The 72,089-nt window shown below is 35.6% G+C and overlaps 4 protein-coding genes across 12 annotated transcripts; 1 reads left to right on the top strand and 3 right to left on the bottom strand.

Moving 5' to 3' along the window:
* Positions 1 to 5,114: 5,114 nt before the first annotated feature.
* Positions 5,115 to 6,624, bottom strand: LOC140979278 (dirigent protein 10-like). Of its 2 annotated transcripts, none has more exons than XM_073444622.1 (2): positions 5,925 to 6,624; positions 5,115 to 5,826 (listed from the first exon to the last, which is right to left on the bottom strand). In XM_073444622.1, the coding sequence occupies exons 1-2, from the start codon at positions 6,486 to 6,488 to the stop codon at positions 5,383 to 5,385; spliced, it is 1,008 nt and encodes a 335-aa protein (XP_073300723.1). In that variant the 5' UTR covers positions 6,489 to 6,624; the 3' UTR covers positions 5,115 to 5,382. The 2 variants fall into 2 exon arrangements, with proteins under 2 accessions (XP_073300723.1, XP_073300722.1); XM_073444621.1 differs by having other exon boundaries at positions 5,115 to 5,829; positions 5,925 to 6,619.
* Positions 6,625 to 15,798: 9,174 nt separating this feature from the next.
* Positions 15,799 to 42,819, bottom strand: LOC140979515 (uncharacterized). 7 transcript variants are annotated; one of them, XM_073444943.1, is made up of 21 exons: positions 42,100 to 42,819; positions 41,441 to 41,923; positions 41,290 to 41,374; positions 38,722 to 38,806; positions 36,990 to 37,120; positions 36,559 to 36,752; positions 36,320 to 36,450; positions 35,962 to 36,213; positions 35,324 to 35,464; positions 29,520 to 29,768; positions 29,072 to 29,212; positions 28,685 to 28,996; positions 28,155 to 28,331; positions 27,053 to 27,992; positions 26,686 to 26,906; positions 23,495 to 23,599; positions 21,055 to 22,323; positions 19,705 to 20,361; positions 19,403 to 19,628; positions 16,600 to 16,701; positions 15,799 to 16,500 (listed from the first exon to the last, which is right to left on the bottom strand). In XM_073444943.1, exons 1-21 carry the CDS (start codon positions 42,599 to 42,601, stop codon positions 16,172 to 16,174), a joined length of 6,732 nt encoding a protein of 2,243 aa, XP_073301044.1. In that variant the 5' UTR covers positions 42,602 to 42,819; the 3' UTR covers positions 15,799 to 16,171. The 7 variants fall into 7 exon arrangements, with proteins under 7 accessions (XP_073301044.1, XP_073301039.1, XP_073301040.1 ...); XM_073444938.1 differs by having other exon boundaries at positions 15,799 to 16,701; XM_073444939.1 differs by having other exon boundaries at positions 15,799 to 16,701; positions 19,708 to 20,361.
* A 4,097-nt stretch (positions 42,820 to 46,916) lies between these two features.
* Positions 46,917 to 47,672, bottom strand: LOC140978866 (zinc finger BED domain-containing protein DAYSLEEPER-like). The gene is made up of 3 exons (XM_073444105.1): positions 47,299 to 47,672; positions 47,161 to 47,210; positions 46,917 to 47,078 (listed from the first exon to the last, which is right to left on the bottom strand). Exons 1-3 carry the CDS (start codon positions 47,606 to 47,608, stop codon positions 47,031 to 47,033), a joined length of 408 nt encoding a protein of 135 aa, XP_073300206.1. The 5' UTR covers positions 47,609 to 47,672; the 3' UTR covers positions 46,917 to 47,030.
* A 13,802-nt stretch (positions 47,673 to 61,474) lies between these two features.
* LOC140979512 (uncharacterized) lies at positions 61,475 to 69,243 on the top strand. Of its 2 annotated transcripts, none has more exons than XM_073444934.1 (3): positions 61,475 to 62,248; positions 62,866 to 63,989; positions 69,096 to 69,243. In XM_073444934.1, the coding sequence occupies exons 1-2, from the start codon at positions 62,085 to 62,087 to the stop codon at positions 63,515 to 63,517; spliced, it is 816 nt and encodes a 271-aa protein (XP_073301035.1). In that variant the 5' UTR covers positions 61,475 to 62,084; the 3' UTR covers positions 63,518 to 63,989; positions 69,096 to 69,243. The 2 variants fall into 2 exon arrangements, with proteins under 2 accessions (XP_073301035.1, XP_073301034.1); XM_073444933.1 differs by having other exon boundaries at positions 61,475 to 62,296.
* The last annotated feature ends 2,846 nt before the right edge of the window (positions 69,244 to 72,089 follow it).

Raw genomic sequence — 72,089 nt, 5'->3', positions numbered from 1 at the left:
CAGATTTCCCTGCTTCAAATTTGCAAACTCGGCTCCCCTATCTTTCCTGTAAGAGGTAGGATAGAAACGCTGATAAAATTCAGATTTAAAGATATCCCAGGTAACAATCGTACCTCGACTCTCTAAAGCTTTCTTGGTCGTGATCCACCAACTTTTAGCAACATCCAATAACTGATGAACAACTAACTTGATCCTACGATCATCTGGATACTCAAGAGATTCAAATAATTGGTCCATATTCTCCAACCAGTTCTCACACTCTAATGCATTTTCTGTACCCTTCGAAATCGGTGGGTGCAAAGACTGAAATCTGGCTAACAGTATCTCCATCGGAGTCGGATTTATATCCATCTGAGTATGAGTAGCACTGCCCTGATCTTGTGCCACTGGTATGTTCTATCTAGGTCTACCACGACCTCTACCTCGAGTAGCCATGTCTGATATACAATAGATCAAACACATGTAAAATCACAATATCATAATTATCTCAATCTTGTATAAATCATATCTGGCTCTCGAGACTCAATAATCTCAAAAATCTCGAATAAAGCTCAACAATATAATATCTCAATTATAATCATGTATTTCACAGTATGGCACAATTAAAATGCTAGCAAATATATCACATGATCAAGCAATTCGAACTCACTCGATTCTGTTCCCAAATATCATATGCTCTGATACCACCTAATGTGGGGCCCTGGGTCCGGCATCTAATATTAATAATTATAAATGTAACAAATCAAATGATTGAGTAAAGTACATAATCAGTGGTTAACCAACCGACATAAATATCGTTAAAATAATTTAAAGATCTCAAATACTTGAAATATAAATTTTAACATGCCAAAATAAAGTAGTGAACCAAAGAAATCCAAACATCATCACATAGCTCCTAAGACCCGAGAATCCCACTCTAACTCGTATCTCCTCGCCTGGAGCTGGACTCTGGCATCCCAAGCGTCGCCTCACCTACCGTCAAGCACATGAAAACAAGAGGTAGCCGATGTGCCGGTGAGTATAAACTCAGTATGATACAATCAATAACATATGATATTTAAAATGACAAATAGTTCATATGAAATTCATAAAGATGCAATATAATGCAATGCATGATCATAAGCTGTGGCTATCAATAAATCTCAAGATCAAGTGAATCATCTGGTCATAGGGTACCCAAGGGAAAAGAATCCTCCAGCAACATCCACCTACTCATCCGCTCGGGATGAGGTGCTATGTTCTACAATCCCAGGACTATGGTGCGCCTATAGAGAGTGTTCAGGCCATAGCAGCGACCTCCGCATACACTATGCCAACTCAACTATAGCCCCATACGTCAACCAAATCAATAAATCAAGGCGACCTCCGCCATATCAAATCTGAATCGACAAGTGGCTCAATATGCAATTTAATGATGCAAATTAATATCATCATCTCAATATCATAATAAACTCATCTCAAGACAACAATCATCGTCAAATCACAAGTAATTCATCGAGCCATAGAATTTTCAATTTAAAATAAAAATGATACTTTTACCTCGTATGTTACCGACCTTAACATACATTTCAAATATTACCAAAAGGAGATCGAAAGGTGTAGTCGAGAAGTCTTGAATCTCTGAAGTATACTATAACTCAAGAACTCGGTTCATTTATCAAAACATAGCAGTTTCTGTACAAAATTCATAATTAATTCAATATTGCTTCAAATCAAGATCCGCGAATTGGATATGCAATAAAACTCAAAGCCCAACAATTGTTCTTCACAAAGTTTTGTCAAACAAAGTCATTTATCCATTTGTTCATAATCTGAAACATACAACATCATTCTCGCGAATTTTGCGTCAACACATTTCTGGCACACTTTATTATTTTGAGCATAACTTCCTCAATAACCAATGGAATCAAGCCAATTTGTTATCATTTTGAAGATAAGACAATGCTCTATAACTTTTATTTGAACATCAAATTCAGAATCCCAACCGATTTATACCAAAATTCGAATAAACATAAGGCATGTACACAAATCTGCACTAACTCGGATTTCCAGATCAGTTTTCGTAAAAATTACATCTCTCTCTCATTTCTTCATGAAATTGAGTGATTTAAGAACCAAATCGAAGCTAACTCGATGGTCTACAAGTTTGATGAAGAGCATAACTCCAAAATCCAAAAAGAACCATCTCATAAACCCGAAATACAGTTGGAATAAAAACTGATCTTGCAAAGAAACAAGAAAACATGCTCATATCCATTTTAAATTCAAACCAACAAAAATACATCTTCAACATCTCAATATCTTAAATATCAACTCAAATATCAATTCTAAATTTCAAATCATTTCCAAACTTGGACAAAAATGGAAAAAAACTTACATCCTTGTGAAGCCCGTGATGAGAGGATCACAAATCTAGCTTCATTTCATATTTTTACTTGAGCAATCTCCCATAAAATAAGGAAGAAATTTCGAAAATTGAAGGGGAGAGGGTTTCGATGGAGGAGAAGGAAGAAAAATGATTGGAATAGGTGAAGGTGAGCTTACATAGTCAATTTTCGCGTCTGTAGCGCAAATTTTCGAACTGTCAGCGCCTAGGCGCCACTATTCAAGCGCCGCAGCGCGTGAATAGTAACTCGTGAACAATAAAAATTTTTTTTTTTCAAAAATTTTTTTTATTTAAAAAATCAGGCATTACACATGTTTTTACCACTGTTTTTCAATATTTTTTTAAATTTATTGAATATCTTACCAATGTTGTTATGAGTAATTTTGTTTCAAGTAATGAAGATAAATTTTTAAAATATTGGGGACTATCCCAATTGTGTATTGCTCAGCAACCTTACTTGACCCTAATGAAAGTAAAAGTGGCTTATAATTTTTTTCAATATTATGCTAACTTTCTTAAAAAGAATGTTGACGATAAAAAAAATTAATAATACATTATCTCAAGGAATTGTTTGATTTGTATGCTAACGAATATGATGGAGTGAGTAACCAGCTAGAGCCGGAGGAAGAGCTAAAGGAAAAAAGAAAAAAGAAAAATGGGATAAATCAACTTCTTTCATAGTCTGAAACGTGAAAAATTTAAAAAAAAATCGGTTATAACAATATAGTACAATAAGATACATATTTATTTAAGCCATTATTTTCATACTCCAGAAATTTTCAATGTTCTAGAATGACGGAGAGTAAATTAGCAACTTTGTCAAGTCTTTGGAGTAATTGCAAGATATGTCCTAGTCGTTCAATGTTCAATCATTGCTTCCGAATCAGTATTTTCAACATGCGGAAGAATCATTAGTCAAAAAAAGAACTAATTTAAAGTTGATCATATTTTTTTTAATGTAACATAATATATATAGAAATAGAGGTCATCAAATTTTCTTATTAATAGGACGAACTGAATGAATCGCTCTGTTTTTGTCATTTTTTCTAAGAACCGGGATTAAAGTAAAAAAGAAATTAAACATGACCATGTATTACAATGCATTTTTTTTCTTGGTTCAAAAATCATACCAAATGTACAAAAGCTTATCTTAGTATTTGACTCAGGGTTATAATATATAAACATTAACGATACACTCAATTAACAGTGGCCATCATTAACTCATTCTTATCTATCTCAACTTTTGTTTAAAATTGTTCCTTCTAAAAAGGATGGTACATATTAGTTTTATTTAAATTAATTAATTTTTGATAGATATTATTGTTTTTAATTTTTTTTGCTTATATTTTTTATTCTTTTCCAAGTGAATAAAGTCACATCATGTATTTATTAGAATATTTATTATATATATGTTGTTTGAAGTTTGAAAATAAAAAATAATGGTACATTGAAATTGTCATTTTGTTATATATATCTTATTGTGCCTAAATATATTAGAATTTATTAGCTTAATTTTGAATCTTGATTATTATTTTATCTAATTTTATTTTATATGATTTGAACTACATATTATACAAAAACACTTTTTTGTTATTGTTTCAAATCAATTTGAATATATGTTCTCATATGTCATTTATCGAAAAACCACAAATCACCCGAAACTGTCCGAAACCGCTCGATACGACAAATCTAATTCGACATGTAAAACCGTTAATTTTTTTAAAAAAAAATAAAACACGTATGAAAATTGGATTTGAATTAAAAGCAAAAGCAAAAAAAAAACAAAAACAAAAAATATCACTCGATCACGGGCAAAAACTTGTAAGACGGTCTCACGGGTCGTATTTTGTGAGACGGATCTCTTATTTGGATCATCCATGAAAAAAATATTACTTTTTATGCTAAAAATATTAATTTTTATTGTGAATATCGATAACAGATTTGTGAGACCGTCTCACAAGAGACCTACTCTCATATATAAAGCCAAATACCCTCCGACCCTCTATCAAAGCCTTTACTTGTGGTTCAGACGCTCTACATTTATATTTTTCTCCCTGCTATAATTAATTTTATTAGAATAAGAGCTTGAATCGTCAGCACAAAATAGAGCAAGAAAATAAGAATTCCCAAGAAAAATGAAGTCCCAATGGGACCATTCCTAAACTCAAGTATACATACAAGTTTTACAATTTCAACATTATATTACAACAACAAAAATCAAAAAGCATAAAAATTTTCTGCAAATTTACAACAAAACCACCCTTCCTCTGCAAGACAAAAAACCCGACCCGTGTTAAAGCAAAACAAACGGTGCTACAAAACATAAAGAACATATAAACATTCGAAGTCTGAACAAGCTTACCTGATTACGTCATGGGCCTAACAATCTTACCTATCAGTATTTAAGTACGTGCACTCTGCGCTATCACAACTCTAAAAAAATAAAATTACACATTGACTAACAGTGATAACTTTTGACCTCATGATAAACATTTTGATCCTCACAAAACACAATAAAATCATATTAGCATCTCATTATCAATTTTTCTACTCCCGCCATTTAATGTAAAAATATGTAGGCTTCAATTTAAAAGGCTTACCAACTCCTTAATTGGATGTAATTATGAGCTATTTCAAATAATGTTGGAGACAAAACAACAAATTCTAAATATATAATCTATTTATTAATTTAATATTCATCATCACATTTTTTTCTACTGATTAGATATTCGGGAAAAACATAAATTTTTTTTTATTACAACACACGCGGAGAGGGAGATCGAACCCAGAGAAGAGGCCATCTAATCTGACAAGATGAAATCACTGGCCTACAAGCTCGGTCTCTCGTCAAACATATTTTACGAGTCAAAAAATTGAAATTTGGTAACTTACAAATTTTAATTAATTCACAAACTTTTTAATATCCAAATCCCATGAACAGAAACAAAGCCAAATCACAAGAAATTCACACGAAAAACATATCAACAATCGATAATCTAATAAGCAAGATAAACAGTGATCTCCAGCACCGTCTCCATCCCATCCGTCTCGTGTTGCGTATTCGCCGGCAGAACAGTCTTCACCTTCGCAAATCCCTTCGCATTCACGTACTTACCTGTTCCTCCCATGATCGCCAGATGTGATTCCGCCACAGCTGCGCGATTAACGCCGAAAAAGCTTAAAGTGTCGGCATAGCTTCCACTGGCGAACATCACACTGAAAGCCATCGTGAAGCTGCTGCCATCTTGGGAACTGGATAGGTAGAATCCCTGCGCTTTTCCCACCAGACCGGATCCCAGTTCGTGCCCTTCTGTTAGTTCGTCGTTGAAGACTGTCATGGTGCCGAACATGAGTTGCTGGAGGGTGGTTCCTGAGGGGAACTGAGCGCTGTTGAGGACGGGGAATCCGGGCATGCCACCGATGATGTTGTTACCGTTGTTCTGCTGTGGGAGAGTGATGAAGAGATATGTAAGAGAATCTTTATTGTTAATGTTGGTCAAAATGTGTTGGAGAGAGTAAATTCGGAATGTAATCTTACGCTGCTCAAGATGTTCGATGAAAATCCGCTGAGACCCGTCAGAAATGGGACGTTGTTGTTGCTGACTATTCCGGCATTGTTGTTGTTGGTAGGGATGCCGTTGCTAACTGGGAGGACTGCGCCATTCGGTTTGGCGAACGGAACCTGCCCACCGATGGCTGGATTCGCCACAATGCCGGTCACTGCTAAAGCTGAGGGGTGAGTACCCCCCAAGATGTCATGCATATAGAATGTAAACGCGTGATCGTCCAAGTTTATTGGTACCACGCCAGCAGCAGAGCTGCCAGAAACTACTGGACCAGCGGGAACTGAGGTTTCAGAGTTGGCACCAACTGGTGTTGAAACTGCAGCGCCACCGGGAATTGAGGTTCCAGCCGGTACCGATCTTCCAGTCGTGGCACCAGCTGGTACTGAGGTCCCAGTGGTGGAGCTGCTAGGAGACACACCAAGACCTACAACAGGAGCCGCAACGTCTCCTTCATCGAGGAATCGAGCGGAGGCGGCACAATATACTGATAATACCCAAATGAGTAGGGAGATAATGGGTTTGAGGTTAAACGCCATGATCGTTTAAAAAGGATGTATGTATGTATGTTGGAGCTATTGATGTTATCAGAATTCGTGTTCTTGGGCTTGGTTTATATATGGATCGAAATCAGTGGAGAAAATAGATATCAAAAGGCAATTATTATATATGGTGTGGAGTTGATGAAATGGATTTGGTGCATTCCTTTCCAATGTGTTTTGGTTGGAGTTTGCAAAATTTGAATAAACTATTTGATTCTGATTCATACATTATTAGCCTTTCCAATGTGTTTTGGTTGGAGTTTGCAAAATTTGAATAAACTATTTGATTCTGATTCATACATTATTAGCTCAAAATTATGATCTTTTATTACACACACCTGGTGATGCATGCAAAGATCAAACTTGAGCTCCTCGTTAAATGTTGTACTTGACTAGTTATTTTACTAATTGGGATATAAGCTTAACACAGCCTAGCTAGCATATCAAAGGGTTTAAATTATCATCATTTTTACTTTTCGTTAATGTTCTTTCAACATTGTTTGATATATCATTTAATTTTAAATCTTCATCAAATCCAATTAAACATTAGTTCTTAAAAATACTGCATATCTTATTAGCAATTTTAAAACAATATTCATTCATCTCTATCTATCTAACATAGTAATAGAAACAATGTTTTTAACCAAATGTGAAATGAATAAACAATTGTTCAAATCAAAAACTCTTGCTCTAGTTCCCAATCTCATATAGGTCTCTTATTCCCGCATCTTCCTACTTCTCAACAACTTTAAATCATTTGAAAAATATGGGTTACATCTGGTATCCAATACCCAAGAAGTAGAATTAGTATAAACATTTAATTCAATATAAAACATACCTTATCTTTCAAGTACACTTTTGAGCTAGATATCCAGTGCAGTTGTGGCGCCTATGACCAGGTTTGCATGTGACAGTGGAAACACAGTTTATTTTTTCAAGGACGACTCAAAGTTTTTCAGCTTATTAACAAAATTCTCACGGAAACAATCAATTTTATTCGTTGTATAATCGGTCACTAACCATTCAAAAGAGCTCGACAAAGACCAAGTGATTAAATCCATAGCTAGCTCATGAGCTACGAATATCACTTCTAAATTTCTCGATCAAAGATATAATCTTCGCACCATGCTCAAGGACCGAAACTCCATGTTATATATAGTCGTGATGAGAACAACTCGCAAGTTTAAGTAACCTTTTCTGGTAGATGACATCAACAAGACATTTCAATATAATGAAAATGAAACATATAAATATTACTCAATTATTCAATCATGATTTTAAGAATCATTGGACATTTGTATTTTGAATTACCTCTCACTAAATTTTACGAAAAATGGAAAGTTAAACTTTCTAATGGAGTACTTGCTGTTCAACCGATCATTGTAGCTCCAAATTTTATCTGCCAATTAACTACAACAAGTCCCAAAGTAAGATACCAATTACAACATATGTAATCCCCAAGTTTTTCGACTCATGGTTAGCATAACCTCAATTTTATGACGATTAATTACATCTTGTTTAAAATCAACCCATGAATACTAAATAGCAATGAGAAGGCTCATGAGTTCCCAATTTTATGGCAAATAGTCATGGACATTCCATTCCATTTACATCATATGTCAATAGAAAATTACGTACAGCTTTATAATTATCATCGCTTTCCACTTTCAATAGCACGATGCACTGTCCATGAGTAGCATCATCGTGTAAACGAGCTGATGAAGCCAAAAATTGTGATTATCCGAATTGCTCTGCAGGTTCGTAAACGAATTCAAGTAATCGTAGAAGGATATTCTACCTAGCTCGTAAACGAGTCCAAGTAGCTGGTGGAGAGAAATCTTTGTGGGTTATCACCTGCGTCACAAACAAAAGTCAGAGGCGTCGAAGTTTGCCCGGCGTAGACACTCCGACGACGCTCAAGTCAGAAAAAAATTTAAAGATATAAATTGAGAGCTAAAAAGCTTAAGCATAAAATCATCTACCTCAAAAATAATGAGAATCTTCTCCTATTTATAGATTTTTTTGGAATGTATAGCGGGCTTGAGCCTTTATAATTAATTTGGGCCTCAATAATGAATTGAATAATTAAATGGGTCATTACCGATCATGAACGTCCATTGAATGCAGGAGATGTCAAAATATGTTTTGTTTCCCTTTCTCGACTTGATTATCAATTTAAAATCATATATAAAAATCGAGGGTTTAAATTTTTAAATAAAAATCTCATCATGTGTCTCTTTGTTTATTTTTCGGATTCATTCAACTATGTTTTATTCCTGCATTTTCAAACATATAAATAAATATAAAACAACATTCATCACACATCATATGCATAATAACATAAATGTGGATGATTACGGTTTTTTCTTAACACAAAAACTCCTGTGAGACGGTCTCACATGTCAATTTTGTGAAATTGATATTTTATATGAGTTATCAACGAAAAGTATTACTTTTTATGTCAAATATATTACTTTTATTGTAAATATGGATATGATTGATCCGTCTCACGAATAAAGATTCGTGAGACCGTCTTATGAAAGACCTGCTCTTTTTTTAATTTATCCACATGAGCAACATCGTGGATCTTTTGTGTGTCTAGGGTGATGTAAGTATGCAATGCAATCCTATTATATTCAAGCTTCCATAATATATGTTTTGATTTTCGGTGCTTCCATCTTCAATATTTATTTCATATTAAATCTAATGATTTAAATTTAAATTTTGAAAATAGAAGAATATAGATATATCGTTGGGGTGGGATATATAGTTCAGAAAATACAGAGAGTAGGCTCACAAGCTGCCTATTAGTCAAAAATCGAAACTCTAATAAAATAGTAAAATCTAAACATTCACCTAAACACATTGATCGAGGCTTGTAATCATTTATCATGACAAATTTTGTTATATTTATACGAAAATTCGACATATTTTAAAATAATTGTTGAAATGTTAAATAAAAATGGTTAGGCATGTCAAATAATTTAGAAAATATGCATTTTAGAATAACAAAATTGTAAACAATATAAAATACATATATAATAGAGCTAAAATAACATGATGTGCATTAAAAATACACAAAATCGGGTTAATTGGACACGAGATACTTTATATAGTAACTCACGCATGCATATAAATATGAGTAATGCTACATGTACATCCATATTTGTATATGAATTTGTACAACATAAAAAATTCAATGTAAAAATTTAATTTGTCAAAATCTCACTATATATTGAATACAAAATCTCGCAATATAACAATAAAATCTCGTGATATAATGGTTGTAAATATCGTTGTAACGAAATATTTGTTGTATCTTTAGCATATTCTATAAATATACATACACACGCACGCATATTTAAAGAAGAAGAGAAAAGAGACCCATTCGCGTCACCATCAATCTTTTTTGTCACTCTCGCCTCTCTCAAACTTGCCAATATCTCCTCTGCCCATCGTCAGACTTTAACAAACAATTTTCTTGGGAACCCAACCGAACCGAACCGAACCGAACCACCATTGTTTCTTCCTCCACTCCGTCGTTTGTGTCCTCCATCTAACCTCCTTGTCGGAAAGCTAGCAAGCACGAACCCATGTTTCGATCTTTCTACAACGTGAAAAATGCCATATGAAAATGTTACTATAAGTCATCGACCCAAGTTTCGAATTTATATAATTTTCGATTTCGTTGGGATATTTTCGATCTTTCTACGACGTGGAAAATTCCGTATCAGAAAGTAATTTGAAACATCTATGGTTAGATTTTAAATATCAAAGTTCAAACTTTTTATTGATATCTCAAACGATTTGGAATGCTTTTTTTAATTCATTTTGACCATAGTTCAAGGGCCGAACACTGTATACGGTTGAGGTATGTAACGCCCAACCAAAATCACTTACAAAATCCACATTCCTATTTTTATTTAATTATGTGAATTTATTTAATGTGTTAATTGAATATTTTAAAGTTTATGAATTTTATTGTTAGCTGGAATCGAAGGAAATTTTAGGATAGGGAAAAGAGACCAGAGAACGATCAATGTATTTTTAAAAATATTTAGAGTTTGGACTTGAGTCGCAACTGGTCATATACTTAGATCCCAAAATCAGTTTTGGAGATGTCTTTCATGCAATTAAAATAATTTAATTAGTCATAGTTGGCCTAGGCTACACAAAAACTCATACCACACACGGAGAACATGACTTAGAGAGGGCGAGGCTAGGTTTCCTCGGAGATCGAAGAAGAAATTTGATTCAAAATGCAGAAATTTTGAAGAAAAATAATGTAATTCCCGTGTTCTTCGATCCTTGGATGACATGGTTTCCTTGGAGAGAAGGAGAAATTTGATTCAAAGTGTAGAAATTTTGAAGAAAAATAACGTTATTCCTATGTTCTTTTATCACAAAGTTCAAACCATCTCACTTTTCGATTCAAGGCAAGTAATGTTTCACCCTTCAACGTACCAATTGAATCATATTACAAATAGTTTTATTGCATGTTGTGTTTGATGAAACTTTATGGTGTATATAAGTTATAATGTTTTCTTTTGTATGTTTGGAGTATATGTGGATAGAATAGGGATACTCGATGTATGAGAATAATCGTTGAAGGAGATTGGAGGTCGTGTGGGAGTCGTGTGTGTGTGGGGTGTGAAGACCCGATATCTTACAACGAGAAAACCTATATATGTCATAGGAAATTTCAGTTCATTTTTTCACAACATTTTTTAGTTCCATGCAATCATAATCTTGAAAATTTGAATAAACATTCCCCCTCATTATTGATCATTTATCAACATTTTAATGACTAATTTAAACCACAATAAATCAGCTATAAAACTACCTATATTAAAAGAAAAATAATGATAATTAAGATGAAGTTTATGACCATGAATAAGTGTTTTTAATATGAGGTTAATAGTCATGAATATGTGTCATTAAGAGGAGATTCATGACAATGAATAATGACATTTAAGGGAGATAAATGACAATGAATGGGGTGACCATTCACCTTACCTTTGGAGGCCTATAAATAGAGGCTTTGGTTTAATGTAAAATCTCACAAAAAATCCTCCCAAATCACTCATAAGTCTCGACCAGTTCAAGCAAAGAGGAGAGGCTGCATTCGACCATTGTAGTTCTGTCAAAGTGCTGCCCAAATCGCGACTGAGGTGCTACCCAAGTGCTGCTTGTGTTCGACCCAAGTTTTACCCAAGTATCGGTTAAGTTCGAATCGTACATTTGAACCTAGGGTAAGTGGACTTTTGATATATATATTTCTTTCTAATCGAGTTTTTGTTTTTGTATATATAAATTTTGGTACACTTGTTATTTGTAAGTGTGCTTATATATATATATATATCGATAAAGTTTTGCACACTTATTTTGCTCGGTAAGTGGGCTTTTGCTATATATATTTCTTCGTAAGTGGGTTTTTGATGTACTTTTATTTACACTTGTTTTTCATAAGTGTACTATTTGATATATATAGTGACATACTTGTCTTCATAAGTGTGTCCACGTTTGCACAAAAATAAATTATGTATGTTTCTTGAAATTTGATCGGCATATGTTATTCTTTTGATTTGCTAAATGATATTTGAAAGCATGCTTGAGAAAAATATTTTTGAAGGCACTGTTATGATTCACATTTGAAATGGTCAGGAAATTCCGACATTTAATTTGATTCGGCCCTGTTGCGATGGGATATAATAACCGATACTATGGTCTCGCCCCCTTAGAGGATATAACTTAGGGAACTGATCATTTAGCCATGTAAAATAAGATGATTTTCAGTGTCATTTGTTTGATTTAATATGATATGATATGATTTGAACATGTTGTCTGTATTCGAATGATATATATATGTATTTGTTATCAACTTTGATCGATCGGTCCCTACTTGCTGAGTGTTTCTCCAAACACTCACCCTTTACTCTACCCTCTCCAGATAAGAACAAAGATCAAGTAGACGAGGATGAATAAGACATGCTTTGGTGTTGGTGATGAAGTTTCGAGATATGGAGATTTCTCGCTTATGTTCTTCTTAAGTTTTGATTCAAGTTGTATAATGCTTCCGCACATTTTATTTCGTTTTGGAATTTATCACTGTCAGACAAGATTATTTCAAGTTAATTATGAAATAGACTGGTTTTGATTTATACTGAACTACGAGACTTGTTGTTTGGAGATTATGTAATTGTTGAACTACATCGGTGTCGACTAATTCCGGTCTCGGGACGTGTCATGGGGTCTCGAACAGGGTGATTTGAGGGCTCGGGCAGCGTGTTTGGGGGTGTGCATGCTGTTTGGGGAGATTTCGTGTAACCCCTTCTTATACATATTAAATATACTGTGCATAATATCATAATTAAAAATAGAGTTGGAGGGACTATTAAACATATATCATATGAAAGAATCCAATAGATGGGAATGTCATTAACAGAAAATGTTTTTTTAGTTACATAAACATCCATTTAAAATAAAAGATCATCAACTACAATAGTATTTCTTCCTGAATGTATATTCTCAATTAACATACATTCTTTAAAATTCACAACTTGCACCATGTAGCATTGCTTATTCACACTATTTCAGTTTTTGCAAACATATATGTATAGATCACTTTTACATATATCAACATATTAGCAGAAGCGATGACGATCTCATGCCCAAGTTCTCATCGAGGTAAGACACATAACAAACATCCATTGGTGAACCGACATCCCAATAATTCTCATTACCTGATCCTGCAATACATGAACTACGTGAGTTTATAAACTCAACAAGTTGACATTTGTACGTTGCAAGATGTATCGATATAACATCGTCTTAGACCTTGTTCCTAAGCTTGAAAAGTAAGTTGGCATTATTTCTTAATGTAGTACATGATCACATTATGAGTTCAAGTTGTTTTGCAATGATTATTTATATATGTACTTGTAGTATGCTTTTATTGATTGAAGCATAGCACAATTTCCATCGATATTTATTGCATATGAAAGAACATGAATTTTTACAAGTCAAGTGTTTTGACATGAATATGGAAAATGTTATATGAAAACAGGTTATATGATATATGAGTATGTGGACAACAATGGTGATTATAAATCCACCAAAACTATTTGTCAATAAAGACATGGATCGTGCGATCTTCACTGTAGGTTATTAGCACATTGGATCGTACGGTCACCAACGGGACATGATACATGATTAACCACAATAGCTCCACAGTATACACGTTTATTTTATAAATTGTACATGGTTTTCATGATATGTTTAAAGATTCCATAGTTGACCGCGAATTGAATACATATGTTATTTCTATACATCTTGCAACGTACAAATGTCAACTTGTTGAGTTTATAAACTCACGTAGCTCATGTATTGCAGGATCAGTTAACGAGGATGATAGGAGAGAGCACGACAATTTCATCAAACATGAACTATTCCTCCCCGCGGTCTCGTTGCTCTTCTTGTTGTGCTTTCGGGCATACCTATGGTTCCTCAATAACTTTAAGTCCATCCCTTTGGCAGGATTTTGTGTTTCATACACACCTCTTATAGGTCACCGACCGGAGGATGTGGGGAGCGTGGGCAGTAGTTGGCTAATTTCAAGATGCGGCGGCGAGAGAAGCTCAAGTTAATTTTTTTGCTGCTACTTTTTTTCTACCTCGGTGCTGAAATTCTTTTCTGGATTTGAGAAATAGGAAATTAAAACCCGAGTTTTTATTTTATTTTTCTAATAAATCTGTTGCCCAAACCACCTAGGCTGCCGATTAATGTTGTGGCGCCGCAGCCCAAAAGCCGGCAACCCAAACCTCCTAAATAGCCGATTAATGTGGTGGTGCCGGTACCCAAAAGTCGGTCGTCTACCGCTTAGGCGCTCCTAGACGGTGCTTTTTAGAACAGTGGATACACCATGTATTCAAGAATATGCTTCTCTCTTTATTTTTGTTTTGTTTTTCTCTCTTTTATATTTCCAAGTATATGAGATTGGTAAATTACAAGACATTAGATGCTATATCTTTAATGAGATGAAATAATTAATATGATTTTGTAAATAAGATACAGTTATTAAAAGACAAATGTATAATAAAATACTTGTATTGTTTGGAAATTCCAAGCAGCCGTACGTTGTCATCTATTTAGTTGGTGTAAAGTGAATTAACGAAAACATGTGGGTCAATGCATCTCTTCAGTTCTTTGTTTATTATTTTCTAGTTTTTTTTTTGAAGGATTATTTTCTAGTTAAACTATCTAAATTTTTTAGTAGAACTCATTTTAAATTCGTCATAGTTAATTTAATGTGAAGAAAAGAAAAGGAAACAAGGTCGCCCACAATCTTGCAAGGGCATCTTGTTTCCATGCTCATCCCTCTATCTGAAATACTCCTCTAGAGTTTATTTTTCATGTTTTGAATGAAGACTGTAATTCTATAATATTTATGATTTTCTTAAAAAAAAAAAAGAAAAAAGAAAAGAAAAAAGAAAAGAAAAGGACAGTAGTATATCACCTTTCCTATTTCAATCACTCATAATTTTCCAATTTAACCATGACTTCAAATAATTCCAACAATCATAAAGAAATCCAGAAATAAACAAAGTAGAGTTTGAAGAATTCATAAGAAAATCTAAGCAATAAATTCTGCCCCATCAAAATAAATCTAACCAAAAAAAAAAACCAAAAAAAAACCCTTCGACGGAGATTCTAATAGATCCAAATTCGAACCAGAAAAATGAAACCAAACCAAACAATTCGCAGTCCATTATATGATACACTATGTGAAAGGAAATTAATGAAGGCAGTGCTTTAAAGTAACCAAAATAAGAAGAATGCAGAGAATTTGTTAAGACATTTCCTCAAACCATACTTCTTTCCCGGATTTTGCCGCTGCTTTCGTTACAAAAAATGGAACAAAGTAAACATAGTTTTGTGTGTTCAAACTGTAGACCAAATTTGGCTGTAAGGCAAAGGAAGAAGGCTAGGTGTTCTCAACAAATTAAGCCACCATCCCTAATTTTCTGATGAAAAAAATGGATTTAAAACGATATAATTTTTCATCTGATCTACTATTATTTTTTTTAAAGCTTCCTTCCTAATTAATTCACAAATAAAAGTTAATTCCCAAAATATTTCATATGAACCATGTTTAACAAACCAGTAGCTGTTGAGTTCATTAAACTAGTACCTAAGTTTCTGCGTTACTACACTGTATGCCCTCTACTAGTGTTGTAACTTTTTTAGACTTCGATATTTTGATTTTACCTATATATATATATAAGCTCATGATTTAGCACTAAAAATAAAGACACTGAAATCAGCAGCTTGGTAATTAATACGAATAGTAAAATGACGATTAGCAAATCAGCGAACAATGTGTTCCTAATTAGCATCAGAAGTATGATAAAGGTTCTAGGCTACTTCTTGGTCTTTGTCCCATGAGCAGCAGAAGAGGATGTATTGTACTGTGCCTTACTATGCAGTTAAGAGATTCAAAGTCCGATGGTTCCAAGAGCCAAAAATTATTTCCACGCCAGGTAAAGGTGATACATCAAGATTCATTGGTAGATGGCAGCTCAAGTCAATTGCGGATAGACATAGGTCGAGGGTTTCCACTTTGATCCTCGTGTATGTTTTGAGAAAAGGCATTAGAGAAGTTAACCATTGTGGAAGCTGCACTAGGGAAGCTCGTCTAGGCGTCTGTACTTTCGTTTGGGGAGTTTTTTATGATGAGCTGTAGATGTTGGTGCAACAGGTCTAAAAGGTTGAATGTGTGAACCATGAGAATGAGTCTCGCCACCAACATGAGGTGGTGCAGCAGATCTGAAAGGGTGAAGGTGCGAAACTGGAGAACGAATCTGACCACCGACAAGAGGTGGCACAGTAGGTGTGAAAGATTGAAGGTGTGGAGCTGGAGAATATCTCTCTCTACCAACACGAAGATTAATTGCAGAAGTAATGCCACTTATGTCCGAGGATCTCGAAGAACAGCCTGAGATTTGAGGCCCTGTACGTGGTACAGCTTGTAAGGGTGGCGGAGCTGTTACGTTTTGGCTGGCAACAGGGGAAGATAGAGAATTTGGGATTGGTTTCTGTAGCTGCATACCTTGTTGAAATGGAGCTGCAGTCTGTTGGCCGGGAGGTCGGCTCGCTGAATCAGCAGAAGGAAGTCTTGTTGAAGGCAGAGGCATGAAACCAGATGGAAAAGCTGAAATGAAAACATAAAAAACATAAATGCCCAATGTCAGAGTTGCCTGATATCATGACTAATATACGCACTATAAGGTACAAAATAAAAAATGACCAAACTAGATGATTTATCTTGGTTAAAGTTTCAAAACCGCCCCAAGGTCTGCTTAATCAATTAAAAAAACAAGATTTACTAGAAAGCAGAAAACGAGAAAGTAGTTCGAGTTTTTAACTTGCTACAGGCAATCAATTAGAGAGTTCAAGTGAAAAACTTATCAAACAGATTGAGACGATAACCATGGAGAGATTCCCAATGAATAACTAAATCTCTAGAAAGAATAGATGATCATTCTCGATCCAAAAAATAAACAAGAACACTTTGGAAGCTTATTTAGACAAAATAACAGAACTTCAGGATGGTTATGAGTTGAGTATGGCATCTGCTACTCCTGAATTGAGCGAATCTGAAGGATTTTGATTTGAGATTTGATTGCAAACTTGGATTTCAGACGACAATCATATAGGGTGCATTTCAAATCCATGTCAATTAATATTATATTTGTATAAACTAGGAAAGTGCGCATCCGTTACATGTGGCTGACTAACGATCGAAACATAATCACGAAATTTAGATATTGTTTAAAATCATTTGAAAACACCATGTTTAAGAGTATTTGTCAATCTAAACAGATCAAAACACAATATATAAAATAGTATCATGACCATAAACATGTATGGTCACTTGTTCACATGACAAACTTTTCAATTAGCGTGATTATGACATGATAACAACTCTATCAAATCAGAAAAAAAAATTTCATCCAAATACCATTCATAAAGGAAAAGCAAAAAAATAAATTAATAGAGTAATGGATTTTACCAAGGCCCAAACCACAATGTACTTAAATGGATCACACAAAATGACAAACGATAATAAAAAAAATCTCTTAATTAACTAAAATTAGCATATTATGGTTAAAATAAAACCATTAAAATTGTTATCAAGTTCAATTCAATTGTGCTTTTGCTAACTTTTAACCTCTTGTGGATTTTGTTTACCTTTCTATGCTTGGTTTTTAGAATTACAAATTATAGATAATTAATTTTGTATCAGAATAGATCTTTGGTTAATTAAGACTATTAATTTCATGAGAAATAAAATTTTAAAATAATATCACTAAAATAAATATGTCTAATAAAACATATACGAAAATAAAATAATACATAATAATCAGATAAAAATATCTTATGTAAAAGTTTTAATCTCTAACAAATGCTAATAAATTATCACTATAATCCATATTTATTATATAGATTATCTTGGTTCAAAAAAAAAAAAATTATCTCATACATTGAATTCAAAAGTAGAAAGTAATTTTCATTCTATTTGATTTTCTCATTAATTTCTCTTTGTAAGAATAAAGTTGAAAAAAAAATCAAACTAATCAAATTGTACTGCAAATAAAACATTAGAAAAATTTACAAAAGAACACCTAGAATCCACCAGCTCTCAACATCCATTTTCATTGGAAAAGCACCATAAGGAAAATGACAGATATATTTTTAAAGACACTTGTAGAGAAATGTAAGCTTTGGATACTTGTTGACACATTAATTAAAAATCACAATTTTTAAAAATTAAAACTAAAATAAAGTATCACGTTAGGGCATTTTTTAACATGTGTCGTCAATTAAACAAAAATAATTAAATACGGTTCTTCCCATTTCCCATCTCAATCCCTAAATAAATTTTTCTCAAATAATTTGCAACCACATTTGAAATTTTCCATCAATTGCCAGACTTAATTTATTTAAGAAGAATTTCAAATTCATTTTTTATTAATTTAGTTAAATTAACATAATATTAATTGAGTTATATTCGAAATAAATCCGGTATTGGTGTGAATTCAAATCCATTTTCATGTGGGATAAAAAATGAATTATTTGAGAATTGATGGATTTTCAATCAAGAGGAAAATTAAATCAAGAGGAAACGACTTAATAAAATTTTCTCATGAGAAAATTTTAATAATAATAATTTGAGAAGAATTTAATAAATTATCATTTGTCACAACAATTATATTAATAAATTCTAATAATATAAAATAAAATTTGATGGAGGGTTAACTAAATTTTCTCACGGAAAATTCAATGTATTAGTGGGGAAATATTAATTAGCCATTTAAGCTAGTGTATGAAATGATATAAACAACCAAGAAGAAACACATAAAACACCTAGCCCCCATAAAACAAAACAAATGTATAATATAGAGGACATATAGGAAAATAAACTCAACATTCATATATATAAAGAAATACACAAGTAAGAAAGAAAGAAAAATAATAATTCGATAATTAATAATTCAACAAGTAATAAATAATAATTTGAGGAAAATGATTATAGTAAAGCAATGTAGAACCGAGAATGTGAAAAAAAAAAAGGAAGAAATTCAATGTATTCAATGTCTATTAATACCCAAATATTAATATTTAGTCATTAGTCATTTAAAATAGACAATTAAATTACAAGTTAACCCATAAAAGAAAAATTCACGTCATGTAAATTCATCCAAACAAACCAAATAGATTTCAAATACCTCAATCAAATGCAACTTAAGAAAATTCAGAATTCAAATTACAAGAATGAAGCATGAGTAAAGATTTTAGCTAAGAAAAATCGTTGCACTTCTGAAAGGGTTGGGTAAATTAAAAAAAAATACCTTGCTGCGATCCAGGATGACTAGAAGCCTTGAGATCCACATATTTTGATCTGAAAGCCTCAGCCAATTTTTTATTCATGAGAACTATGTTCCGGTTCTTTTCAACTTCATTCTTCTTCAATCTGAATTCTGCTTCAGCATCCTTGATTTTCGCTTCATATTTAGACCGTATTTGAGCAATAATTTCTTCCATCTCCTTCTCACAGTCTGATCTAAGCTGTGACATCTGTAAGAAAGAACGTTCTATTACTTCCACGTATAAAACACAAGGAATATGATCAAAAAGAAATTGAGACACAAACAACATCCTCATGGGTTTTTTCCAACTGTTCCGCTTCTTTGCGTAGTCTTTCTACTTCATCTTCAAGTGGTTCCCCAAGAGAAGATGGATTTGAATTCCAAGAAGCTACTTGCTGAATAGGATGGACAAGAAGGTTTTTAGGACCATGAAGTTGACTGGAATCTAGTCTCAACTGAACCGCTTGATTTGGAAGTTCAGCTGTACTGACCACTGCTCCGACAATAGCCGTGTTATTTGGGGATTTGGCAAACATCTCAATACTTTGGTCACTGTTAATTCTACTTGATGGTCCTAGATCCAGGTGACCGTCATGTAGTTGGGAAGGTTCACAACTTTGAGAAATAAATACATCAAATAGCTCTTCGGTCTCCCCAGCCCCAGCACTTTGAGAGGGGCTTCTTTTTTTATTCTGGATTGGATGTTCCGTTTCAGTCAGATGAGACTGATCACAGCTGAGAGACGCATCAACCACTATAGCATGTAGCAGCTCGTGGTTACCAGTTGTAAATTCTTCGTGATTGGACTGAAAGACCATAGCAGTGTCAACGAGTTTCAAGGTTGCTACATCAATCTGTAAAGTACTTGGAAGTTCAACAGCTGGTTCTCGGTCTTGCACTTCTGTAGACACCAAATGTTGGTGAATTTCGTCTTCTGGTACCTGGTCACATATTTACCCATCAATCTGCAGTGTCACATTACATATACTCAAGAAAATCCACAGGTGTAACATCAAAGTCAAGGATTACGTATAGGTGGATATTTCCAGATAAATTTAGTTACCGACTTCAAAATAATATCATATGAAACACTAGTTCAGGAAGCACAATATAACAAAAATCTTTTGTTACCCCTTCGCCCCCATGGTAAAGGTCGGTTAGCTTTGCATTCAAAGCACTGTTTCACTTAATTGGTTTTTTTCATGTGGCCAACCAACATCCTTGTGGTGCAGTTAGCTCCCTTGTTGGTCATTTCTTATAAATATTTATCACAGAAGACACACTTTTTCTTATTTGAGTGATTGCCTTGGTTGGCTATAGAGGATCTGTTGTCAAGAGTGCCTCTCTAGGCCAAGTGGTGGTTTGTTCAAGTTTCCCAACTCATAGTTCCTATTTCCTTGAGTTTCTATTTTCTTTTTGGATTGTAAGTTTCACATCAATTTTTTTTTAACTCTAGCATCTTAGAGATAATCATCATACCCTCTCTGTACGGGATTTCAATATTATATTAATAGGTTAGAGTCTGCCTAAATCTTCCATTGCTTGGCGCTGTTCTTTTTTTTGCTTTCCAAATAAGAGGACTGAAAGATGTTCACGGAACAATACATTATAAAAAAAAGGCAGAAAATGCGTACTTTATCAAGGGAAAAGGCACATACATGATTTAGCAACAAGCCACTATCAGTCATGTCATCTGGTCTATCTATCTGGTTCACCACAGAATCTGGCAAGCCAGTTAAGTCTCCTTCAGTAGACGCATTACGCAAAACCACATCATCGAAATGTCTAACAACTTTGTCAGAAACATTTCTGAGAAACTCATTCGACGCCTCTTTATTCTGCTCTTCTAGTTGAATTTCACAAGATACTAATTCTCCAGAAACAGGAAGGTTGGCAGAACCAGTTTCCCTGGTGGCATCATTGGAATGAATTAAGTGGTTAAGCTGCTTGTCTGCAACAGGTGGTAATCTTTCCAAGGACATTATCCCCACTTCATTGTCAGAATTAACAGATTCTAAATTACACAGGGTTGCTGAAGGATCATTACAGCCTAATGTCACAGCTAGTGCACTAGTAGATGGATCAGATGGTGACACATAATTCCGTTGAGAGCATCCAGCATCACCATTAGATTGGGAACCAAGATTTTGTGGTCCTTTAATGATCCTGAGTTCACTGGAGCAGGCAATTGCTTCAGCTAGCCAGTTAGCTTCCTTTTGACTCTCCTCTTCCCAAGCGGCTAGATGCCTTGCCTTCAGATTTTTAAGCTGCATGTCCTTTAAAAGAGTGTGTTCTTCCAGTTTCCTTGCGAAGTTATCATCCAAAATCTTGAGCTTGAAAATTGCTACAGAGCCTTGATCATGTATAGAACGTATAACAGCCGACTCCAACTTGTGATTTTCCTCTAACTTGACCCTTTGCTCGTCCAAAGTTCTGTTCAACTCCCGCACTTCCTCCTCCTGCTTTCGATTAAGTTTTTTCATCAATTTCTCACATTTTCTCAATTTTTTCTTCATTTCATGTTGTATTTCATTTCCAGCAGCTTTAACCATCCGTTCTAGTTTCTCGTCCAAGGAAATTTGGGCTGCATGATGCTCTTCAAACAACTCTTCTTCAATATCTATTTTCACCTTTTTTAGTTTACAAGATGATGAATTGAGTGGCAGCCCCTCACTAATATTGGATGGTTCTATGTTGATCACTTCATCAGCTAGCAAGCAATTTTTTCTAGAGTCATTAGCGTTCTCTGAACGCTGCAAATACATCCATATCAGAGAATGCATCTTTGAATAAACTGAGTTCACTTGCTCTTCCGTGCATTCATAATTCAAATGTTGTTTTGCTAGGAGGAAAGAATGCTTCTTGTCCACTTTCTGCTGGGAGATCAAGGCAGCAACCCAACACTTGCAAACAAAAGAGTTCTCCAACTTTTCAAGGTGTGCATTATTGTGTAAGACAGTAGATAAGAATGCATTTACTTAAGTGAGGATCTAATCAGAGAAGCTCGTGTATCCACATATTTATGCACACTGATGAAAAATTGGAGGACAATGAAGAAAAAACACTACATCATCTACTCCTTGGGATATCATCACCTGTCATGCGTCAAACTAAAGAGTGCAAGAGATGATAGGAAAAACTAAAAGAGGGCACACATGTCGCACAAAAGGGTTCCCAAACTAGATTACTATTGACCAAGAGACAATTAAATAGAATTTGGTAAACAAATATTACAATTTTTTTTCATTTATGAGATGCCAGATCTCAATATGTTCCGTTATTATGCTAGCTGGGGCAGGTACATATTTCACCAGTAAATGTCATTTTAATACGCATACCTTCCTCTCTACCGAGGCCATACAGATATAACTCATTTACTTTCTTCCCAGAATTTACTTTCATTGACAACAAAATATAAATCATCGGTAGTTAAATTGAGATTTAGAAAATGACTGCAATCAATCACTATTTGAGAGTGTTAGGCACAACACCACGCATATTAGAAGAAAAGAAGAAACCCCAGATTTTTAAAGACAAATGAATACGATATATTAAAACAGATGGAAAAACCAACGAGAGAGCACAAATGAATAGCAACTAGATATACATTTTATCATTGACATACCGCTTCAAAAAATTTATTAGATCCCTCATTAATAAAATTTTGAGGCTTCGACGAAAACAACGTTACAATGAGCAATCAGCAATAAATAATTTTATACTTGCTTGCTTCTCTTGTTTGAGGCCATTTGTAAATACATGACATTTTAATCCTTTACAGCGAAGAAAGTTGGAGAAAGTTGTTAATAACAACTAGCTTGATAAAAACTCATAATGGTATGTAAGTATCTATATCACACCATGTACCACACAATATTTTACAATAATTCCAGACACGTATATTGCCATCTTCAGACCAAAATTGTGTGTTTATTGGCATAGGTACACTTTTCCATTCAATTAAAAAGAGCATATTCCAGATTCCAAAGAAAAAACAAGAAATCAACAAAAGCAACATCGAGTAAAACCATTAATTCAGTCCTGTGTATGGTTATAATCAGAAAATGTACTGACCAGAGATAATTGGAAAGCCTGCATGATTGCTGGTGAGTCACTTCTGGCATCGTGATTGTTGATGACATATTCCAGAAATCTTCTCGTTGTTTCCGTAACATCAACCTGCATAGGATGCAAAGTGGAGCCATTAAATACTAATGGCTACGCAGATTGATATCATAAATTACAAGAAAATAATGTCATTTTGATAATTCCAGTTCGTTAAGACAATTAAATCCCTTTAAACTCCGGAAGTTGAAAAATAGGTTATGTTTGTATTTGTTTTTTCCATGGCTTCGGAACTATTTTTTCTTGAAAATATGTTTAACTTTATTGTCTAAATAACAAATCACATGTTCAGCTTTTATAACATAATGCATTATTAGATTTCATTTAGATACAATTTGATGTACCAACATCATAATCAGGATATATTAGTTGTCTTATTGATTTTAATTGATTGCCTCATCGATTGTACAGTTGACTATAACCGATTGTATGTGCTTTGCATAAACACCCCCTTGAGATATATGAAAACTGATTCATCCAATTTATCAAATTTGGTACCAGAAACCAAGGAAAAAGATATTCCGCTACTGACTTCATCATTTATCCTCTTACTTCCTACACCATGCCTGAAAACACATATGTGAACATTTCTAACAGCGAGAAAGCATCCATAGTGATGGTTCACAAGACTTCCTTTCCAACAAATTCGATCAAATTGGATGGTGCTAAACATCTTGTTTGGTATCAAATGTTTGATGCATATTGCTTGTGGAAGGAAGAAGAGATATATGACAGGAAGGCTGCACCCAGTGAGAATGATCATGTTGACCAGTATGAGGCTAATGATATGCCAATCAAGTCTTGGCTCATCACACTTCCAGCTTTAGACAAGCATATTTCTCTCATCAACTTAAAAAACTATTGAATGTTGACCAACCAAACTTCAGTCAACACTATAGACGGTCCAGAGAATAGCTCCCATTGAAACTTAGATTTGAAGTTGTCTTCACCAAAATCCTTTAGTTATGCAACATGTCATCTCCTTTAAAAAGTATTGTGGTTGCATGATGGAGTTCAAGTACGCACCCAATGTGGTTTGGGGAAAATGTTTGTAAGACATGATGGACCACGTGCAACTCGACCGTGAAAGTATTGTTACATTTGTCCTCGTGATCTTCACCGTGTGATGAATACCATGGTGAAATAATTGACATAAAATCAAAGTCCAGCAAAAGCACAACTATGAATCAGAGTTTCCGTTACTCAACGCCTCAACAATCATCATCGACCTCAACACATGCTTCAACTCAGCAGCTTAATCACCACCTCCCTGATAACAACACCACGACGGGCGTCTTCATCCACAAATATGTTGTTGTTTCGGTTGTATATGCTATCTCATTGCAATTGTGCTCCTTGAAGTTCTTTTCGTTGTACTGAGGACACCAGCAAAGTCATTCATCAAAAAAAAAATTAAAGATCCAATATATTTTACCACTCCATATTTAAGCCTCCTCGAATTTGGTCTTTTTTCTCCTCCCTCAACTCGATCAAACTCAGTCTCATACACATGTGAAGATGGATCATATTAAGAACATCATATTCTTCGTTGAAGGCACATACATCTTGTGCTGGGGAGCTTGATATTGTAGTGACATAGATTGAGGATTAATTTCTACATATTTTTTCGAAAGACTCTGAGATATATCCTCCAAACTACATCTACTGAAAATTGAGATCACAAACAGTTGACCATTGCAATTGCACGTACACAAAAATGCAAGAATGGAGAAGACCCAACCCCATATTCCATTCTACAACAATGAGGGATCTTCTCGTTTAATCAACAATTATCAAGTAAGATAAAACCAGCAAGTGTTGATGCAAGCTTCTAAAATTTATGCTCTTCAAGAATTTACCTTCCTAACCTTTGGATTTTCAAAACGAAGAGAATTCAAGGGTCTCGAATGGTTTTTCTTCGGAGTACAACAGAGATTTTATGCTCTTCAGAGTACACGGCTTCAAAACGAACATGGCTTCAAGAGTTTCGATTTTATGCTCTTCAACAATTTTCTTCCAAGGGTTATGATTTTCACATACTAGGCTTCAAGCTTTCAACATGTTTTCTCTCGGAGAAGTCAGAAGAGAGATAAAAATGAAAATGAAAATGAAAAAAGAAGAAGAGATGATGAAGTCACGTGATCCATTGGAGGTTAAATGAGTACATTGGTATGTTTAGGGAGTTAAAACATATAATACGGCCATGTAAGGGATTTTTCCTGGCCTGGGATTGAGAAGGAAAAATCCCTGATATGGGGACTCTTCGGGGATTTAAGGGCAATTCACCCTAAAATTAAATGTTTTTTCAAACCCAGTATTTTTAGAAGTCATGCACATTCGCCTTGTTTGCAGAGGGTTTTATGCCTTATTTTACTGTAGTCTATCTTGAGTTGTTGAACAATTATAATACCAGATCAATCATCATTATATATACTATTTCAAATTTTCTGCACCATTCTTCTTCTCTTCTTCTATTTATTTTATTTCTCTAAAAAACATTAAATGTGTGAAGGACGAACCTCAAACGTAGCTAAATCTCCTTAGAACTAATTAATCATCAAGGATAGAGAGATAAAAAAATCGTCAAAGAAAAAAATTCGTACTAAGATACATATAAAGTTCTCTCTCTTACACAAACAGACAGTTAAATGTTTACAGGGCCTAGACGCCTAGAAATGATGAGTAAAGGATCCACTGGCCTTTTAGTTTTAGCAAGAACAACAAACATAGATTTTTACTTGTACGGTACCTACTCAAGATTACACTGATACACCAATTTCTGAAAATCTCTTCCACCCTCCCCCCTCACATACACAAGCATCGGTTGGCACTGAGAGATGGTCTTGAACTTTTTGTTACGAGGGAAGGAGCTTTCATGCTCAGTGAGTCTGGATGGGTGTGGGTTAGTATGTTGCAGAAATAGTGATGAATGGATGTGACTAGTTATGTCTCCCATTAGAACCCACAAGCAACAGACTATTTCCACAGTTGATTGTCAACTGTAATAGTAAACATGGACATTAAAACAAAAGAGCACCTAAATTAACATTCTCCACTCTTGCAATATTTCCATGTGGCGTAGTCTCTCCAACACTAACACCTGGAAAATTGAAGAAAGAGATGGGAGAAAAGAACAGTACCGAAATTTTAAGAAGTTGGCATATTCTAGTCATTTCTCCTTGCAGAAAACTATGGAGGCGCTTCTGCCTATGGATCAACAAAATTCTTTCCTCTGATTCGAAAGTGTCAACCCCAGCAGGAAAAGAGCTCTGTCCAAACATGCAATTTGGATTATTATTTGTAGTGGAATTATATGTTGGCAAAGTCTGAAATTGGTTACTGGCCACAGTAATATAATTCGCTGCATCACCAAACAAAAAAGTCAGTGTGCAAATTCTGAAAAACAATATCCATGTAGAAGGGACTACATAATTCAGAGAACTGAGAGAACGATGATCAAAATGTATAAATTACGAAACATTGGGTAATGAAGGATGTAACGGTTACCTGCCTTGTAACCAGCAATTTGAGTTATTGGATACTCTGACAGGTCACCTTGAGCAGATGATGGATCCACTTTATCATTCACCGCTTGTTTCCGTTTCTTACTATCATCACTATTCTCACAACCAAATGTCCTAGGTGGTTCCACCAAGCATTGAACTCTCTTCCGGTTCTGTGGACATGGGCCCTTCAAATGCTTCCACTGTGGATTTTTGACATCCAACAGGTTTCTCCAAAATATGTAAGGTTCTACCCCATCCATCAACTGAATTTTTGCTTCACCAAAATTCCGAGAGTTCGATTTATAGTATCCATCATGCAAAGTAACTTTTGAGATGAGAGGGTTGATATAAAAAATTTCACAATTATCAGATACTATGGCATGAAACTCCATGATGACCTCATTCAAAAGCAGTTGTCCGGACAAACCTCGTAAGTCAATACTGCTGCTTACAGCATGATACTCATCCAATTTGCTAAACAGATAGGAAGCACCCCACATGAGCAAAGTGTCATATGTGACCCGACCTGCCAAGCTTAAATTTTGCAAACTAGTATCGAGATTTGGTTTTTGCTTCGCAAGGACAAGGGCTCTTTCTTCAACTGTACATGATGAATATAACCGAAAAACTTTGATCTGCTCAGCTTTTGAATCAATTGATATCTTCTGAAGCGCTCTCAAATCATTTGCTGGATTCCAGTCACAATCATATATGATGATAAGATCCAAAGATGAAAGTTTGATGGAAGAAGAACAAGCTCGATTTTCTAAAAGAAAAACAAATTGCCCGGTTTCCCTCTTGTTGAACCGATCCATCGCAGATTGCTTTCTGGAACGGGTAACCCTTGCATCAACTCGTTCGTAAGTATTTTCACCAAATCTTTGGCGTAAAAAATCATCCAATATATCTCCAATTGTTGCCCCTTCAGGGCCAACAATCATCTGAAAGCATCAATGATAATCGAAACCAAGATTTAAGTGTTTTTAATAAAGAAAATGATACACATCCAAACAAAAAAAACCCAAAAAACAAGCAAAAAATGAGGTAGAAAAATGAAACTGAATCTGTTCATTCTCGAAGAACATGTTATTTGTTAGAGATACCTGATAAAGTATCACTACTCGTAACCCTCGAATCTTGATCTCTGAAAGCATCGAGTCGAGAACATGTAATTTCCCACTTGATTTTATCCCGATTTCTAAAATCTCTGCAACAGGATGCTGCTCAGCAAACAGAGCTTTTTGGATAGAGGTGTCCACAAGATATGGATGATCACAACACTGTAATGGAAAATAATCAAATTTTAAAACTTGATTTATCACAAAACTTTTATACATATAAAGAATATGTGTAACATAAAATTCGAAGTTTCTTGTCCATGCATCTCATGTGCTAAAACTGCCACAATTTATTTTACACAAGTTCCAATGACGTATTAAAAGTGGCAATAGCTGAACCAATGTTGTTCAACTAATTGAAATGGAACTCGTTGTTCATGATACAGTGGTCATGAGCATTTACTTCAAAACACAGATGTGCTTGGCAATGCTGAAATAAGAATAATATGGCATCTAATAGATTAACAAGATAATATATATGAGAACGTAATTGATAAGAAAACAACCAAGTAAACCTTTTGGACAGTAAGAAGAATGTCGCGGAGGGCCCCAACCAAGTCACTTCTTGAACTAGAGCGCAGAGCATTAGAGTTAAGAAGCGCATCACAATACTGCTCAAGCTGGTAGTTTGATATTTGAACTGGGACCCAATATTCAACAAATTTGGAGACTTCGGAAGTGCTCTCAATTGAAGTACAACACAACAATTTCTCCAGTTTACAAGAATCGACGTCTTTGTAAAAGTTCAAGCACCTTACTTTGTGAAAATCATTATGAGAATCAAGCCATGGCAATAGATTAAGGTACTCGGATTTCATATCCTGAGGCTTAAAAATAGGATTGTTTTAAAACAAATGGAAACTGCTATACCAAAATTATCAAAACCAAGATGCGAAAAGTACCTCTTTTCTATCAATGATCAAGAAAACCCTCAAATCGGAAGCAAGAGTTTTGATTGGTTTGAGAGTATTTGGTACCATAGAGTGCTGGTAGTCATCAATTACAATTGCTTTCCACCGTATGCATTGTAACATATCTAGATCCTGTATATTGAATTGAAAGACAAAAGAATGTAAAACAATGAAACATGTAACTGAACCATAGGGTCCCTTAGTCCCTCATTCTTATTCAACCTCCAATCACAAAATATTTTTCTACAAGCATCAATTTTTTAGATAGAGTATACAAGCATGAAAATAACTGCCATCACATAAGCAGTAGCTGCTAATTGTTGGGATTTGATTAGGAAGACAATAAAAATCAAGTGAAAATTTACATTTATAGATTCTGCAATCAACCAGGAGGCAAACTCTAGACATCTGATCAGAAAAACTGAAATCAAGTTCATACCTCAAGAACAGCTTGTGAGGATGAAAGAAGTACTTGGAACATTACATAACCTCCTTCATAAAATTCTGATGCTCTAATACCTTTCCTGATTTCTTTGTTTCCACCATAAATAGCAACATCAACTGATGGTGCCAACCGTGCAAACTCGGCTTCCCATAGAGAGAATGATTCAGATGAAGCAATAATGAGGAAAGGCTGACACATTGCTGTCATGGACTGAATAAAGAGTATCATAGTGATTGCTCGATCCTGCATGATTACAGATTTATATCCATCACAAAGAACTAAATTTTAGGATCGGTGAAGACTTCACCAACACAAACACAAAGATGATCCACATGTACCACATTCCAGAGATCTAACCTGAAAATGAATGCTGAGATATGTAAAAGGTATGAAGGAGCAACACATACATTGTCAAGAACAAAGATGGATTAAATTTACCCAGAGTCCAGCAATTTAAACAGAAAAATAAATAGTGAGAAATCTTGAAGGCGTGATAAAGCTTCTACAGATGATATTTGCAGTCAGGTCAACGCTGAATGTGTGTTATATTCCGAAATATATCATCATAACTGTGAAATAGTTAGTGGTGTAGACCTTGAGAAGATAATGGAGCATTCATCACATGTAAAAAAATTTCTGAATAAAAAACATCTCCTGAAAATTATCATCAGACCAAAATAAAAGAAGGTGTTTAAAAATGGAAAGAGATGTATGTCATTAGTTTTCTGAACTTAAACTATAGCCCAATTATAAAGAAAAGTAAATGTTATCGAATAAATGGAAAACCTCGATGAACCCTATTAGAAAGTGCCAAAAAACTCACTAATAAAAGAACTTGTGTATATCCTTGAAGTTATAATATATTTACACACTGACATTTAGTGATTAATTTGATCTACTTACTAAAATTAAATTTGCTGATTATTATCTTTTGATTTGTAGTTATCTTTTCCTTTTCTAGTTGTTGGTATTCTAGTTGCATAAATGTTTGTACAATTCTCTTTGCAAGTGATAAATAAAATTTCATCTGATGAATTTCTTCATGGAATCAGAGAGGGTCGTAAACCTCAAATATAATTTCCGATGACCAAATACGGAAAGGCTTTTGACTCAAATAAAAGGGGGCTCGCGAGGATCGGACTCCCAACCACCCCATATCTGTGGAAAGTGGTTCACATCTAGTCACAACACACAAATTAAATGGGTAAAACTAGCTTCAATTGTCACAATCTGTGATGATGTACATTTGCGTCAAAGGTTCGGACGATTATCTTACCGGAAACATCTCCATCCAAAAACCGATGACTCGAAGTTAAAACCTGGAAGATCGAAAACAATAGGGTGATGTATTGGCTTGTCAAATCAATGACAAACGAGATCGGCGGAAATGCCCTTCTCTACAGCACAGCCCATGAAATATGGGATGCTGCCAAAGAATTTTACTCCAGTAAGGAAAACACATCTGAGATTTTCGAAATAACCCACACTCCATGATCTCCGACAAGGAGATCTCACTGTTACTCAAGACTACAATATACTCACACGCCATTGGCAGGGGTTGGATGTGTTTGAAGAGAATCAGTTGGGCTGTCTGGATGAAGCGAAGAAATTTCGTGAAATCGTTGAAAGGAAAAGAATATTCAAGTTTCTAATGGGCCTTAACAGGAACTTAGATGAAGTTCGAAGGAGAATATTAGGGATGAAAACACTTCTGAATATTCGAGAAGTGTTCTCTGAAGTCCGCAAAGAATAAAACATGAAAAAGGTGATGCTGGGGGAACAAACCACCGACAATTCTATAGAGAACTCAGCTTTGGCAGACTGGAGGCACTCAACAAATCAATAATGACAGTCTACAAAGAAAAGGGAAGTTATGGTGTGAAAATGCAAGAAGCCTATTCACAACATAGACACTTGCTGGAAAATTCAAAGAAAACCCACAAATTGGAAGCATACATGATCGACTCATGACAAGGAGAGCCGAGGCAGTAATGCCTCAGTCAATGAAGGGTCTTCCACATCAGATTCCAGCTTATTCAGCAAGGAGCAACTTGAGTTATTGCAAAAGTTATTCTCACCGCAGAATAATAACATAATGGGGACAGGAACTGTGGCACAAAAAGGTAATTTCTTAAGCACAAAAAGGTAATTTCTAAAGTGCTCTCGTTGTAAATTAAAAGAAAAACAGCCCACAGATAGTGGTCTCGGGAGCATCTGATCCTTTGACCAGAGATGCTACTTTTTTCCAAAAGTAACATCCATGCAGAGAAGATCAGACTATGAAAATTGCTGATGGATCCTTGTCTAGGGGTGGCAGGAACAGGTTCCATAATTATTTCTGAGAATATATCTTTATCCTCGGTCCTCCATTTGCCAAATCTTGATTGCAATCTCTTGTCAGTGAGAAAATTTAAGAAAATGTGTTGCTAAATTTTTCTCAAATATCTGTGAATTTCAGGATTTGGATTCAGGGGATGTGATCTGAACTTTTTCTTCTCAAGAATGATATTCTGTTATAAGCCAGAATTCTAGTGTCGTACGTGTTCATTCAAAAGATTCAGTTCTGAAAATAATAATAAGTGTCGGTTATTTAAATTTAAATAAGGATATGTTCTTAGATAACCATCTATCTGCTGTTTATATTTTAAAGTTAAGTTAAGATTAGATTAAGTTTCTTATCCATTAATTTGTTAAGTATAAATAAGTGATGTACTTGATTATTATTAACATTATTTGATTCCATTCAATATACACATCTTCTCTTATAAATCACATGGTATCAGACGTTGAGTGTGGCCAATGACGAAGTACAGTACAGCTTATACCACCGACAGTTACATCACCGCCGGTGAGCACGACCCAAATTATGGGCAATGCTTCTCCTCTCTCCATCACGTGCACAAGCTTACTGGCCGGAATTTTTTGCCTTGGTCACAATCTGTCCTTATGTACGTTTGTGGACGTGGCAAGAAAGATCACCTTACGGGCAGTGCGACACGACCTGATTAGGGCGATGTCAAGTTCAAAATTGGAAGACTGAAAATAACCTAGTCATGTCTTGGTTGATTAATTCAATGACGCCTGCAATTGGCGAAAATTTTATCATCTACTTGACCGCAAAAGACATTTGGGATTCAGCCAGAGAAACATATTCTTGGAAATATAACACGGCCGAGCTCTTTGCCATTGAATTTGCTGTGCACGAACTCCGCCAAGAAGAAAGCTCGGTTGTGTACTACTTCTTTGCCCTTCCTGGACAATGGCAGAAAATCAATCTCATCGACGAATTATGCTGGATTTGGGGCGGCTTACTGGAAAGAGGGGAAGAACTTTTTGGCAAGTCGTCGTTCATTGCATATGCTGGACGGTATGGTTGGAAAGAAATAGAAGAATTTTTGATGACATAGCAGAAAATAGAGAACATTGCTGGGAAAAAATAAGATAACAGTAGTTACGTGGATCGGAACTCATGATGACTTCAAGAATGTCTCCATCTTTGATTTATTGCGAGATTGGGCTTTTGTGTTTCATTAAATCAAATTCGTGATATGTACTTCATGATAGTGGACCTTTAGTCCACTGATGTAATTGTTCTTATCATATCATTAATAAAATATCGTTTCTTATAAAAAAATAAAATAAAGACTCCAAAGTCTATTAATGAAGCTCTTAAGAACCAGAATGGAAAGCTGTTGTTTGGGAGGAAATCCAAGCATTGGAAAAAGCCGGTACTTGGGAGATATCAAAATTACCAGCTACAAAACAACTAGTGGGATGCAAGTGGATTTTTACAGAGCAGAATGTTGATGTCAATGTTAACAGGTTCAAAACACGATTTGTTGCAAAAGGATTCACTCAATCATATGGCATATAATAGGAAACATTAGCTCCAGTTGCCAAACTTAACACTATCAGAGTGTTGTATTCTCTTGCCTTGAATCTTGACTGACCATTGTATCAACTAAATGTAAAGAATTCTTTTCTGAATGCTTATCTCGAGAAAGAAGTTTACATGGAGATACCTCATGGATTTGATAATCTCACAAATTCCAACAGTGTTTGCAAAAACTCAAAAAATCTTTATATGGTCTTAATCAACAAGGGCTCGGTTTTACAGATTTACAAATGTTGTAAAGCAATTCGGGTATAGTCAAAGCCAAGTTGATCAAACCATGTTTGTCAAACAGTCAACCCCAAATCAAAAGGAAATCCTTATTGTCTATGTCGATGATATAATTCTAACTGGAGATGATTTCGCAGAACTCAACAAACTCAAAAACTTCCTAGCCAAAGAATTCGAAATTAAAGACTTGGGAAACCTCGGGTACTTTCTGGGCATGGAGATGGCTAGATCGAATAAGGGAATCTTAGTTTCTCCACGGAAGTACGTGATGGATCTATTGAAAAAAAACTAAAATGCTTGGATGTAAATCAACCGACACTCCCATGGATCAAAACACAAAACCAAGAACTAAAGAAGACAATTTGTATGTCGACGAAGGAAGATACCTCATCTACCTTTCGTATACTAGACCAGACATTAGCTTCACTGCCGGTGTTGTAAGACATTACATGAATAAACCAACTAAAGAACACATGGAGGCAGTTTAAAGAATCCTACGGTATTTAAAAAAAAGCATTCGGTCAAAGTTTATTCTTCAAAAGGACATAAAACAAGGAGGTTGAGAAATTTACTGATGTTGATTCGACTGGATCTATAGAAGATCTACTTTGGGCTATTGCACCTATGTTTGGGGAAATTTGGTTATTTGGCGTAGCAAGAAGCAACCGATAGTGTCACAGAGTAGTGCAGAAGATGAATTTAGTTAAAGCTTTATCAAAGGCATATGTGAGGGAATATGGCTAAAAGGATTGCTGAATGAATTGAGCATACACATGTCAGGGTCTATAAAATTGTTCAGTGATAACCAGTCTACCATCAGCATAGCAAAAACTCCTGTGTGTCATGATCGAACTAAACATGTGGAGATTGACAGGCACTTTGTAAAAGAAAAACTTGAGGCAAGCATCATCTCATTTCACTACATCCCAACAAGTCATCAAACTGAAGATATCTTGACAAAAGCAGTACCTAGGAAACAACTTGAGGAACTAAAGTACAAGCTAGGACTACTCAACATCTACACAACCTAGTTCGAGGGGAAGTGGAAATCCTTGAAGATCTACGAGATTTACACACTGATATTTAGGGATTAATTTGATCTACTTGCTAAACTAAATTTGTTGATTATTATTTTTTGATTTATAGCTATCTTTTCCTTTCCTAGTTGTTGGCATTCTAGCTTTATAAATGTCTGTACAATTATCTTTGCAAGTAAGAAATAAAATTCCATCTTATGAATTTCTTCAGAACTAAACTGAGAGTCCTAGGTCCCAGATAGAGATCAATAGAAATCAGTAATTCATTTCATGAGCAAATGGAAATAAAATATGACAGCCAAATGTTTAACAAAAAAAACATTAAAGACAGTTCTAGCTGATGATCAATATCTTGCTGATGATAAATATAGATCTGTTCAAAAAAATAAATTTTGTAAAACTTCACTGCAAAGGTAATGCCGACAAACCATAAAGAAATGTTAATGTTTGAATTCTTCACAAAAGTTTTTTTTCTTCCCCAAAAAATGAAAGCTATAATAGCTACTACTACGAAAGCAAAAAAGGTCCAAAAAGAACAATTTTAAGTTCCACTAATTAACATTAACCAATGCACTTGAGCATAATAAATGAAAAAAGAGTGATAATTAAAATTTTGTACTACAACAAACAACATTCACCTGATTGTCGAAAACAACAGCATTCTGACAGTTGAACCAGCAGTAACGCAGGTCGTTCACATTTTTCAATAAATTTCTATCATTTACCAGTGATTCACCTTGGGCAAGCTCTGGGAGAGCGACAAAGGATCCCTTGTGATGCTGCAGTAACATCGAAGAGCGTATGCATGTAATTGTATGATGGCAATACCAATACAAACAAGTAGGTACAGAATCCTATTATAGAATGAAATGTGGAACTCGTTCTCAACAATCTAAGGATCCAATATGCATGGTTTAACATTGTCACGCCGTCCATACTATATAGATACACCGTTTTACATGAGAAGAAAGATTTACAAGGATCTTTGAGATGCAAGTAATGAAGCATTTCCCTTGCTGCAATAGTAATAATGGACTGACATAATTACTTCAAGCTTTGGGTGCCCCTTTTTTAAACTAAAAGACCTTGGTATAGTGGATAATTGTAACACGAATTATGTCCCAATGTCATAAAATGAATACTTATTAGTATGCCAGGGTTAATAAAGTCGATTTATTTGCTTTCCATAGATGATATGCACTATCAGAAAATTACATTTAAACATAAAAATATGAACCCAATAGTCTAGTGAAATTTTCTGCGTCAAGTGAAGTACCTTGTTTAATTTCTTAGCATTTTCAAGGCGAATTTCGTAGTCGCTCATGAGCTTCTGTCCCAGGGATGACCTTAGAAAGCATGCGCTGTCCAACTCCCATGAAGAATGCTCGTAATTAAGGCCATGCCATTTCACAAGCCATTCATAATGGCTTTCTGATATGTCGGTGGAAGTCGATACTTCAAACTTATGAACTGGTCTTTTCCTTAACAAACGATGTGGCACTGTCCACTCAGAGCTCCACCTCACAATCTGCAGGTTAGAAGGACAGGCAGTTCTCTTATTTGCAGTAACTCAAAAAGCAGACCTGTAACCATAACATTTTATTTAAGACTTGTACTCGCAAGAAATAACAGACCTGATCTTTCGCTATAATGTTGAAGAAGAAACTTAGATTTTCAGGACACAATTGGGTATCTGGCACCCAATGGTTGTGCACATGAGCAAGGCCATGGTACTTAACAAAATATTGCTTCTGCCTATGCATTCCTAAAACCAGGAGAAACTATTAAGATAGAATTATAAACAAGTATATGTTATATAGTATCAATAAAGTGTTGGTTTCCTACGTGTTTACAGTTCCAGAAGATGACAGACCTTTAGCATTTGTTGCCTTCACTTCTCTGACATCCCAAATAGACTCAACCCCCTTTGACACAGAGTGGACACCTAATGCCAATTTCTTATACACACACAGGGGGCAGTGCCAAACACCAGGTAGAGCACAAGTTAGAGGAGGATCTAGACAAGAGAGATGATAGCATCTACTGCAACCGCTTCCCCAACAGCACCTACAAATGTGGGCAAAGTACACATCAAGATAATGGGTAGGTGAAACTGTGAAAGGAAAAAGTGCTCAAAAACAGTGAGTTTTGAATCTGTACGATTGAGAAAGAAGAAAAATGAACTTACAATAAGGCTGTTGAAAGATTTCAGAGCATGCAAAGCAGATATGAGCACCTTATTTTCGTATAGTAATATTTAATGACAATGTCAGTACAAAGAGCCTAGAAAACAAAATTACTCACAGGAGCTCGCCACCAACTTCGTCACAAATAACACATGCTTCTTCTAGACTATTTGTCTCCTTGTAGGGATTCCTGCTGCAACAATGTTCAAAAGATTTTAAAGGAACAGCAGCTCCATCATCACCTCCATCCTAAAGGCATTGCAAGAAAACAGAATAATCACAATAAGGAAGGCCACTCCTATTATTGAGCATTCAGCTGACAGACTGCTGAGTTCTATGAAAAAATTGTTGGCAATCATAGAAAACCGTAAAAAATAAACATCAATACAGACTAATCCCCAAATGCAGCACTGTAGTTAGAATGCAAAGAGAAAAAAGGCGAAAAGATCCAAAACTAAAAGTAATACACCAAGGCACATGAATAGAAAAACAAGTTTTACTTCATCACATAAATCAAAAAGATAAAAATGCATTCAAATTCCTAAAATATTGTCGGAGATCAATTCATGCAAGGGTGAATAAGTTTCAAAATGACATTCCATACTGTTCACATCACATTTACAAACTGCATTTCAAGGCTCCCTCCACCTTATAGACACATAAACAGGATGAAATGTGGACAGGTTCATCACATAATTTACGAAGCTCCCTAAGTTTGTTCATATGCTCACTCCAACTTCGCCTAGCTTCCGACAAAAATCCATGTGAGTCGCATCTTTTATTTTTCTCAACATAGTCAGACATGGGAGTCTTCTAATCTACTAAACCTTGTCATGTTTGCCCAACACATTACATGTCTTAACACAAATGGCACACATCTAAAGAAAGAGAATATTGTAGTGGCTCTGAGTAGGCACACACAGAGGAGACCATCGTGGCAGAACATAGAAAACACTAGCACCAAGAGTAGTGAAACAAAGGTCTTAACACCCCACCCAAGATAATTCAGCCAAAAACTCTACTTTCTGATGTTCTCGTCATACTAGTGAGTTTCCAAAAAAACACACGGATACATATGCATGTTGAAGAATTAAAAAACAAGCATTAGCAGTCTAAACATTGTTATCATCATCATCCAACCACACAAGAGAACTTCGAAAGGACGGACATATTGTCAAATATGAATGTCAGAGCACCAAAAACACAAATATAATTTTCTTTTAACAAAGTTGTAGAGAGTTCGAATGCACAACATATGCCAAGTAAAAATGTTTCAGCAATTACAGTATGAAGCAGCTTCTTTGTGGTTAGTACAGTAAAGTTGATTTTAGATCAGCCAGACATGATTTTAGATCATATCACTTAACTATGTGGGGGAAGGTTATTTAGCAATCTTCAACAGGTTTTCAGACAGGATGGGTGCCTTTTAAGTCATTTAAATCCGTTTAAGAAACCTCTAAAGCCATAGCATAGATCAACCCATAACTCAAGGAGCTCATAGATAATAAATTAGAAGAGTTAAAGTTGTCATCCCTTGTTTCATTTCTTTATACTCAAAAAGGTAGGGGTGTAAGGTCCACATCTCCTTAACTAAGGAACTCATAGAACAGTAGACCCTGACTCTCTTCCTTCCTTTAGCCGGAATGGTCGGGGTGATAGGTCAGAAGCTACTTGTATTTCCAAATTGCCACATGAAGACTTGTTTCTATATAATGCTCAATTGCCAACTGAAGTAGGATGACTACAACATGAAAATGGAAATAATCTTTTTTCTTTACTATTGGCATCTAGAAGAAGTATAATTTATAAATAGTATATTCTCCATGATTCATAAAACAGTAGAAACCAACCTTAGAAGCACTAAAGTTACTTAGGCCATCATCTAATGTAGCACTGCAAGAGCAAAGCTCCTGTTCTGGTGAACTATGGCTTACCCTGCAGGAAATTCAAAAAATCATCCATCTCAGTAAAGCTAAAACTGTTATGTTCCCTTTCTCATTCCCTTCTTTTCTTATTGGGAAGGGCAGGGGAGAAAAACAAAATGCCATCTCCTGAGGTTGGATATGGCGAAAGAAAATATGTTCAAGTACAAATACACAGGTTTGGAACCAATCTAGCTGATCTAAACATCTCATCTCATACAAGATCAAAAAACTATTAAAACAAAACACATCTGCTATGAAGCAGGCAGGCAGAGTAGACAAGGGCAAAGGCATCATCGGTACAACCTACAACAGCATTGATACCCACATGCACTTGTGTTTGACAAACAATAAGAGACCACCTGTTAATATCTACTTCATGCTATCCAAAAAGCATATACAAATGGATCAAGCCACAGTTAGCCAATAACAGATCATGCAAAGCCATAAAATCGATTTCTAGGTTAGAGTAAAAGTTACAGGAATCATAAAAAAGAGTAGTGGTCAATTAAGTATCTCAGGGTACCATTGGGTGACAATCCTAGGAATATTGATTTTTGGGAACCTATAGAAGAAACTAGCAAGTTGGAAAAAGGTGTTTCTATCAAGGGGGGTCATCTAACATTGATAAAGCCGGTGTTGAGCGTGATGCCAGCGTATTTCATGTTTATCTTTAAAGTGCCAATTCGGGTGGCAAAAATGATGGAAAAACTAATGAATGACTTTCTGTGGGACGGAGCCGATGGGGAGGTGCATTGTCATGTAATTGCTTGGGATCAAGTTTGTAAACCAAAAGATAGAGGGGGTCTGGGCTTGGGGAATATTTGTTTGAGGAATAAGGCACTTTTAGGGAAATTGTGGTGGAGATGTTCAGTTGAAAGGGATTCTTTGTGGAAAAAAGTTATCAAAAGCATTTATGTTCTACAAGAAAATGGGTGGGATGTGGGATTGGCTAGGAACACGACTTTTAGAAGCCCTTGGAAATTTATCTTTCGTTCTTACTCGGCTTTTCATCTGTTAATTAGGGTGGTGCTCAAAGGGAAGAACCTCATTCGTTTTTGGGAAGATCATTGGGAGGCACTTCGTCGTTGAAAGAAAGTTTTCCATCTTTGTTTTAGATCTCCACGACTCTTAACAAACTTGTTAGCAACTTCATCAGTGTTGTGGACCTCCCGGTTAACTCCAACTTTGACTGGATGTGCGTTTCAGAAGAGCTTTAAACGAGGTCGAAATTGTTGAGTTCAACACTCTATTAGGGGTCTTAGATACAGTTCATTTGGAGTTAGGCACGGAGGATTTTAGTGTTTGGTTGGGGGATTCTTCAGGGTCTTTTTCTGTTAGTTCTTTTTATTACTCTTTTTTTCCCGATCAGCTTTCCCGTACTACACAAATATCTGGAAAGTACCTATCCTATATAAGATTCAAGTTTTCTCGTGGACCGTCGCTTTGGGAAAATTGCCGACTTGCTATTCGTTGCAAAAACGATGACCTATCTGTGCTTTAAGTCTGCCCTGGTGTAGCCTATGCCGGAACAAAGAAGAGGATCAAGACCATCTACTTTTGCATTGTTCATTCACGATCGGAATTTGGATAAAAGTATTGCGGGAATTGGGTTTCGAATGGACCTTTCCAAGAAAGGCGCAGGACATGTTTCTTTTGGAATCAGCTATGCTTATCGGGAGGAGAACTAGGTGTTTTTTGTATTTGGTAGTTCATTGCCTATTTTGGTCGAGCGGAACAAAAGAATTTCCACAGACATAGCCGAGTCTACAGACGAGGTTTGGGAGAAGATCAAATTCAGAGTCGCGAGTTGGACAACAAAGTTGCCGAAGTTTAACCACCTTTTGCAGATTTTCTTTTTTTGTGGGTTGTTTGCGAATTTCTCATCCGCTTATTTGTACTTTGTTCTCTTATTCTAAAAAAATTTCGTTTACAATTTAAAAAATAAATAAATAAATAACCCTTATCATAAGCATATGCAGCATGTATCGGTGTTCCCCTCAGCCAGGTCAGCATCCCTCGGAAATGATTTGTCTCACTTCTATTGACTTGAAGAATTATAAAACAGCAACTGACCACAGCAATGGCCAAAAAAGTCTTAGCATTACCGTTCAAGCCCAAAAGGACCATTCCCAAGTTCATTTCGACAAATTGCATGAGATATTTTTGAGATTTTCTACAACAAAGCTTCTACTCTGGCAAGTTAGGAACTAAAGAAAGCCAGAGACAGTAAATTGATCGAAAAAACTAATCAAATGTTCTGGAGAAACCAGAAAACTTAACTGAAAGGTAACATAATACCAAATGTAAAAAATCATTCATGAGAAAAATAAAACAAGACAATGACTTGATCTCTTGCACATTTCAGGAACAAACATTTAAAGCGAAAGGTAAACACCACTTGTAGTCCAAGTTCAGAGCATATAACTATTCAAAAAAATGATGAAACGCCCTAGGTTAACTTGTGCTTTTCCACATGGTACAGGGGAAACTTACCTTTTCTTTTTATTGCATAGCACACAAGTTCCCAATAGACGGGGGGTTTCCCATTTAGCGGATGAGGAAGGAACGATCTCTGAAACTGCCATGAAACAACATTACAATGTCATTATGGTAAAATCTAAATTTATAAGGGCTGTGAGCATACCTTTCATTTCTAAACATATTTCACCACTTTCTGTACTTATAGGACAGTACTGTGAACTCTCCATGCAAAATGAACTTTGTGGTGCAGGAGAGATTGTATTTGTAGCAGTCAAATAATTTGTAGGTAACTTTTCAGAGTAATCATAGGTTTCTATGGCGCTTGAGTTACTCCTATTGTCTTTTAAACCATCACCATGGCAAAGTTCTGGAATCTCATCCACGACATAATCAATATGGTTAGAATCAATACTAGCATCATTACCCAGTATTTCTGCATCAAATCCCCTTAAACTACAAATTGACTTATGAAGATCTTCATCAGAAGCTCTATTGAGACTTTCATCTCTCCATTTTACCACAACCCTTTTACTGAATTTGTCACTAGTATCTTCTCCATTCCTCATTGGCTCGCAACCACTTTTTCTGCTATTACCATTGCATATGTAAGATATATTATCTTGTCCTTCCAGCTCCCCATCAACATCTAAGCAAATAAAGAGTCAGCAACATTAACATAAATACGTGTAAAGAGACACGCTTTGTATTTCAACCTTAAAAAAGAACACACACTTGTTAAGAGCTCAAAAATAAAAAACTCCACATATTTAGAATAGTCCTGGCGAGTAGATGACGCGAGTTAATATAGAAAGACAGATGTACCTGGAAAAACTACCTTAATGTGCTGTCTTTTAAATAGAGATTTGAAAGAGCGGGCATCCATATTTTTTCGTCTCACGCCAACTGATTCCAGAGCGGATTCAGTTTTCTCAGCGTCCACCAGGACCTGTATCAAGCTATCTTTTTTCCTACTCAAATTTGAAAGAGTAAATTCTTTTACAGATTGCTTGGAATTCGAAGAACTTGACATGTTCTTGTTCCTGTCAGATCTTCTCAGAGGACTTGGTGTCTGTTTCTCAAGTCTTTCGGATTTGTTTGTTATCCGTGGCCTTGACGGTGACACTGGTTTATCAAGACTCAGGGATTTCTGTTTACTTTGAGAGATCCCTCTGGAAAATGATGTTTCCCTAGATGTCATCACACCTGAGACATCAGTTTTCCTCAAACTACGCCTTAAAGAGCCTTTTCGATAACTAATTTCTTTCTTACTCGAATCGTCATTCACCTCCTTAATTTTCCGAGAAGAACGAGTCACGCTCACCATCCTCCTTGGCTGCAACCAATCCACGAATATTTAAATCATAGCTTTTGCATATCATACAGTAGGTGGAAGAAAAAGAACACTGAATCACATAAAAATGGCCAATCTCCTTCCAAAACGCGATGCTTCTAAACTTCACTTTCTCGACACAAACCGGGAAATCAGGAGATCGGAGTCCCTTACTAGTTAATTAAGAAGAGAGGGGGGGGGGGTGTTGAGGAAATCGGAAGTCTTAACTTTATGACCCATCAACCCATGCTCAATGTACGTTTACACGACTAAAAATGAGACTCATTGACCCACGCTCACGAGACTAAATATTGAGGCTCGACTCATCGAGATATATTAAACATTCAATTCATATTAAATATAGTTCAAGTAACAAGGGTCGACTAAACATTATGTTCGATTGGTCAAGTGAGTGGCTTTACATTACATTATTGATATTAGGTTCGACTAAATGATACATTCTTAACATTAAGCTCGATTAAACGACTTGACATTTGGTAACATTTCTAATGATGTTATAACATTATCATTTTTATGAATATCTTTTAACAACTTACTAAAATTATAATATATATCTCATATTAAAATGTTTACATAATTATAAATTATTTATATAATTGAGATATATTTTAATTATATTTCACGTCATCATCATAATATATGAATTATATATTACAACATTATCAATTTTTATGTTAAACTCAATCAGTATCTTTTGATTATCAATTTTTATTTTTTAATTATCTCATATTAAAATGTTTAACGTAAATATAAATTATTTATGTGTTAATATGTTTAATAATTAGACTCAACATCGACTCAAATTATTTACTCGAACTAAAATTGACTCAAACTCGACCCAAACCCTAAACCATAAACCTCAAACCCCAAATTCCACCCACTTGAGCCACTCCACCTCCCATTCCACCAAAAATGTACCACCACTCAACCCAAACACTAAAACTCAACACCAACACATTACAATCTCTGTCAAGAAAAACACAAAACTCACTCCACCTAAACTCCACCCAAACTCCGCCCACTCCACCAAAACTCTACCCACTCGACCCACTCCACTGCAAACACATTACAATAACTTACTCCACCCAAACTCAATCCAATCCACCACAAACACGTTACAATAACTCACTCCACCCAAACTCCACCACAAACACGTTACAATAATTCTTTCCACCCAAACTCCACCCACTCCACCACAAACATATTACAATCTCTGTCAAGAAAAACAAAAAAATCAAGACATTAATAAAATTTATTTTCTTTAAATTCAAACAAATTACATAACATTCAATCGGATTTTCTATCAAATTCTCCAATAGAAAGAAATATTTTTTATTTTTTTCTTCCACGTCTTCTCTTGATCACAGGGGGCAATACTAACATATGCAACATTCTTGACCCTCTCAACCCTGCTCGACCCATTAAACCCACTGCTCGAACCACTCAACCCACTGCTCGACCTACTCACACTTTTACCCAATAAACGAATCACGATATCGAAAGAAACTTATTTCTGTAAAATTGTTACAATATTACTACAACACAAATTTAATAGTACTTACTTCTATTACAAATCTTCAAATGATATTTGATCATATTTTGTTTTGTATCCTTTGAGGGAACACAAAAATAGTGAGAATGGAAAGAAAAATAGGTAGCATGAAAAGAGAGAAACAACTGAACTGAACGTGCGAACGAGAGCAATTAAAAAATATTTTTTAAAATTCAAAAGTTAAACCTAACNTATATACATAAAAGAACTATTAAGATCGAGTTTTTTATATTTGGGTAGAGTTTTACATAAAAGAACTATTGAGATCGAGTTTTTTATATTTAGGTAGAGTTTTTCATTTGGAATTGAATTTTCCTCATTGGGCTGAGTTTTTCGGTGGAGTTCTAAAATGGGTCGAGTTTGGATGAAGCTTCATGTGAAATTTTGAAATGTATCTGTTGAAACATTTCATATTCGTAATCTTGATTTTGATGTTAACAAAACTTGTTATTTTGTTTCTAATGAATTTACTTAAATGCCCAGAAAGCTGAAACTGATCGGGCTTCGAATTGATAAGTTATCGAGCCAAAACTGAAGCTATCGAGACGCAAACTGAAAGTACCAAGTGATTGCCCAAACTGAACCAGTCCAACTGAAATATCAAAATCCAGTTCAGTTGATAGGTGGTTCAGCAGAAGACCTTCAGAAGTCGGCCAACTGACGAAGAGTTCAACTGATGAAGAGTCCAACTGACCAGTTCAGCTGAATCATTGAAATCAGTTCAGCTGACGAGCCAACTGATTTCACCACACCAGTTCAGCTGACCATTTCAGAGCATCAGTTAGGAGCCGACCAGTTTGCAGAACACGACAAGCTTATCTAAGTGGAATCCAGCTATGCACAAAGATATAACAACAATTTTCCGATCAAAAGACAATAATGAACGTTGCAGCAGAGCTTAAAGTCAATACGTTCCAGAACGGATGTCAGAAAGTACAAGACACAAATTTCGAGAAACAGATTCAAATTGCAACAAATATATTTGATGAGTTTTGGCGTACGGTCACATTGCCTCTATAAATACAAGATCAAGATCATCAACAAACATATAAAAAAGTATGTGAAGAAAGGGTGTGAAAAAACAAGTGTGCATATCAGCTTACAAGAAGCAACCAACACATATTTGATGGAACACTTCAACGTGTTATCAACTTATATTAGACGCACAATTCCATCAGTGTGTGAGAACACTTTCTCGTTGTATTCATAGATCAGTTCTCACACACGCACACACCATCACTTACATATACACAGAGAATCGAGCATATTGAATAGTTGAGTGGGCCTTGCACAAAGACATAAAACTTGTGTATGTAGTCTTTGACACATAGGCGTTAAATAAGTGTTGGCTGAAAAGGTGCTGCCTTCAGTCTAAACTAGGAGTTCAGTTAGGCAGTACAGTAAGTACTAAACTGAGTGGGTTTGTACAATGTGTTTTATAAATCAAAGTGGTAGAAGGGGTGACGTAGGAGCAGTTGAAGTCTCCGAACATCCATAAACATATCTTGTGTATTTAACTGTTTAATTATTGTTTTAAACTGATTTGATCAGTTCTAGCTGATATCAGTTCAGTTCTCACCATAACTGAACTAATATAAGCAAGAACTGATCCCCTTATTTCAGTTAATCAGTTTACCAAGCTAAAAGCTTTAAACTGATCAGCTTTCTTAACGAATGGTTACTTCTAGTATTTTTTGCTTGGTTTAAAACAAAACTCGATTTAATTAATCGGTGTTTACATTCTTAGAATACAATCTATTGCAGCTCATTTAGAATATTGTGTTTGAAGCACCCTCGCAGGTGCCCAGAGCCGATCCCATCAGTATCGAATTTTGGTGAAACTTTGAAATGGATCGAGTTTGAGTCGAATTTTAGGTGGAGTTTTGGATATTGTTTTCGAGTATAATATTTGGGTAGAGTTTTGGGTATACTTTTTTTTTATTAAGGTCGAGTTTGAGATGGATTTTACGTTTTGAGAATTGGGGTTTGGGTGGAGTATGAAGGTTTGAGAAAATAATCAATTAGTTCGGTTATTTCTTCTCTTTGAAGTGTGCATATATATAGTTGAAAAGTTTCAACGATCGGATTTGCTTTTCAACTATCATCTATACTTGTTCCGGATAAAATGTTCTTTTTAATATCATCATCGTGCATTGTAATAAATGTCATTTAATGTCCTTCACTTTTTCTATCTTTATGTCTAGTAGCCTTTGAAAAGATGATTGACTTAGGACATATTTGAAAACATTTTATCATTCGGAGTTGGTAGGATACAGTGTCATCATACTTTATCATAAGCGTCTTGACTTATCGTATCCTTTGAATTTACTCAAATCTGACTGCTTGCAGTATGGTTGGAGTTAAACAGTTTGAACACATGTATTGCATATAGAACTTTGATCCTGTCAGATTAACAGATGATCTCTTGCAGCTAGAGTTCATAAATTATGTGGCTTGAATTTAGGGATGGCAATGGGTCGGGACGGGGGCGGGTTTGCTATCTCCATCCCCGCCCTCAATTTACATCCCCGCCCTTATCTCCGATTCTACCAAATCGGGGAATCCCCATCCCCAACCCCGCGGGGATGGGGATCCCCGCCCCCGTCCCCGCTTGAATTTATTTTTTTATATATATAAAACTTTAAGTATTTATTGAATTGACACAAAAACTTTTTAATTTGACTTAAAAAGTATTGATACAAAAATTCAATGACATACGTAAAACTTACATAATATTAACAATCCATAGTTCAATATTCTCAAAAAAAAAATCCATAGTTCCAATAAATATAAAAGATCAAACTCGTTAACATCATCAAATTACTTTCTTCTCCATTATATCATATCACATCACTCCATGCTGTAATCAGTATTACTGTTAGTGCATGACTCCGGCTCCTAAAAAATAATAATACATAGAGAAAAATTATATAAATTTAAAACACTTTAATACAATTAAAAAAATCAACTTATGACTTACCTCTATATCAGAATCATTATCAAACTTTTGATCCTTCGAAGCTATATAATCTACTAAGACAAATAAAAAATAAAAATATTATAAATTAAAAATATAAATAAAGTATCATAAACAATTTGTTTTGAAATTATTTAATACCTTGAATTTCACTCCATAACCAATCTCGAGCACACATCAAAGCCTCCATAGTTTTAGGATGAAGTCCATTATGGTGAGCATTTAAAACTCTCCCACTAGTATTGAATGTTGATTCAGAAGCAACAGTCGTCACAGGAATTGCCAACACATCCTTTGCAATATCATGCAAAATGGGATATTTGATCTCATTCGTCTTCCACCAACAAAAGATATCAAAGTAACTTATACTTCTTGGCAACAAAGACTCTTCTAAATAATAATCCAACTCTGACTTCTCAAGTTCAGTATTAGTATTAGAATCCATGAACATCTCAAATTTATCAGCATAACTATAACGCTTAGGAAATGGAGGCCTTAAATATAAAGATCGTGAATCTTTCACTTCCTGAGATTGTTTGGATTTCTTCTTGTACTCTTCAACAATTTCATACAACTATTTCTTTATTTTTTCAATCTCAAATGAAGAGATATCACTATAAACAAGAGGATAATAAAATTGAATTGTCTTCATCGTGTACCTCGGATCTAAAATGCTCCCACTTGCCAATAAACAACTCATCACCTCCCAATACTTTTCAAACTTTAATTTCATATTTGTTGTCATTGTATTCACCACATTATCATCCAAAAAAGCCTATCATCAATTGCCAACTTAATATCATAAATAGTTGAGAAAAAAATATTTATAGTGGGATACTTGGTCCCCGAAAGCAATTCTGTGGCATCATAAAAAATCTCCAATTTAGAAGAAATCTCTCTCACTTTTGACCAATTATCTTCTGTGAGAACTCTTTTATACAAACTTTCACGGTGTTTCAAACGAGCAAACACATCTTTATATTCCAATGCAGTGTTAAGCATTAAATATGTAGAGTTCCAACATATTTTGCAATCAAGTTCTAATTTTTTAGTACTTGAAACCTTCAACTGTCGAGTTGTTCCAATAAATTTTTCATCTCATTTCGGCGTTGCTGTCCAAAATCCGATACTATATTGACTTTTTTCAATAATGCCACTGATTAATTGCAGTCCATCCCTCACAACCAAATTCAAAATATGGGCACAACACCGCATGTGAAATAATTTACCTTCTAAAATAAGTGAACTCGGAGGAAGCTTATCTAGTAGATAGCGTATACTCATGCAATATAATCATATTCGCAAGCTCTTCCCTCCCATGATCTTGGTTGAAATGGTATGTCCCAAGCATCGTTGTCTCGTCATTGGATTTTGTTGGTTGCAATAGAGATTGTTTTATAGTCTTCTCTTTTTTGTGCAAACATGTTTTTATGTGGTCAAGTAAATGTCTGGTACCATTCTTACTTTCACCACCTAAAGACTTCTTACAATCATTGCATATCGCTTTCTATTTTCCTCCAATTAGCTTCCTCTGAAAATGATCTCATGCAGGAGATCTAAATTTTCTTTTATTTCCACCATCTGCTCCCATAATTTCAGCATCTAAATTCTCATTTTGAGATATTTCATTTTCCTCGATCAAAACACTCTCATTTTTCGATGCAAGTGCTTGACTTCCTACAGTTGGAGCAGTCTCAACCTCTTTATCATTAAATTCCATCTGAAATGATACCAAATAATTTGCATAAGAGGTGGATAATTATGGGATGAAGGATACTATCCAAATGCCAAAGCTTTGTAATACCAGTAATACTTCTGGTCAAGGCTCTGATTGGTTTTATAACAATTTAGACCAACAACTCAAAACAGGATATTTATGTAGCATATTAAAAATTCCCATAACAAACGGAAACAAATGCATGTTTGAAAAAGAAATTTTAAATGTGAGATCTGTAAGAGGAATTTCAGCTCCAGTGGAATCCATGAATACGAAAACAGGTGATCAATTTCATCTTTATATCCAAATACATCACAAGAAAGTCAATATGACAATACATCTATATGATTTCTCTAATTTTTCTACATGTAAAATTTTTTTAATAAATAAATAACAATAATTTCACCTCAATTATATCATCATCATCACATGTCAAATTGGTTATCATAAAAAGCATTATAATTTTGCAACCCTCAAGCTGCCATACTATTGAACGATCGCACATTGCATTACTTCTTAACCCCTTGTCATTTACTTCACTTTTGATTTGAATTTTAACAAACCCATGTCCTAATTTACGTTGTGTTGTGTTGTGAAGGATCGAGTGTGCTAGTGCCTTCGAAGGCATTTCGAACACTATATTCTCCAATGAGCTGCAATAGCTCGTGTTCTAAGAATATTAACACCAATGAATTAAATCGAGTTTGGTTTAAAACCAAGCGAAAGAAACTCGAAGTAATCCTTCGTGAAGAAGAATGTTATTAGAAAACATTTTAACTTATGTAAACTGAATAACCGAAGAAAGACAAATTAGTTTTTGCATTCTTCAGTTCAGTTATGGTGACAACTGAACTGACGAGTGCGCTAACTAATCGAAACAATTTTAAAACCGTAGTTAATCAGTTAAATACACAAGATATGTTTATGGATGTTCGGAGACTTCAACTGCTCCTACGTCACCCCTTCTACCACAACGGGTAGGTTCCACTAGAAGACTTTGATTTATACAACACTTTGTACAAACCCACTCAGCTAGGACTTATGCTACTGCCTAAACTGAACTCCTAGCTACGACTGAAGGCAGCACCTTCCAGCCAACACTTCTTTAATGTCTATGTGTCAAAGACTACATACACAAGTTTTGCGTCTTTGTGCAAGACGGTTTTTGAGTGGATTTGAGAGTGAATGTGTGTGCGAGAACTGAAGGATAATGTTCTCACACACTGAGGGAAAATGGCTTCTAAACTAAGCTGATACAACGATGAAGAATTCTCTCTGGGCTTTTTGTGCTTCTGAAAGCTGATAAGTAACTGAGCGTGCCCTTTTGCTGTTTTCTCTTCTTAACTCTTTTCACTCTTGTATATCGCTCATTTGAGTCTTCACTGATCTTCTCTTTAAATAGACGGGAAAAGCTGATCGTACAGTGAGACTCAATTATTGTATCTGTTACATTTGAATCGGCTCCTTGGACTTTGTGCTTCGACTTTTGACTGCCCTTCTGGAGCGTTTTGTCTTCAATGCTCTGATGTAACGTCCATTATTGTCCTTTGACTGGACAATGACTTTGTACCTTCTCGCACAGCTGGAATCCATTTACTGTGAGCTTGTCTTGATCTGCAACTGAAAGATTCTGACTGATACTTTGAACTGGTCAGCTGGACTGATCTTCAGTTGGGCTAGTGAAATCAGTTGACTCGTCAGTTGAACTGATTTCACTCCTTCAGTTGAACTGGTTAGTTGGGTTCTTCGTCAGTTGGACACATTATAGGCTGGCCAGGCTTTTGAGATCTTCCTGCTGAATTACCTATCAGTTTGGACAATCAACTGAACTGCTTGTTTGACGAACCAGTTAGACTGATTTAGTCTCGGCAATCAGTTGGCATCTCCGATGGCTTCAGTTGGTTTCGTAAACTGATTAATTCAGTTTTAGCTGTCTGCGCACTAAGGTAGATTATTAGAAACAAAATAATAAGTTTTATTAGCATCAAAATCAAGATTGCGAACTTGAAAAGTTCCAACATGTTGAAAATCGAACCATTGAAGTTGCCATACTATTGAACGATTCGAATTGTTTCAATATTACAAATGACAACAAGTCAACAATCAAACCTGGTTTTCGTTGTGTCGAGGTCCAATATTCTTTAAAAGTGAGAAATCAGAACGAGATGTCGTGAAGAGTTGGAGACTTGGAGTGTTGGTTGAACCTTGAGAGTCGACAATGGAACTGGAGGCATGAATGGGAGAATGGGAATTGAGGGGTTAGGTTAGATTTTTTTTATTTTGTATATTATTATTATTCTTAGCATGAATGGGAGAATGGGAATTGAGGGGTTAGGTTAGATATATTTTTTTATTTTGTATATTATTATTATTATTATTATTATTATTATTGAGACGGGTTCGGGGATGGGATATCATCCCCATACCCGCCCCCGAATAATTACGGAGATTTTAAAAATCCCCAAAACGGAACCCGATAGCTCTACCCAAAAACAGTCCCGTTTTGAGTTTTCCCCGCGGGGAAAATTGTCTTCCCTACTTGAATTCCTTGCGTGAACGACTTGAACTCTTGATGTTCTGTCTAAACGGATTGAAAAGATCTAGCAATCTGAAAACCTGAATTTACTATTAAAGAGCGGCTATATCCTGAAACAGCTCGATGTTGTTTATTTGTCAATCACAAAAACTTAGGGTATTAGAAGTATTCTAACAATTTCACTTTTTTAGATGATGAAAAACCAAGTTGCAAGTTAATAAAAAAAGTTACATGAAAATAGTTTAAACGAGATAGAATGAAAAATTATAAATTTTATCGAGTAAATGAAATGTCATTGTTACATGTTCATAAAAAATCCTACTACACCTACAAAATGAAAAAAAAAAATCATATCATCTAAAACCTAAACTCGAACCACCGCCACCACTGCCACCACCACTACCACTTTTTTTTTTTTTTTAGCTTATTTCTCAAACATGTGTTGATCCTCAACCAGTTTGGCCTTTGCTCTTCTCATTTGTTCGTTTAATATTTTCTACTCTTCTCATTTTTTTTGTCATTTCCACGCTGCATGAATTCATGAACTTCCTACAACTAGCTGTCAACGGAGGACTGGAGGATATCAAACTATGCATCCATATGATGGTTTAATCGAGTAATTTTCTGTGAAAGCTCAACACTTGATAAGATTGTAATAATTTGTATTTTTGTCATCAAAATTTTCATTTTCCCGCATTCTACATGCTTAATTGATACATTTTTGTGTTATTTAGTTGTATGAGGAAATTTTATGGTCTTGGAGCAAATTTTGGCTAAAAATGTGATTTTTATCTACGTTTGAAGTTGGTAAGATGAAGCTTTGAAAGAAGAACCAAAACAGAAGAAGTCCTGAAACAAGATGTCCACGCCTTTTAACTGCTTTACGACTGCCTTGTGAGTGCATTGAAGAGCTCGAAAATTTTGATGATAATACCATATTTTAGGAGTCATAATTGTAGTATTTGAATTATTGAAGGCTTTTGCATATATGAATATATAGTTGAGATAATGAAAGATTTGATAGAGTTTATGACATAAAAATTATAGTTTCCGTATTGATGGACCTAATCTCTTCCATATATTATAAAGTTTTATTATAGTTTTTGGGTTTTTCTTTAGACTTCTCTATACTCTACTCCAACTTCAGGTGAAAAATAGAAGAGAAAGAGGCGAAATAATTTTTTCACTATTTTCTCCTCAACTCTAGGCTAAGTTTTTATTTCTGATTTCTACTTCTGATTCAAGGAATATTTATACTGATTTTCTATCGTTATCCATGAATTCAGTGATCAGTGATTGTCATGAATAATTGATACTTGAGTAGCGATAGATTATGTATGTTGTGCTATCATAACTTATTTGATCTAAATAAGTCGACAAAGCTGGATTCATCAATTGCGTCTCCCTTGATTGTTAAATTTTTAGAATTAACTATTTTCACAAAGATAAAAGCTATCTTTAATTAATATGGAACATTAACTTACCCAATTGATTACTAATAAGTTTTGACTGGATATTGTATTTGATCAATTAATTAGGAGAAAACAAAGATTTTAGCGGATGTCCCTATAATTCTAAGGTTAATTTCTAAGAAGTGCATGAATAAATAATTTTTTATCCAATGACCAGTGACACAATGGAATAGTGAAACACCCTTAATCAGAAATATGTAAGATTGAATTTCCCCTTTCATTATACTCATTTTAGTTGTTTAATTCTCATTTAGATTTATTATTTGTTCTTGCTTGCTAATTTTAGTTTTAGTATTTTATTTAGTTCTCATAAAAAAAAAATCTATCCTTTGTTTTTTTCTCGAAAGAAATAAATCTCATGTTTCCTATGGATTCTCACCATTACAATCTATTATAAAATAGAAATTTAAGTTCGATGGCTCGAGGACAACACATCAACATTAATTGCAACGACTTGTTTCTTTGTAACAGTTTGTTTTGCTGCCAGCTTGAAGTTTGTCTCGATTGAACTGAGCTCACGCAGAACTTATTTCTTGAAGCCATCAAAGGCTATGGTATGAGCAAAGTGTTCCTTCATTTGGGAATAGATTTGTTGGAACATGACTTTAGGAGTAGTAGTATCATCAAACTTAGAGAAGACATCCGGGTTGAGTTGAGGAGAGAAAAATTCTTTATTAGGAGATTCAAGGGAGAGGGGAGCGGTTGGAACTTTAGTGGTCGAATTTGTAATAATAGTATTAGTGGCCGGTGCTGATTCTAGTTGCGGTTCAACAAAAGTTTCCACAACTTCAGGTCCAACCGGGACCTGAGCTGTCTGATCTTTGAAAGATTTTTGGATAATCATCTCTTTGCCAGACAAATTTTTTGGAGAAATGACCTGATCGTCTAACATGTGTTCATCGACATGAGTGGTTGTAGCGGATTCCAGATTCAGATTTTCTTCAGTATAGACTCCTTCCTTCTCTAAGATTGGGTCTTAAAGCATAGGAGAATAGGAGTTCGTCTTGGAATTATTGAATTCGAACTGAGAGAGTGATCTGATGACTTCATCCATAGAGATTAGAGGAATCTTTAAGAGCTATTCCGATTGGATTTGTGTGGGAGGAGCAACTGAAACAAATTTTGCCTAAATTTCTATGTTTGCGGCTTGAATCTTCTCTTTAGTCATCGTTTATTCATCAGCCTGAGCTTCAGAAACTCTGGTTGGAACCTCTTCAGAAATTTGCTTCTTACCAGCCTGACTTTCTCCTAAGTCAAATACTGATAAGATTCCATATTGCTCAGCCCCAGAAAGCTCATATTCCTGCCTTTTCACTTTTACCATCTCAAGTTGGATTATTACTTCGACTTGGCGGTTGGAATATGAGCCACAAAGTTATCCCTCTTCTATTGAATTAAGTACAGAAGGGCATTTTCTTTCAACTCAAGCTCTATGATGTTTCATCATTGGAGAGCTTCATAGATAACTTATGTCTCAGCCCATCGCAACATCCTCTGCTCAATAGCTGTTATTTCTTTGATCTTCTTCTCTTTATGAATGACCTCAAAAATGGACAACGGTCCGGTAGTCGGCTCAACTGTCAAACTTGCTCATTTTTTCTTTAGCAATCTGATTGAATCGCTTCACAGCGAGATTGATGGCGGCTTGAACGAATGAGAACTTTGGCTCAACCTCAAGAATGCTCTTTCTCTTTGGCTTTGGGATCAATGATGGGCAGACCAGACTGATGAGAAGTTTCTTCCAATTTCACTATCATAGGAATGTTTAGGATAAGGGTTGGGCGAAGCGACTCAGAAACGTGTTCGATCGATTTGGCTTATCTACCCACTTATTCTTCTTAGAGAAGACTTGGGTGACAAAAACCTTCTCTCTAGCTCCTTCAGAATCAGAAGAGAGGATCAATTTCCTCTTGGTATCTTTAGCCAGTGTTTTGTCTTTAACAGCCTTATTGGTATGATCATTCTTCTCTATTTATGCTCTTGTCTCAATCTTTACCCAGTAACTCAACACCGGCTGGTATCTGCTTCTTGCAGTAGTTTTCCACATTTGACCAGTTGATCAGCTTAACTTTGTGGAGCTGAACAACATCCACCAACTTCATTTTCATATGCTCTAAGTGATAGCAGAGGACAATGGCAAAACCAGTAGATTGTTCTTCTTTCTTCAACAAATAGGTGAAAATCTTGAAAATAATGTCGGACCAGTTGACATTCACTCTTAAGGCTGGTCACCATAGCCAAAAGATTATCATTAGTGACCTTGTCAAAATCCCTCGTCTTAGCTAGTAACAGCTTAGCCACTATGTCTGCAAGGAGTCTGTAATCCACATTCAAGTTTTTCTTCTGGCAGTTTGGAGAAGATAAAAGAGAACTTGATAGTGAGAACTCGACCCTCCAGTGGGCAGAGTTACCTTCTGGTAGATAGGAGAATGAGCTTAAACCAACGGTTGGCAGATCAAACATTTCTACAAACATTTTATGGGTAATGCATAGGTTGGTTCCTAGAAAAATGTAAGATGGATCCATACTACATCACTGTATTCTTGAACAACTCATTCATAATGGTTTCTAAAAGTTGAAAGCTACAACCCAAAAACTTTCTAAGGCCCAAAGCCTCCAACATTCTGAACATAGACACCATGGTCTCATCTTTAATGGCCAGAACATATGCAAAGTTGACGACAATGGATTTTTGGAATAGCTTGTCATTATGAAGTTTGTTGATAATATGGTCAGATTGTTTTGCAAATACGGGTAGAGTGCAAGAAGAACGCGGAAAGAGAAAGATTGAAAATAGAATTCGAAAGGCTTTCAAAGTAATGGGAAAGAATCACAAATATATATACTATCCAATTTCGTAGACATGACAATCAATGTGTCTGTATATAACTGGTGAGATTTTGAAATTTGAAAAGTCAAAAAGTAACTTTTGGATGTTCATATATTCAAGTGAAATTAAATAAAAAAAATTTAATGGTTAAAAAATCGTCAACAATAAATATGAAATTAAAGGATAATTAAAAATTTGAAATAACAACCATTAAAAAATATTAATGTATTTTAGAAAGAACGATCATAACATGTGATGAGATCAAGCATCCACAAACTCTAGCTAGAGCGATTAGAGTTGTATACTGATTTAATACATTGTTTTATCAACTCGACTTTTGTTCCTCTTGAATTCATACATTAATTTAAATAAAATAAACCAATAATATTATGGAAGTAAGAAAACTTAGCATCAGTAAGCAGTTTAGTGAATACGTCAGCGGCTTGATTGTTTGTAGAGATATATTCTACCCGAATATCCTTCTTCGTTACATGATATCGGACGAAATGATGTCTAATGTAAATGTGTTTGGTACGAAAGACCCACACATGCAGTTCCTTTAATATACTTAAGTATGTATTTAGCTGTAGTATAATTAGATTGTTTAGAATTAGCTTGAAAGTAAGCACATAAATAAACCGCAAACATTATGTATGGCCAGCTAGCGATCAGATAAAGTAAAGAGCCAATTAGGCATGTATACATTGTGATGTCCACTGATATTCCCCCTTCGTTTTTATCTAGCTTGATTGATGAGCTTATAGGGGTATGTTGGGTTAAACGTGCATAAGTGAGAGTAGTGCTGGGATGGGTGACCTCATGAGAAGTTCTCATGCGTCAAGCTGCTGATGTTGCACCGCTTGATCTGGTTGACTAAATAGACCGTAAAAGAGTGACATCATATCTTAACGGGTAATAGTGTCTTTGCAGGAGACATGGCCGACGGTAGGGAAATGATAAGACCGATCTCTAAGAAATATGAGACAGTACCAGCAGGTAGACACAAAATTCCCCGGATTCATGGACCTAACAGCCCGACCCATTAGCACCCAAGTAGGTGCACTCTGCACTGCCACAAATATAGAAAATAAAGTTGCACCTTGGCTAACAGCTATAGCTTTTGGCCTAGTGGTAAGCATTTGATCCTAACAATTAATATTAGAGCAAGGTCATGGGTTTAAGTCTCCCAAGAAGCATATTTCTATACTTCTCGGTGGGAATATTGGATTAAGCGTGCATGAGTGAGAGTAGTACTGGGATGGATGACCTCCTAGAAAGTTCTCATGTGTCAAGCTGCTGACGTTGTGCTGCATGATCTGGTCGGCTAAGTGGACCGTGAAACTTGGACTGTGAAAGAGTGACACCAGATTTTAACGGGTAATACTGTCTTTGTTGGGAACAGGGCCGACGGTCAGGAAAGGGTGAGATTGATCTTAAAGGTATATGAGACAGCACTAGCAGATAAACACTCACCTCCTCAGACTCATGGGCCTAACAGTCCGACTCATAAGCACCCAAGTAGGTGCACTCTGCGTTACCACAAGTATAAAGAAATAAAATTGTGCATTGGCTAAAAGCTACAGCTTTTGATCTAGTGGTAAATGCTCGATCCTAACAAGGTAGCAGCCACTGCGTAATTCTCCATGCCAAATTTTTGAGTAGATCTTTAGTATATTTGGTATGGCTGATGAAGATGCCATTTTCAAGCTTACTTTTAATTCGAGGAAAATTGTGAGTTCTCTCATCATACTCATTTCAAACTGTTCTTGTATAATCTTAGAGATTCTCTCACATAACTTTGGAATAGTGGAACAAAATATTATGTCAGCAACATAAATTTTCACAAGTAAACCCTTAACAAATTTGAACAAAGGTTTATCAACAGTTCCAATCACAAATTCATGGTCTAACAATTATCATCTGACAAACTTGTTTAGATCATATAATGCTTTATCTAGTTTATAATTACAACTAGGATGAATATGACTAACAAAATCATAAGGTTGTTCAACATATACTTCTTTATTAAGTATGCCACTAAAAAAAGTTGACTTTAGATTCATTTGATATACTTTTGAAGGTAGCAAATTCAAGAAATATTCTAATGGCTTCAAGTCTAGCTACAGGTGCAAATGATTCATCAAAATATATTCCTTCTTCTTGTTTATAACCTTGAGCTACAAGTATTACCTTATTTCTTACAACTAATCCGCTTCATCCATTTTATTTCTAAAAGCTTATCTAATTCCAATTACATGTATATTAGCCGGTTTGGGAACTAAAGGCCAAACATTGCTTCTATCAAACTAATTAAGTTTTTCCTGCAAAAACATCTATCCATCTTGAATCTCCTAATGCCTCATCAATATAATTAGGTTCAAGTTGGGACATAAGAAGCATGCATGAACTCATCTATCATTTGTTTTCTAGTTCTAAGAGGAACGGTTGGATAACCGATGACCAGTTCTAGTGGATGATTCTTATTCCAAAGAAGACATGGTACAAATGGATTTGTATATGGCTGTTGGACTGTTGTATCTTCATTAGTTTCAACATCAACCTACTCTTGATGTATTTTTGATTGGTGATTGTTCACCGGTTCATTTTTTCAGCGACATGATTTCAGAAGTTTCTTCATTGTCGGCTAGACTTTCTTCAAGAATTATTCAAGTCGTTCTTCTTAAATCTCTCATGATCGCTGCTTGAATCAAGGTTAGTAGCATTCAATCTTTTCTTAAAACATGTATATTGCTACTATTTTTATCATGAGAAATAGATGATTCATCAAACGCCACATGCACATGTTCTTAAACGGTTAGAGTTCTATAATTATATAATCTATATGTTTTACTAACTGAATGATAGCCTAAAACACACCAACATTAGATTTAATATCAAAAGTAGTTAAATGTGTTTTACCATTATTGCAAATGAATCACTTACACCCAAATATGAGAAAATATGATATTTCTAGTTGTTTATCACTCCAGATCTCATAGGGGGTCTTCCCATGATTCTTGTTTATCATTTATCGGCTGTGTATAGCTTGCAGTGTTGATATATTTTGCCCAAAATCTTTGAGAGATACTAGATTCGACTAGTACAGTTTGAGCTATTTCTTTGAGTGTTTCGTTTCTTCTCTCAAAAACATCATTTTGTTGAGGTAATCTTGTAGCTAAAAGCGCATGCTTAATGACATTATTTTCTAAACATGTTTAAAGGAGTATATCAATAAACTCAGTGTCTCTGTCACTCCTTATCTTATCCACCATTATGGTTATCTCATTTTTTAATATTTTTAAGAGCTTGATAATTTAGGAAGTGGTATGATCTTTAGAACTCAGGAAGATCACACGTAAATTGTGAGAAGTCATCTAATCACCAGGGTGTACTTGTTTTCCCATAGGCACATTACTGGTGTTGAACCAAATAAGTCCATGTGCATAAGTTCCAAACATCGAGCCGTTGAATTGCTTCCTTTGTTCTTGAATGTTTATCTGACATTTTTATCTAATTGACGTGCAGAACATATCTTATCTTTTGTAAAGTTGATATTAGGCAACATCGATACCAATTTTTGCTTCTAAGATTTGCAATAGATTTGAAGTTCAAATGATTGAACTATTTATGTCATAACCAATTTTTATTACGATGCAAAGTAACAAAACATGTAGGAGCATTTATATTATCATCATTCCAACTAACTTTACAAGTTTTTTGTTCTTCAATTCTGACTAGAGATTTAACTATGCATGTGTGTTTATGAAACTCAACTAGGTTAAACATTGTCACAAAGTTGACTAAAGATAATCAGATTGTAGCAGAGGTTTTCAACTAATAATACATCTTTAATTATTATTTTTCCGTGGATAATCTTATTTTTACCCACAACCTTACCCTTGGAGTTATCGCCAAATGTGATTCTTGGTCTTTGGTGGTCAACAACTTCTGACAACAGCTTGATATCATCGGTCATGTATCTACAACACCCATTGTCCAGAAACCAAGTAGATCTTTAAAAATCTTCTTATTTAGTTTCTGCGAATATTGAAATAAGATATTGGTACAAAAATCTAGTTAGGATCAGAACGGATTAACCCTTTCGGGGCACATACTTGAATTATCCTAAAAGGCATACTAGTGTATATATCCGAAATAGTGCGATTATATGCAAAATAAGGTGATGTCGTGTGTTGTGTTCTCTCTCACAAAATGATTTTTGGGCCGTTCATTCTTCCCACATATTTTGTATAATTTGAACCAACCTGTAATTACGATAATAGTTAGATTTTACCTTCACAGAGTAATGTCTGGTTGATTGTTTGCCAGACCATATCGAGTCGTTATACCCGGCTTGACTTTGTCTACTTTTTAACCATGTCTGGTTGGACTTAGAACTCTCCGGTTCAACTTAACCTAAACCGCAGTGCTTTCCTCTGTTCTAAGATTTACATTCTTGTTAAGTTAAACTTCAGGTCGATCATGTTCATATCATGCTAGACATGACAAAATTATCATATTAGACTTTCTTTTGTATAAACACGATTTGGTATTTACCTAAGAAGAGTTACAATCATTGTTGCTGTAAGGCCCTGTAATTAATTATCCGGTAATTTTGACATAATTAGAATAATTATTGAGTTGTAAATTAAAATAATTAATTATGTCAAATAAATTCAAGAAGTGTGTTAAAAATATGTATTTTAGAATATCGGAGAATTTAACGATATAAAATACATATAGAGTTTAAATAACACACGAGAGCAAAATAAATACAGACCGGGATAGATGGGCTTGAGTTACTATTTTAGCAATCAAATACACAATATATAAAAATACATATACATACACTCAACTTACCAAATAAGGGAAGGAAAGAAAAGAAGAAAGAAGCTTTCCCAACTCCATTCTCGTCACTTGTGTAGCGGCTGCGAGAAAATCGCGATATCTCCTCCGTCCAGTGTACAAATCTCGATCGGTCTGAAGGGGTGTCTTCCTAACATCCTAAGCTTCAATTTAAGTCAAAAATCGTGAAGTTTGAGCAAGGATTCGGGTAGATCAAAGCTGCTGTTCCGGTGCTCTATTCTGCGCGAATTCTTCCCTTTTTGGGTGAGCGTTTTTGGGTTGTTGCGATTTTTGTAATTTGAATTTTAGACATGACCTAAAAAGAACTTGTAGCTCTGTTTGTTAGCTTTCTTTAGCCACTGGAATCATCAAATTTGGATAATAAATGGAATTGATATGATTTATCTACCAAAATGTGTCAAATCAAATTCCGAAACTATGCTGTGCAGGACACCTACTGTAATTTGTGTTTTTGTCAATTATGCGCTCGGATTCTGGACTTGTAATTCAAAAAACAGTTGTAGAGCTATGTGTTATCTTCGTAATGATATAAGATTCGTTAAATTCCATTAAGAATTGAGATAGTTATGCTTATTTTTCCAAAACTGCTCAGTACGAGATTTTGTCCAAAAATCTGTTGAGTAGCAGTGTGTTCTTGAAAATTCTGAGAATAATATATTGAGATTCTGAAGATGGTTTCAACTGTAGAAACTTAGATAATTGAGTTATCTTTAATTTCCAATTGGCGGATATTGATTTGAGTTAATATTGAGTGAGATACAAATTTTATGCTTTTTTGTGCCAAATCGGACATTGGTGTGGAATGTAGTTTTCATGATTGGCTTATTGTTGTTTTGTTTAGGCCGAGGGTCTTGAAGTGAAGTTGATATTGTATTGTCAAGTTGGTATAGGTATGTTACAGCTCGGTAACATACGACGGTAAAACATAAATTATGTTGAATTGCCATTCTGTGTTACATTGATCGGGTGTATGACTTGTTGGCTGTTGTAAATTGTTAAATGCCTTCGTTGTGATCTATGATTATTATTATGACATATTATTGGAATTTAGCATAGGGCATACTGGTATGACATTCATGTTGATCCCTATCGTTCTTGTTAGCCCATTGTTGATATCCGTTGTTATCTGGCACTATTGTTTATCTCGGGATCATTGTGTGGCTGATAGGCCTATACACATGAAACCATAGATGTGATTGAACAATCCCGTTGTTAGTGCAGCCTTTTGAGGTGAGCGCTGGGATTGTGTCATCTAGGTCGTTCTGTTGTGACATCCTGTTATAGCGTATCAGCTGTATGGAGGCCGAGTCAGGGGTGTTATTCAGCACAGCTTGGCATACCTCGCATAATTGGCAGGGCGGTTTAGCTGCATGACGATGTAGCTCCCCTGTGTTGTTGCTCGAGCATTATTCCAGTTGTTATCGTACCGTTTGTTGGCTCCTGTGATCCAGATTATTCGTTGAGCCTTTCATGCATTGCATATTACATTTCATTATATGATTATGCATGATTTATGTTATTGTTGTTATTGTTGAACTGTTTCATACCAGAATCCTAACCACAGTTGTTTACTGGGCGGCTGCTGTGGTTGCATTTGGGCACCATGGTAGATCTCCCGAGTCGTTTTGCAGCATCAGGCCGAGGTTCCGCCAGTGGAGCTCGGAATTGAGGTTGGATTGCTTGGTTCTGTTCAGTGGAGTCTCCCAGTTAGTCTATATGTATGTCTTGGGTTTATTTCAGTCTTGTAATGTACTTTATTTGCCGGGGAGATGCCTCGTTTATCTGTAGTAGTATTTGGTTGTTTTGTGATGTTCTGAGTCGATTATGTGGTTTGTATGATCTGGCGAGTATTTGGTAAGTTTTAACTTCTGTTTAGTCCTGGCCAGTGCGGCTATATGTTGTTGACTTTGATTTTGTTTTAATGACTCTAGTTGGAGTATATTTTGATTTAAAATGCTGCTTGAGTTTTCGGGATGTCCTACTTACGGGAAGGTCATGCCGAAATTTTTCTAGGCCCTGAGGTCCGTTTTAAAGTATTTTAAACCTTTTTCCGCTGCAGTTTTAAATCAAACCATTATTGTTTGATCATTATTAGTCGTTAGAGTAAATGAGCCTCACATCTTGGTATCAGAGCGTAAGCTGGGATACGCTCGAACTAGAGTCTAGGACACTCGAGTCTTTGCACTAAAATGGTTGTTGCGCCTGTATATGCTACTTGACAGCATGTTTATGTAAATATATGATTTGTTTGCTTCCATTCTAATTGTTTGGATGTTTTATCATATAGAATGGAGGGAGGTGGAGAAATTCCTGCTGATGAGATTCCTTTAGCTCGAGGTCGAGGTCGTGGACGTGGTAGACCTCGTGTCCGTGTTGTTGATGATACTTTTGTGGAGCAAGCTGCTGATCAGTTAGAGCAGCTTAGGATGGATGAGTTAGTTGCGCGTTTCCATTCTATGCATCCTCCTCGATTCAGTGGTTCGGAGGGAGCTGAGAAAGCAGAATTGTGGATTTCTGAGATTGAGGAATTGTTTGATTTGATTGAGTATCCTCTAGAGTGTCGATTGAGATTAGCTGTGCATCAGTTGAAAGATCGTGCCAAAATGTGGTGGTCTACTACGTTGATGACTTTAGATGCTCAGAGGATTGTTCCATCGTGGGATATATTCAAGCTAAAGTTTAAGGAGAGTTATTGTCCTCCATCATTCTACAGTTCTAAGGCTTCTGAGTTTCATAACCTGAAACAAGGCGATATGTCAATTGCGGAGTATGCAGATTCTTTTTATGCTATGTTGAGATATGCTCCTCATGTTGCTGCGAGTCAGGTTGCTGTCGTCGAAAGTTTCATTGAAGGATTGAACGATCATCTGCACCCTTTTGTTTCTACCGGTAAGCCACTGAATTATCTTGAAGCAATGGAAATAGCAAAAAGAGCTTAAGCTAGTCTTAAGAGGAGTGGCAATCGAGTTCCTACCTAACATCATCAGTCGGCGAGGCAACAATTCAGTTCATCTGGTTCTGCATCTTTTCGTCCACGTGGGAAGCAATTTAAGAAGCCTGGTTCTAGTTCTTCGAGTTCAGGGAGTTCAGGGAACCGTGGGGGATATCGTTATAGTGGACCTTATTGTGATCACTGTGGGGGTAAGCATTTCAGTAATCAGTGTGTTGGAGTTCAAGGGGTTTGTAATAATTGTGGTCGGTCGGGTCATTTTGCTAGAGTCTGTCCTAGTAAGACGGGGAAATCAGCCCAGGAAGGTAGTGGAGCTCAAAGTAATAGAATTCCAGCAGCGTCCCAATCTTCCCATTAGCCTATTCGCCCTTCGCATCAGAGCAGAGGGCAAGGTGGTCAACAGAATCAGTCATCTGTTCATGTATTTGCCTTGACTGAGGATGAGGCTCAGGCAGCTCCAGGTACTGTCATTACTGGTAATTGTAATCTATTTGGTTTTATAGCGAGAGTGTTATTTGATACTGGAGCATCTCATTCCTTTGTTTCTCATGCATTCGTTGTTTCGCGTGATCTTCACACCACTAGTATGAATTCCAATCTATCTGTTGCTACTCCGATGGGCAAAATGATTATCACTGATAATGTGGTGTTCAATGCGGTTTTGTTTCATGATGAACATGTTCTGTATCTAAATCTCATAGTCCTACCTATGCATGACTTTGATTGTATCGTTGGTATGGATGTTTTGACTACAAATCGTGCCTCTGTTGACTGTTATCGAGGAATAGTTCGTTTCAGGCCTAGCTTTGTTCCTAAATGGAATTTCTATGGCCGTGGTTCTCAAGCCAAGATTCCTTTAGTTTCTGCCATTGAGATGAATCGATTGTTAGATTCTGGTCATGAAGGTTTTCTGGTTTATGTTGTTGATCTATCGCAAGATGAGCGATGGATTTCTGATATTCCTGTAGTCTGTGAGTTTCCTGATGTGTTTCCAGAAGAGATTCATGGCTTTCCACCAGAACGAGAAGTTGAGTTCAGTATCGAATTAATGCCAGGAACTGAACCCATATCTCGAGCACCATATCGTTTAGCCCCTGTTGAGCTGAAAGAACTGAAAGAAAAATTACAGGATTTGTTGAGTAAATGTTATATTCGTCCGAGTTCTTCACCGTGGGGTGCACCGATTCTATTTGTCAAGAAGAAAGATGGAACGATGCGGATGTGTATTGATTATCGACAACTGAATAGGTCTACTGTCAAGAATAAATATCCACTCCCTAGGATTGATGACTTATTTGATCAGTTGCAAGATACTTCGGTGTATTCTAAGATTGATCTTCGTTCTGGGTACCATCAAGTGAGAGTTAGACAAGAAGATGTGCCGAAAACAGCTTTTCGCACGAGATACGGACACTTTGAATTTTTGGTTATGCCTTTTGGTTTGACCAATGCTCCTGCTGTGTTTATGGACTTGATGAATCGAGTATTTCGTAAATATCTCGATCGTTTTGTGATTGTATTCATCGATGATATTCTTGTTTATTCCAAGTCCGAGGAAGAGCATGCCAAACACTTGAGGATAGTTCTTCGAATTCTTCAAAAGAAGCAGTTGTACGCAAAGCTATCCAAGTGTGAGTTTTGGTTAGATAGAGTTGTGTTTCTGGGCCATGTCATATCTCAACATGGTATTTCTGTTGATCCAAGTAAATTGGAAGCAGTTCTGAACTGGGCACGACCGATCAATATGCTAGAGATTCGTAGTTTCATGGGTTTAGCTGGTTATTACCGGAGATTTATTGAAAATTTCTCAAAGATTGCTAGACCTATTACTCAACTGACTCAGAAAAATCAGAGATTCATTTGGTCTGATGAATGTGTCAAGTTTTGTCGAGTTGAAGAAGAGATTGACTTCTGCACCAGTTCTTACCATTCCAAGAGGTTCTGGAGGATTCGTTGTTTGTACCGATGCATCAAATAGAGGATTAGGTTGTGTTCTGATGCAGCATGGCAGAGTTGTGGCCTATGGTTCTTGTCAGTTGAAACCGCATGAGTCTAAGTATCCTGTTCATGACTTGGAATTGGCTGCTATCGTTTTTGCTCTCAAGATTTGGAGACATTATTTGTTTGGGGAGCAATTTGTAATATATTCTGATCACAAAAGCTTGAAGTATCTGTTCTCTCAGTCAGATCTGAATATGAGACAAAAACGTTGGATGGATCTTTTGAAAGATTATGATTGTGAGATCCAGTATTATCCGGGAAAAGTGAATGTCATTGCCGATGCTTTGAGTCGTAAGGTTGTTGATGTTAATTTATCCTCGATTCATGTTTCTAAATTACGAGAGGATATTTGCACTTTTGGGTTGGATTTTCAAATCCAAGGTAATGTTGTTTGTGTATCTCAGATTTCTGTTGAGCCAGAGTTGATTCAGATTGTAACGTCAGCTCAGAAAACTGATGATCAAGTTCTGAAATCTTATGAGTTAGTATCTCAAGGACATCAATCTGGTTTCTCAATTCACTCAGATGATTCTCTTCGGTTGAATGGTAGATTGGTTGTTCCCGATATTCCTGAATTGCGTATAGCCATCCTTAAAGAAGCTCATTGTACTCGATATAGTATCCACCCACGAGGCAGAAAAATGTATCATATTCTACGTCCTCAATTTTGATGGAAGAATATGAAAAAGGATGTGGCTGAGTTTGTGTCTCGTTTTATGATCTGTCAGCAAGTCAAAGCGGAACGAATGAGACCGGGAGGATTAATGCATAGCCTTGAGGTTCCTCAGTGGAACTGGGAGCTCGTGGCTATGGATTTTGTCACGCATTTGCCACGTACTTCTCGTCATTTAGATGCCATTTGGGTGATTGTCGATAGGTTATCTAAATCGGCACACTTTATTCCGTATGAGAGGACGTATTCATACAAGAAGATGGCTCGTCTGTATATTGAAAATGTTGTGAGACTTCATGGAGTTCCAGTTGCAATAGTCTCTGATCGTGATCCTATATTCACATCAAAGTTTTGGACTAGTTTCCAAAAAGAAATGGGTACACGACTTGCGATGAGTACTGCGTACCATCCTCAGACAGATGGTCAGACAGAGCGTACGATTCAGACACTCGAGGATCTACTTCGAGCTGTAGTCATGGATTTTAAAGACAGTTGGCAAGAAGCTTTACCACTAGTAGAATTTTCATATAATAACAGTTTCCAGGTGACTATTGGTATGGCTCCTTTTGAAGCTTTGTATAGCAGATGATGTCGATCACCTCTTTGTTGGGATGAATTTGGTGAGAAGCAGTTGACTGGACCTGAGATTGTTCAGGAAATGTATGATAAAGTCTAGTTGATTCGTCAGAGAATGAAAGCTGCCCAAGATCGTCAAGCTAGTTATACTAACAGACGTCGTCGACCTCTAGAATTTCAAGTTGGAGATTTTGTGTTTCTGAGAATCTCTCCGTTTAGAGGTGTTGTCCTTTTTGGCATGAGAGGTAAGTTGTCACCTCGTTTCGTTGGCCCCTATGAGATTGTTGAGCGTATTGGAACTTGCGCTTATCGTTTGAATTTGCCTCAATCCTTGTCTGGCATCCACTATGTTTTCCATGTTTCTATGTTGCGTAAGTATGAGCCCGATCCATCTCATGTGATTCAGCCTGATGAGGTTGAACTTGATCCATCTCTATCGTATACTGAGTATCCTGTTTGTATCTTGGATCGTAAAGATAAAGTTTTACGCAATAAAGTTATACCACTTGTACGTGTTCAGTGGTCGAGGCATGGTGTAGAAGAATCAATGTGGGAAACAGAAGAGAAGATGAGAACATCTTATCCATATCTGTTTGATTCTTAGTAACGTATTGTTGGTTTCGTATATGTGTAAGATGTATGTGTATGAACCGAAATTTCGAGGACGAAATTTGTTTTAAGGGGTGGAGAAGTGTAAGGCCATGTAATTAATTATCCGATAATTTTGGCATAATTAGAATAATTATTGAGTTGTAAATTAAAATAATTATTTATGTCAAATAAATTCAAGAAGTGTGTTAAAAACATGTATTTTAGAATACCGGAGAATTTAACGATATAAAATACATATAAAGTTTAAATAACACACGAGAGCAAAATAAATACAGACCGGGATAGATGAGCTTGAGTTACTATTTTAGTAATCAAATACACAATATATAAAAATACATATACATAAACTCAACTTACCAAATAAGGGATGGAAAGAAAAGAAGAAAGAAGTTTTCCCAACTCCATTCCCGTCACTTGAGTAGCGGCTGCGGGAAAATCGCGATATCTCCTCCGTCCAGCGTCCAAATCTCGATCGGTCTAAAGGGGTGTCTTCCTAACGTCCCAAGCTTTGATTTAAGTCAAAAATCGCAAAGTTTAAGCAAGGATTCGGGTAGATCGAAGCTGCTGTTCCAAGGCTCTGTTCTGCGCGAATTCTTCCCTTTTTTTGGTGAGCGTTTTTGGGTTGCTGCGATTTTTGTATTTTGAATTTGTAGAAATGACCTAAAACGAACTTGTAGCTTTGTTTGTTAGTTTTCTTTAACCACTAGAATCATCAAATTTGGATAAGAAACGGAATTGATATGATTTTTCTACCAAAATGTGTCAAATCGAATTCTGAGCCTGTGCTGTGCAAGACACCTACTTTAATTTGAGTTTTTATAAATTATGCGCTCGGATTCTGGACTTGTAATTCAAAAAACAGTTGTAGAGCTATGTGTTATCTTCGTAATGATATAAGATTCGTTAAATTCCATTAAGAATTGAGATAGTTATGCTTATTTTGCCAAAACTGCTCAGTACGAGATTTTGTCCAAAAATCTGTTGAGTAGCAGTGTGTTCTTGAAAATTCTGAGAATAATATATTGAGATTCTGAAGATGGTTTCAACTGTAGAAACTTAGATAATTGAGTTATCTTTAATTTCCAATTGGCGGATATTGATTTGAGTTAATATTGAGTGAGATACAAATTTTATGCTTTTTTGTGCCAAATCGGACATTGGTGTGGAATGTAGTTTTCATGATTGGCTTATTGTTGTTTTGTTTAGGCCGAGGGTCTTGAAGTGAAGTTGATATTGTATTGTCAAGTTGGTATAGGTATGTTACAGCTCGGTAACATACGACGGTAAAACATAAATTATGTTGAATTGCCATTCTGTGTTACATTGATCGGGTGTATGACTTGTTGGCTGTTGTAAATTGTTAAATGCCTTCGTTGTGATCTATGATTATTATTATGACATATTATTGGCATTTAGCATAGGGCATACTGGTATGACATTCATGTTGATCCCTATCGTTCTTGTTAGCCCATTGTTGATATCCGTTGTTATCTGGCACTATTGTTTATCTCGGGATCATTGTGTGGCTGATAGGCCTATACACATGAAACCATAGATGTGATTGAACAATCCCGTTGTTAGTGCAGCCTTTTGAGGTGAGCGCTGGGATTGTGTCATNTGTTATTGTTGAACTGTTTCATACCAGAATCCTAACCTCAGTTGTTTACTGGAGGGCTGCTATGGTTGCATTTGGGCACCATGGTAGATCTCCCGAGTCGTTTTGCAGCATCAGGCCGAGGTTCCGCCAGTGGAGCTCGGGATTGAGGTTGGATTGCTTGGTTCTGTCAGTGGAGTTTCCCAGTTAGTCTATATGTATGTCTTGAGTTTGTTTCAGTCTTGTATTATAGTTTATTTGCCGGGGATNGGAGATGCCCCATGTATCTGTAGTAGTATTTGGTTGTTTTGTGATGTTCTTAGTCGATTATGTGGTTTGTATGATCTGGCGAGTATTTGGTAAGTTTTAAATTCTGTTTAGTCCTGGCCAGTGCGGCTATGGTTGTTGACTTTGGTTTTTGTTTTTATGACTCTAGTTGGAGTATATTTTGATATAAAATGCTGCTTGAATTTTTCGGGATGTCCTGCTTACGGGGAGGTCATGTCGAAATTTTTCTAGGCCCTGAGGTCCGTTTTAAAGTATTTTAAACTTTTTTCCGCTGCAGTTTTAATTCAAACCATTATTGTTTGATCATTATTAGTCGTTAGAGTAAATGGGCCTCACAGTTGCCAAACCCTAGCCGAGTTCTATTACCGATTGATTTTTGCCACTTGTGCATATTCTCAATGGAAGCATAAAACTTGTTCCAAGAATTGACTAGAAATGTCACATGTTTATTTTCATTAATAGTTGCTTGGAACACTCTTCATATGCCATCATTTTCAGCAACTAGCATAATGATTTTTACTTTCAGACATCAACTTCATTCCGATACGAACAACTAGAGTTTTTTTACTTATCTTTTAGTTTTTTGCTTTTTATCTTAGTTTTATCGAATAATTGCGAGACTTTTTTAAACTCATCCATCATGTCATGTAATGTTGTGACAAGATCCTCTCGTGTTAATTCATTTGAGTAAAAACTAAATACCATGTCATATACATTTTACAGCTCAATATCTGAAGTCTCCATCTCAACATTTGTCATGAGACACTGGACCTTCTCATTATCACTTTCACTTGGGGAGATCTCTGAATTGGATTGATCTGAGTTTGATTCATCCCATTTTTTCTTTTTTTTTTCTCACTAACAAGTACTCTTTGATCTCTCTTTCTTTTGAAAGATCTTTTGTCATCTTTGGACTGTCTCTTTTCAAATGATTTCTTATCATCCTTCTTTGTCATGTCGCAATCTGCAATAAAATAACATTGATTTCCACAGTTAAAACAAGCTTGATTATCATCATCTTGGTATTTTTATGATAAGGATTGAATTTAGACTAATTTATCTTCATAAATTGTCCAAAAATTTTAACAAATAAGGACATAACCTCATTGCTTATCTGGTCAGCAGATTTTCTGCTGGAAGCTTCTTCGTTACCGCTTGGAACTGAGGTTGTAGTAGCTATTGCTTTAGTTGGTTGTGAAGTGGATGTATTTCTCCTGTTCGGATTCTCAGCTCAAACTCATAAGCTTTAAAATGAAGGAACAAGTCATGCAACTCGAGCTTGTTGAGATCCTTGGACTCCCTCATAGTAATCATCTTTCCGTCACATTCTCTGGGCAATGCTTTCATAACCTTCAAGGAAATTTTTCGGTTAGAGTATTCTTTACTAAGAGATGTTAGTTCAATAACAATACTACTAAACCGTTCATTAAACTCATTAAGAGTCTTGTTGGGCTTCATTTTGGCATTATCGAATTTCAATATTACAAAGTTTAGCTTGTTCTCTTTGGTTTGATTGTTGCCATTATAGAGTTGGGTCAGCTTTTCCCAGAACTCTTTGGCCGTTGAATATGTCTTGATCTTGTTGAACATGTTCTTGTCGAGAGTTTTGTATAGGATATATTTTGCCACATTATCAAGGTTGGTTTTCTTCTTATCTTCAATCGTCCATTCATATCAGTATTTTTCCACCCTATGTGAAGCACCATCAGATATTGCTACAGTTTTATTGGCTTTCAAGATTGTCATTGGACCGTCAGGGATCACATACCATATTTCATCATCTTGAGCCGCTAAATATTCATGCATGTGTATTTTCCAATAATCATAATCTTCTTTTGAAAACATTAGAATCTTGTTAAAGGATGTCATTTAAAAAAATATATTTGCCAAAGTTCAAGAAAACCCTCTTTTATCACATGTTGTTTTTCAACGATCATCTGTACTTGTTCCCGACAAAAAGGTCTTGTTTCTATCATCATCATACATTGTAATAAATGTAATTTAGTGTTCCATCGCTTTTTATGTCTTTAGGTCCAGTAGCCTCTGAAAAGTTTGATTGACTTAGGACATATTTGAATACACTCTGTCATTCGGAGTTGGTAAGATATTGTTCCATCATACTTTATTAGAAACGGCTTGACTTGTAGTATCCTTTGAACTTACTCAAATATGACCGTTTGCAGTATAATTGGAGTTAAACAGTTTGAACACATGTACTATATGTAGAACTTTGATCCGGTCAGATTAACATATGATCTCTTGCAGCTAGATTTCAGAAGTACTGCGGCTTGACTTTGTCGCGTGAACGACTTGAACTGTTGATGTTATGTCTGAATGACTTGAAATGATCCAGCGGTCCAAAAATCTGAATTTACAATTAAAGAACTGTTGGATCTTGAAACAACTCGATTCTGTTTATTTTTTAATCACTAAAACTTAGGGTATTATAAATATTCTAACAATATGTCTATATATACTATTAAAATTATATATTACATTTCAATATATTAGAAATCAATAAAGAAATTATAAACTCATGTAAAAAAAATATTTTTTGATATATTAATAAAAATATAATAAAATAAATATTTTTAAACTATAATTAAATTAAAGTACATGTCTTAAAATCACGAAACTTAATAAAAAAAAAACCTAAATCAAGGGAAGAAATTTTCAGTCATTTAGAACCACAAAAGTCGTTACAATGCATTAAAATTTTCACACGACGTCATATTTGTGCTCTGGCTTCCGCGCGAGACATATTTTTTTCCAAGATATTTGTATTTTCATGATCTACAATCTTCATGTTAAATATTT

The sequence above is a fragment of the Primulina huaijiensis genome, chromosome 6, assembly GCF_012295235.1.
Source record: "Primulina huaijiensis isolate GDHJ02 chromosome 6, ASM1229523v2, whole genome shotgun sequence".
NCBI lineage: Eukaryota > Viridiplantae > Streptophyta > Magnoliopsida > Lamiales > Gesneriaceae > Primulina > Primulina huaijiensis.
The sequence above is the reverse complement of the archived record's forward strand: the minus strand, read 5'-3'. Positions and strand labels throughout refer to the sequence as shown.

Excerpts from the sequence above, each read along its gene's own strand:
- LOC140979278 (XM_073444621.1), bottom strand. The coding sequence starts at position 6,488 with ATGGCGTTTAACCTCAAACCCATTATCTCCCTACTCATTTGGGTATTA. Across the intron at positions 5,830-5,924 it reads CATCGAACATCTTGAGCAGC|CAGAACAACGGTAACAACAT; the intron begins GTAAGATTACAT and ends ACTCTCCCACAG.
- LOC140979515 (XM_073444938.1), bottom strand. The coding sequence starts at position 42,601 with ATGGTGAGCGTGACTCGTTCTTCTCGGAAAATTAAGGAGGTGAATGAC. Across the intron at positions 29,213-29,519 it reads CCTCACAAGCTGTTCTTGAG|GATCTAGATATGTTACAATG; the intron begins GTATGAACTTGA and ends TTCAATATACAG. Across the intron at positions 19,629-19,704 it reads AAAAAACCCATGAGGATGTT|ATGTCACAGCTTAGATCAGA; the intron begins GTTTGTGTCTCA and ends TCTTTCTTACAG.
- LOC140978866 (XM_073444105.1), bottom strand. The coding sequence starts at position 47,608 with ATGTTCATGGATTCTAATACTAATACTGAACTTGAGAAGTCAGAGTTG. Across the intron at positions 47,211-47,298 it reads GTTATGGAGTGAAATTCAAG|ATTATATAGCTTCGAAGGAT; the intron begins GTATTAAATAAT and ends TTGTCTTAGTAG. Across the intron at positions 47,079-47,160 it reads ATAATGATTCTGATATAGAG|GAGCCGGAGTCATGCACTAA; the intron begins GTAAGTCATAAG and ends ATTATTTTTTAG.
- LOC140979512 (XM_073444933.1), top strand. The coding sequence starts at position 62,085 with ATGATTTATGTTATTGTTGTTATTGTTGAACTGTTTCATACCAGAATC. Across the intron at positions 62,297-62,865 it reads GTCTCCCAGTTAGTCTATAT|AATGGAGGGAGGTGGAGAAA; the intron begins GTATGTCTTGGG and ends TTTATCATATAG.